The sequence below is a fragment of the Cherax quadricarinatus genome, chromosome 54 (assembly GCF_038502225.1).
Source record: "Cherax quadricarinatus isolate ZL_2023a chromosome 54, ASM3850222v1, whole genome shotgun sequence".
Taxonomy (NCBI): Eukaryota; Metazoa; Arthropoda; class Malacostraca; order Decapoda; family Parastacidae; genus Cherax; species Cherax quadricarinatus.
In genome coordinates this window covers 25964769-26036857 of record NC_091345.1, presented here as the reverse complement: position 1 = coordinate 26036857, position 72089 = coordinate 25964769, and positions in this window count along the sequence as shown.

The window sequence follows — 72089 nt, the reverse complement described above, 5'->3', positions numbered from 1 at the left end:
ATTTGAAATACAAACAAATACGTATACAATTCCATATCAGCAACCTATTTTATGATGCTAAAATTTATATACAATGTTATGCAGTGTAAAACACAGAGAGCCCGAGCGTAATAAAAAAATGATTTAAGGATTTGTAATGTTCAGTAAGAATCATATCTGAATATTAATTATTATTTAAATGTGCTTTAATTGTTGGGTATGTAGCTACTTTAAGCAAGCAAAGGATAAAAATCATCACAAACACGAAATAAAATTTAGTTGGTGTCGGTAACTGAGATGTTCTTGCTGTGAAAGGCGTCTTAATAAACTAGAGAAAAGCCTAGCTCCAATAATATGATAAGATTTGCTTAAATTTTGAACCGGGGGGAGGGTTAGCCACCCAGGGTAACTCTGTCATCGAGGACTGCTTTATTTCCACTGGGTGGAAAGGTCGTTTCTTGGCTTCCCAGGATGCGACCCACACCAGTCGACTAACACCCAGGTACCTAATTACTGCTAGGCTAGGTGAAAAGGGACAGCAGGTGTAAGAAACATGCCCAGCATTTCCACCCGTATAGGGGATCGAACCACGGACACTCAGTGTGTGCGGAGAGAGCACTGCGAACCAAGTTAGGTTTGTGTTTTACAGACAGTGGACGGAGGACGGAGCCTCCAACACTCCTCACGCGGTATTTACCAACAGTGTATAGCGTTACATATAAATACAATATGTTAAATAATAATCCTGTACAAGAAAGGTATAAAATACCGACAAGATGAAAGTTAAGACACATGTGCAACATCTGGATATCTTTATTGTAGACGTTTCGCCATCCAGTGGCTTTATCAATACAGAATCTAGGACATAATAGGAAGACAGCAGAACTATATACAAAATATGAGGTAATCAGTCCCTCAGCCTTGGAGTGGTGTTCACAGCATCGTGGTGGAGGAGAATCTGGAGCAAAGGCAAGAAGACTGGCGGTTATATAGGCGTCAGTGGATAAGGACGGGCAGCAGACGAGGGCATAGTCACTGGTGACTATGCCCGTCCTTATCCACTGACGCCTATATAACCGCCAGTCTTCTTGCCTTTGCTCCAGATTCTCCTCCACCACGATGCTGTGAACACCACTCCAAGGCTGAGGGACTGATTACCTCATATTTTGTATATAGTTCTGCTGTCTTCCTATTATGTCCTAGAATCTGTATTGATAAAGCCACTGGATGGCGAAACGTCTACAATAAAGATATCCAGATGTTGCACATGTGTCTTAACTTTCAATAATCCTGTAGTTCTGGGAGGAAAGTGAAACGTCTTCCCTGATCCCGTCTACAACTCGTCTTCCTAAGTATTTTATGTGAACAAACCTAATATAAAGGGGTTGTACCCTGTGTCAACGGGTATTTCCCGTTGTGGCAACGAGTGTATCCTGTTGTAGCAACGAGTGCTTCCCATTGTCTGCCTTCCTCGAAGTTAGACTTTTGATTGCTAACCAAGTTTTATTTAATTTCCTTGGAATACACACTACTAAGTAAGTTTTATTTGAATGTTATTTGCTAATAAGCCAAAGCAATAACTACGCTTTATCTCGCTTAACTACCCAAAGAAGCACATCAGATAAACGTTGCTCATGTTTAAAACATCTCGCGTAAGAAAGGGCAAGTTTTTAAGAAAGTATGTATCGAAATTTACGACTGTTGTTACTCTGTTTTCTATAAATGGTGTGTGAGTAGTCCAGGAGGTTTGTGTGTGTACATGTGTGGTTGTGCGGGTGGTGTGTGCCACTGTGTGGTAATACATGTTTGCTAGTGGGTGTGGGCGTATGTGAATGTTTGCTAGTGGGTGTGGGTGTATGTGAATGTTTGCTAGTGGGTGTGGGTGTATGTGAATGTTTGCTAGTGGGTGTGAATGGATACATGCGATTGTTGGTGTGGTAGCGGGGATGTGCGGTAACGGGGATGCGTGGTAGCGGGATGTGTGGTAGCGGGATGTGTGATAGTGGAATGTGTGGTATCGGAATGTGTGGTAGCGGGGATGTGTGGTAGCGTGAATGTTTGGTAGCTGGGATGTGTGGTAGCGGGGATGAGTGTGGGCAGGTGATTGTGTACTAGCTGAAGCTGTGAGTGTGTATGTGTTTGCTTGTGGTGATACTGTAGTTGTTTGGTAGGTTTGAGTATGGAAAGGGTGCGGTTGTGGGGACGGGTTTGTAGAGATGGGATTTTAGAGATGGATTTGGGTGTGGTAGTGAGAATTTGTGAGTGTTAAGTTAGCTTTTGTAAGATTGTATCAGAAATGTGTCCGGTGGTTCGGCTGGTAACACGGTCGCTTCACACACTGAGTGTCCTGGGTACAATTCCGACATGGGTGGAAAGGTTGGGGCTGTTTCTTCACACCTGCTGTGCATGTTCACCTAGCACTAAGTAGGCCCGGGTTCGATTCCCGGCGGGTGGAAACATTTCGACACGTTTCCTTACACCTGTTGTCCTGTTCACCTAGCAGCAAATAGGTACCTGGGTGTTAGTCGACTGGTGTGGGTCGCATCCTGGGGGACAAGATTAAGGACCCCAATGGAAATAAGTTAGACAGTCCTCGATGACGCACTGACTTTCTTGGGTTATCCTGGGTGTCTAACCCTCCGGGGTTAAAAATCCGAACGAAATCTTATCTTATCTTATCTTAGCAGGCCTGCTGGCCCATGCGAGGCAGGTCCAATTCTCCCACCGGCTTAGCCCAATGCCTTAATCTAGTCAGGTCAGTCACATTCACTTATTGGAGGAGTTCGGCATCTGACCTAGTAGCGCAAGTTAGTCAGGTCCAACTCATACCCACCCACATCCACTCATGTAGTTATCTAAACTATTTTTAAAACTATGCAACGTCTTAGCTTCTATGACGGTACTCGGGAGTTTGTTTCACTCATCCACAACTTTATTACCAAACCAGTGCTTTCTTATATCCTTCCTGAATCTGAATTTTTCTAACTTAAAACAATTGCTGCGAGTCCTGTCTTTGCTAGATATTTTTAGCACGCTATTTACATCCCATTTATTAATTCCTGTTTTCCGTTTATGCACCTCAGTCATATCCCCCTTAATTCTACGCCTTTCTAGAGAGTGCAGATTCAGGGCCCTCAGTCTATCCTCATAGGGAAGATTTCTGATACATGGGATCAACTTTGTCATCCTCCTTTGCACGTTTTCCATTGTATTTATATCCATTCTGTAATGCGGTGACCAGAATTGTGCAGCATAATCTAAATGAGACCTAACCAAAGATATATAGAGTTGAAGAACAACCTGAGGACTTCTATTATTTATTCTTGATATGAAGCCAAGGAATCTGTAAGCTTTATTGCGAACACTTATGCACTGTTGTCTTGGTTTCAGATTACTGCTAACCAGAACTCCTAAATCCTTTTACCAATCAGTAATATTAAGATCAACATCATTTAGTTTAAATGTGGCATGGTTATTTTCCTGTCCAACATTTAGAACTTTGTATTTGTCTATGTTAAACTGCACATGCCACTTCTCCGACCATTGCATCAGTCTATTCAAATCATCCTGGAGTGCTCTAATGTCCTTATTAAAATGAATTGGACGGCCATTTTGGTGTCATCAGCAAATTTACTTTTGTCGCTATTTATTCCCACCTCTATGTCGTTTATGTAAATTGTGAACAACAACTGGCCCAACACTGACCCCTGTGGAACACCGCTTGTGACGTGCCCCCAGTCTGATTTCTCCCCATTTATGCAAAATCTCTGCTGCCTATTTGTCAACCATTCCTCTACCCAGGAAAAAAATTCTCCTATTCTGTGTGCCTTAAGTTTCCTCAATTGCCTCTGGTGTGGAATTCTATCGAAAGCCTTACTGAAGTTCATATACACAATGTCATATTCAATACCATGATCTACCTCCTCAAACACCTTAGTGAAGGAAGTTAGTAAATTCGTAAGACAGTCACATCCCTTTGTAAAACTGTGCCGAGATTCGTTAATCAATTTATTTATTTCAAGATGGCTAGGAATTGCTTCAGCAATTATTGATTCCATAATTTTTCCCACTATGGAGGTATGGCTTATTTGTCTATAGTTCGAAGCTAAGGACCTGTCACCTGCCTTGTAAATAGGTATTACATTTGCCATTTTCCACTTGTCTGGCACTTATCCAGTTTGTAGTGATGTATTGAAAAGATTAGCTAAAGGCATGCTAAGTTCCTCTTTACATTCCTTTAAAACCCTCGCAAACAGTTCATCAGGGCCTGGGGATTTGTTAGGTTTTAATTTCTCTATTTATCTGAGGACCATATCACTAGTTACCGCAATCGTGCATAGTTTATTATCGTCCTGTTTTACATAATTTATTATATCTGGAATTTCGCTAGTATCTTCCTGAGTAAAAATTGAGAGGAAGTAGGTATTGAAGAGTTCACACATTTCCTTATCACTGTCAGTGATCTGACCAGAGTTACTCTTAAGTGGGACTATCTTGTCCCAAATCTTACCTCTGTATACCTGAAAGAACTCTTTTGGGTTAGTCTTCGAATCCCTTGCGAATTTAGCCTCATAATCCCATTTTGCTTTTCTTATTCCTTTTTTTTATATCTCTCTTTAATTGAATATATTGATTTCTTAACTGCCCATCTCCTCTTTTGATACGCCTTTTTGTGCCTCTCTTTTCACCAATGAGATGTTTTAATCTATTGTTTATCCATTTGGGATCAGTTTTGTTAGATCTAGTTTCCCTACTCAGAACAAAAGTTGTCTGGGCAGCTAGAACTATGCTCTGAAACACGTCATATTGGCAACCAAGGTCACCTACCTGACCCATAGTCAGGTCATCCCAATTTAGCCCACCCAGGTAATTTCTCAGTCCCATGAAATGGGCCAAGCAGAAATCTGGGACGCACTTGATTGCAGTTATCTGGGTAATTCTATGATATATTGAAACTAAGTGATTTGTGATTGCTTTCCCCAAGCTCATCATTAACTTCAAGATTATTAACTAGTGATTCTTTGTTGGCAAGAACCAAGTCAAGCAGGTTGTTTCCTCTAGTTGGTTCTGTCACAAACTGTTCTAAAAAGCAATCCTGAACTGTATCAAGAAAGTCACTAGATTCAAGATTTCCTGTCATATTGTTCCAATCAATTTGCTTAAAGTTAAAATCTCCCATTAACACAACATTTTCATATCTAGACGACTTATGAATTTCGGCCAATAGCAGCCTACCGCACTCCCTGTCAAGGTTTGGGGGCCTATAAATCACACCCAAAATTAATTTTTTACGACCTTCGAGAAACTGTAGCCAAACAGATTCTGTGACCGATGTTTCTAATCTTATATCTTGTCTAACACAACGATTTAAATTATCTCTGACTACATCGCCACTCCACCACCCTTCCTGTTGACCCTATCAGTGTGGAATAGTTTATAACTCTGTATGTTGTATTCAGCAGGAAACGCCTGGAGTTTTGAAGTGTCTTCAGTGGAGGACACTAATGCAAATTCGTGTGTCATTTGCAGAGGAAGACACGGTGCTGTGGCTTACATTCCCGTCTATGTCAGATATGAGGATGACAGATAATAGGATGGGAAAGAATAATGTGCCTCGTGGAACTGAGCTTTTCACTGTAGCCGCCTCAGACTTGACTCTGTTTACTACTACTATTTGTTATATTTGTCAGGAAATTATAGATCCATCTACGAACTATTCCTGCTATTTCTTTATCATGCATTTTGTGCGCTATTACATCATGGTCACATTTGTCAAAGGCTTTTACAAAGTATGTGTATACTACATCTGAGTTTTGTTTCTCGTGTAGAGCATCCAGGACCTTGTCATAGTAGTCCAGAAGTTGGGACAGGCAGGAACGACCTGCTCTAAACCCATGTTGCCCTGGGTTGTGTAAGTGATGGGTATCTAGATGGGTGGCGATCTTGCTTTAAAGAACCCTTTCAAAGATTTTTATGGTATGGGATGTTTGCGTTATCAGTCTGTAGTTCTTTGCTGTTGTTTTACTGACCCCTTTGTGGAGTGGGGCTATGTCTGTTGTTTTAAGCAGCTCTCACATCATAGGGTATTCTTGCAGTTCTTGATGAACACGGAGTTCCATGAGTCTGGGCCTAGGGCAGAGTGCATGGGCATGTCATTTATCACCTTCTCGAAGTCATTTGTAGTCAGGATAATATCAGATAGGTTTGAGTCTACCAAATTCTGTGTATCGCTAATAAAAAGTTCCTTTAGGTCTTCGACTCTCAGTCTGGTTAGCGGCTCGCTAAAAGCCAAGTCATATTGGGACTTGAGTAGCTCACTCATTTCCTTGCTGTCATCTGTGTGGGACCCATCTCGTCTAAGTACGGGCCCAATATTAAAAGTTGTTCTCGACTTTGATTTGGAATAAAATAAAAAAATATTTTGGGTTTCTTTCAATTTCATTTATGGCTTTCTTTCTTCCCACATTTCTTGACTCCTGTTAGATTCTTCTAGCTTTAGTTCGATGACTCACGAAATCGTATTGACACGATTGCAAACAAACCATACCACGCTTGGGGTTAGAATCCGCGATCACAGTCACAAAACTCCAGACCGTCGCGTGGCTAATGTGACGGCCTAGAGTTTTGTGACTCTCTGATCGCTGGTTCTAACCCCACCCATGGTATGGTTTAGTTCGATGTTTGCTATTTCTCTGACCAGTGCCTCCCTATGCATTTCAGATATATTGGCCTCTTTTAGCCGCTCTGTTATTCTTTGCCTTCGCCTGAATAGGGAGCGCCTTTCTCTTTCTAGTTTACATCTTCTCTTCCTTTTCCTTAGAGGAATATGCCTTGAGCTAACCTCGAGTGCCACAGAGTTAATTTGTTCTAGACATAGTTTTGGATCCATGTCGCTTAGGCTATCTTCTCAGTTTATATCAATCAGGACCTGGCTGACTTATTCCCACCTCATGTTTTTGTTACTGAATTTGAATTTGGTGAAGACTCCCTCGTGACTGATCACATTTTGTTGGTCTGGGACCCCACACATACATCTGTGAGCATCTATTATGTTATGATCCGAGTATATTGTTTTTGATATGGTGACATTTCGTATCAGATCACCATTGTTAGTGAAGATAAGGTCCAGTGTATTCTCCAATCTTGTTGGCTCTATTATTTGCTGGTTTAAAGTGAATTTGGTGCAGAGATTTAAAAGCTCGTGTGTGTGTGTGCGAGTTTTTATCTGAGCTGCCTCCTGGGGAAATCTCTGCTACAGCATTATTTGCTACATTCCTCCATTTTAGGTGCCTTAGGTTGAGATCTCCCAGGAACAAGATGTTTGGGGCAGGAGCTAGAAGATTTTCAAGACAGGGGTCTATTTTCAAAAGCAGTTCCTGGAATTGTTGGGAAGTTGCACCCGGAGGCTGGTATACAACCACAATGACCAAGTTTTGGTTCTTGATCATATTGCCGAAACTTCAACTGCATCATTTGAGGCATTTAGTAGTTCTGAACATATCAGCAGCTCTGTGACGTGCAGGCCAACTTCCCCTCCTCTTTTGCCTGTTCACTCTGTCACAACTGGGATAAGACAAAAGTGGGTGTGTGGTAGTAGGGGTGGATGTGGGAGTTTGGATGGGTGTAGGTATGTGTTAGTGAGGATGTGTGTGGATGTGTGTTAGGGGGGATGGGTGAAGGTGTTTGGTAGATGGGATGAGTACTCACCAATTTTTACTTACTTATTTGTGTTTGTAGGGGTCAATTTTTAGCTCCTGGTTCTGCCTCTTTGCTTGTCGCTACTAGGCCCACTGTCTCCATGATCCATTAGTTTTATTGTACTTCTTCTTAAGGTATGTATGGATTCTGCGTCCACTACATTACTCTCCTGATTGTTCTACTTCCTGACAACTCTATTATTGAAGTTTTCAACTTCCAGTTGTGACCCCTTGTTGCTCTGTCAAATCCCTGAAAAATTCTGTCCCTGTCCATCTTGTTAATGTCTCTCATGTCATTATCATGTCCCCTATATCCCAACTCCTCTTTCAGGGTCGTCAGGGTTGATTTCCACGGCAAACCTACAACAGAAACTACGGCTTTCTAGAAAACTTTCCTTTCTCTGTCATTAAAGCAAATGGAAAGACATTGGCGAAAGTGACATCATCATCTTATGTTTTCAGTGAAACAGTCAAAGCACTTAGCTTGGGTCTCAAGTTGGCCACTGGCATACTTGAGACCTCAATACGAGTTAGATACAGTGATCAAAAACCACGACTTTGGTGACTGAATTTAACAAAGGTTTATACAAGTACTTATTGCAACAACTGTTTCGGAATCTAGTCGTCCCGTCATTCCACGCCGCTACATCCAAGCACTCAAAAACCTGACCACTAATTACGATTTTCTCGGATTTAAAATTCATTCTGCTCCCGGCTTCCGCACTGGCAAGACGTTCTCGCTGCTGATTGGTTGCCTTGCAATCCCCGTGCTGAGAGAGGTTTTATAATTAAATTGAGTTGTTAATGATCCTGCTGCTGCCCTGGCTGCTTATCGACTGATTCAACCACCAATTCCTGTCTCTTCTTGCTGTTGGCTTGAAAACGTGAAGACGACAACTCCGACAGCTGTTGACCTGCCTGCATAGAGGATTGTCACATCCCAGCAAACAGTGAGCGCTGTGGGCTGCATTACGCCTGTGGTGCCAAACCCACAGGGGCTGCCACTGCTTGCTGGGAGGCAGGTATAGTGTCTCCTGAGCGTTTCCATTGGCTGAACCTACGTCACCTCTGCTCTCGGAGCACGTGTTATCCATTGGCAAGCAGTTCTTTCCTCGCCTCCAGTTCCATGTAACCCCCCTTCACTGAGGTGGTAAAATATACCTACACAGTGGACAGGGGAGACTACACCACTTGGATAACACAAGCGCCTTTCTCTCCTCTCTATAATCTCCTTCATTTTTTTCTGGACCGGCTGGGCCTGCGCTCACGTCGGTGGGGGTATTCGTCTGGCCGGTGCCCGTGGCAGTTATCCAAGTGAAAAACACATGGGACGCCTATCCTAGGCAGGTACACTACACAACATGCGCCTCCACAAACTTACACTTGACGCCTCACGCAGCTGGTAAGTTTATGACCCACCTCCAACTGCGCTGTTGTCACCATGGCAACTGCACAGTGACCTCCTCGCTCTACGATCACGGCACTTCTTTTGATATACTCTATGCCGGATAAGGACACTACCCAACTGGCCACCATCATTTTCAACATCACTCAGACTCGCATGATCAATGTCATTAAACGAGCAATCGTGCGAGTTATGATATATACACCAGTAAAGATGCTCGTCAGAAACTTTCAAAGGCAGATTTTGACATTGATTGGGCTCTTGACCACAAGGCCATGAGCACAGTTGTGGCAAAATATGTTGACTCCTCTCTCCTTGACGTATATGACAGGGACAAAACTGATGTGATGAGTGAAATTTCGATCGAGAACAATGTCACTCTTGAAGAACTCTACCGCCCTCCTTCATCCAATATTCTTAAAATACGATGCTCTACTCCTTCTGAGCCTGACATTCTGTTTATGTACTGCATTCGTGCCAGTTTCATCACTCTTTCTACATCACTGTTTCTTCCCAACCATATCCCTGTCCTTCAATGCTTCAAGTGTCTTAGTTTTAGACACTTAAAGGAATCTTGTGCCAAGCACCAGGTTTGTTCCAAGTGTGTCTCTGCTGGACACACGTGGAAGAAATTCTCCAACCCTTCCAAGTGTATCAGCTGCACACAGTCTCATCTGCCACCTTCTCTCAATGTCATACGCGCAAAGACTGTCACCTTCTTGCGCAAGGATAATTCCATCAACCTCCCAAAAACCGTTGCAAGCCAGTATACACAGCCTCAGACATCACATTCAAACTCTTCACCATCCACAATTCCTTCAACTGCTCCCTCCTCCTCCTCCTGCTTCTTCTCTTTCAAATGCTGCCACAGTACAAAAACACTTCCCTTCAGTTGATGCATCATCCAAGCACTCCACTGATCTAGAAACAATTGTGCTAACCGCCATTTATTGCACGAAGGCTTTTCAGGCAAACTACTCCACTATCCTTGATCAGCTTCTTCAAGCTAACAATCTTGACCTTGTAAACTTTCCTCCTGATTTCTTTTTTCCCACTGAAGGGAACCGTGCCTCTAACACTGTAGCCTCACCTTCTCCAATACCTATCCCAGATCAACCTGTGCCAACTCCTTCTCCCACACATTCTACTCCCTCCTCCACCTTTTCCATCCCTTCCACTAGCTCTACTAATGGGCGATCTAAACGTCATTCAGTTTGTTCTCATCCATCAAAATCACCTCCTGGAGCCCATAAGTCACGCTCTACATGGAAAAGGAAAAATTACAATTCCTCTCCTATGACAGAACAACTGAGTAACGATATCAACCAGATGAACCCCCTCCCATCACTCCTCTTCCCCAGTCCACCCCTAAACGCCATCGCACAGACAGTCTTTATACAAGACAATTATCACCACATGGTAATCTCATGATAGGAGTTAGAGAAGACCTCAAGAGAGACTTATACCCACATCAGTCCTGCACTCCCCATCATGGCTTTCAATTTAATATACTCACCTTTATCACGAACAAGCACATACTTGCTGAACTCGTTGAACAAGAATGGTATACACTACCTACAAGATGAAAATTGAGAAACATGTGCAACATCTGGGTACCTTTATTGTAGACGTTTCGCCATCCAGTGGCTTTATCAATACAGATTCTAAGACATAATTTGAAGACAGTAGAACTATATACAAAAGATGAGGTAATCAGTCCCTCAGCCTTGGAGTTGGTGTGAAGAGCACCGTAGTTGTGAAGATTCTGGAGCATTTCACTTCACTTCCTGGACCAGAGCTTTGGTAAGATGGGTAAGGAAGAAGGATGGGTAAGGATAGAAATATTGGAAAAAGGGTGGGAGGGGGAATGAGGTAGTATTTTCAACTTGGGGAGGATGTTCACTATTTGGTATATAGAATCCTTGCATTGCATAGAGTTGCCTCTTCTTCAGCATATGAAGGCGTACATTTAAGGCAGTAATATCTTGTTGTACGTGTAAATCTGCCATTTTGATTCTGTCTCTTCTGGTGCCCGTAATAAAGCGGAGAGTTCTATTCTGGACCCGTTGTAACCTTTGCATGTTGGTCTTTGTTGTTAACGACATTGGAACACATGGGTATTCGAGTATAGGTCTTTTCATCATTTTATACAGATATTTTTTGACGTGAAGGGGCTTTGGATATGTTGATCTTTTTACTGACGTGAGATGTTAAGTGGAGCAGCCTGTCTATTTCATATCCCAAAATCTTGTTAGGGTTTCTAATTGCTACAGGTGTACCTCTGATGGAGATACCCGCCTTATCTTCGATGGTTGAAGCAAAATATCCTGTCGTACTAACAAGGACTTTGTCAGGGTTGGTCGTAATTCTCCATTTCTTTTCCCAATTAGATGTTAGACTAAGTTCAATATTCATTTTTTCTATGACCCTCTCATACTTATATTTTCCTGCTACAGGGGTTGACGAGACGACATGGATAACGTCATCTGCAAATTGCGTTATAATTGTATCATTGAACTTAAGTTGAGGAAGATCATCCACATAAATATTGAATAGAATTGGACTAAGACATGATCCTTATGGGACACCAGCTGTTGGTATAAAAGGCTCTGTCGACCTGCCGTGAAAGGTAGGAATGATTTTTCTTTGAGTTAAGAAGTTATATATAAATCTGAGAAAGGTCCAGTTATGGTCAGGTAGGTCAATAAGTTTATATATAAGGCCATCATGCCATAAGCTATCAAAAGCTATATGAACATCTCTGGTGGCAATTAGGGCAAGATTACCCTGATGTTTCAGACTCGCTACAGCATCAAAAATAGTATTTATAGCATGATGGGTACCTCTATGTGTCCTAAAACGTAACTTTTTTTCAGTAAAGAGGTGGTTAAACTCCATATAGTAGTTCAGTCTATTAGAAATGATCTTCTCAAGAACTTTGCCAGTGACTTCAAGTAAGGATATAGTTCCCAGGTTGGTGGATGTCTTTATGGGGTTTCGCAAGAAAAATCATTCTCGCAGTCTTAAAAACCACTGGAAAATGTCCAGAGGCCAAAATTGCATTAAAGATATTGACTGTTTACAATTTCTGGGAAGGAACTTTATTTGTTTCAGTGTTATTCCAGAGAGACCAGGGGCTCTATTTCGCATTCTTCCAATAACTTGACTCATCTCAAGTAGTGTGATAGGTCTAGTAAGAGGATGGGCATTTTCAATAGTTGATGTATCGATGGAAGGTACTGGTTGGAGATCATCTCTCCATTCATTGACCAACTGATAATGGTTATTATTAAATCGGCGACTGTTATTGTGGGAGAGAATTTTCTCCCATACATCACCCATCAAATTAGCCTGGTCCTGTGGATCATTAAATTTAATCTCAACCTCCTCCTCATCATCATCATCCTCAATGAAGGTAAAAATTAGGTAGCTGGGAGCTTTGTGCTTTGCCCCTAAAAATTGCCGAATCTTGCTCCTAAATTTTGCAGGTAGAGGTTTATACTGGTTAGATTGGAGAACTAGAAATTTCCATAAGTCACGTTTGTGATGACTAATCATGGAAATTAGACATTCTGTATGATAATTTCTCATACAGTCTCTAATTTCCCTAGTAGATTTATATTGTTGGTATGTCTTTGTTGAAGCTAATTGGCAAGTTGCATTAGTAGCATCAATTATTCGGTTGTGAAGGGACCTGATCGCGTGATCAATTGCAGTGGAAGGTAAATTTTCCAACGACACAATTTCATCTTCACCAAGAAATGCCCTGAAGGGGTCAAATTCTAGGGTGTTGAGATTGGGTTTAGGAGGTACAGGTATTCTAAATGGAGAAGTTTGTAGTTGTATTATAACAGGGATGTGGTCAGATCCTACGTTTCCTCCAGGAGATATACGACAATGAAAGAGGTCACAGTCTCTGTGTGTCAGGACTATATCTGGTGTCCCTGGATGAGGACCAGTATACGATTTAAAGAATGGGCCTTGAAATGACAGATTCCTGTCTGTTATGATATTAACTAGTTGTTTTCCATTCAAGTCGCCCAGCATCTCATGTGTGTGTGACTTTTCATCCGAGCTGCCTCCAGGGATTGTTTCTGCTACAACATTATTTGCTACATTCTTCCATTTTGTATGTCTTAGATTAAAGTCATCAAGCAGCAAGATGTTTGGGGATGAGGCTAAAAGATTTTCCAGACAGTAGTCAATTTTCGATAGCTGTTCCTTGAATTATTGGGAAGTTGCATCTGGTGGCTAATATACAACCATAATGACTAAGTTTTGGTTCTCGATTTTGATTGTTAGAAATTCAATTACATCATTTGTGGTGTTCAGCATCTCCGTGCAAATGATCGAGTGTTGCCTGTTCTTTCTGCCGCATCTGGAAAGGTTGTATCCAGGTATCCATATTTCACTGTCAAGGTATTCTTTTGTGTGGGTCTCTGTGAAGGCTGCAAACATTGCATTTGACACCCCATTGATGAAATGTATTTTGTTGTTGGTGGATGGCTTAAGGCTCTGTAGTATATTAGCAAATATAAATGAAGTTGTGTTGCATGTTTGTTGGGGAGATTTTGTTGTTGGCATCAGTAGTTGTGAGTCTGGAGGCGCCACTGGCTGTGCCTCCAGTCCAACAAGGCTCCAAGTTGAATATCAAAATGGTATACAATACCGACAAGTTGGTAAGTAAGACGCATAGGCAACATTCAGGCATCTTTATTCCGAAACGTTTCGCCTACACAGTAGGCTTCTTCAGTCGAGTACAGAAAGTAGGCAGGAACAGTAGAAATGTGAAGACGATGTAATCAGTCCATCATCCCTCCAGACTGAGGGGTTGACAACCTCAAATCTACATCTTCAAGGGTGATGGACTGATTATATCATCTTCTCATCCCTACTGCTCCTGCCTACTTTCTGTACTCGACTGAAGAAGCCTACTGTTTAGGCGACACGTTTCAGAATAAAGATGCCTAACTGTTGCCTATGTGTCTTACCAACAAGGCTCCAAGGTGGTGAATTATTTTGGTTATTTCATTCCATTTTCTTTCTTTTCCTACCACTAAACAATCACTTGGAGTGGAGTTGTCTTAACTAGTGTAACTAATATGATTTGTTTTAAGGGGTGTGTACCTCCTGGTCCTTTTTAAGTGGTATGTGGGGCAGTTGGTGTTGTAACACTTTTTTTTTTTTTGAGGACTGAAGAGCGATACGTCTGAGAGTGGAAGAATTGGTAAGAGATAGAACGACACACTCCTTCAGACAGGAAGTGATGGTGGTAGTGATGATGGTGATGGTAATGACAGTGATGGGATGGTGGTGATGGTGGTCGTCATGGTTGTGGTGGTGGGATAATGATGGTGGTAATGGTGGTGGTAATTGTGGTGGTAATGGTGGTGGTGAAGTTAATGGTGGTGTTAGCTGAGTAAGTCATTTTTATTCGGTGAGCATCACACGCTACCACACACCCTGCTTTACATCAATATTCAGCTAAAACCCTGGTTGCTTGTTGTCAGTGGGGGGTAAGAGGCTACCACTCACTTGGAGAATAACTACTGGTTGTAAATGTCAACCAGAGCTTTTAACGGGTGGGCTCCAGGCTAGTTTACGTTTAGCTAAAATTCATCTAGGAGACAGTTCCTCGCCTGCTTTTAGCTGATTAACACTAAGAGTTCTGTCTTCAGTATGGGTGTATCAGCTGAAACATGTTTAAATACTCTTGACCTCTTATTTGTCAAAATGTTCATATGATCAGTATCTGCCGAATACTTGTGCTCATTATGTAAATACTGTTGGTGAGGGAATACACATGTAATACAATACTTTTGCTCTTGAAATTATTCAGTTACTTTACTGACTACTCCCTTGCTAGCATAATATCTTCATATAAGAACAGGAGGAGAATGAGGCAATCAGTCCCTCAACCTTGAGTCGATGTGGTCAGTCCATCAATCTTGAATAGAATACAGCATATGTGCGTAGAAGTCGCTTATATACCGTAGGCAGGAGAGGTGCAGCAGTCGTAGGTGGTGTCACATTTGTTCAGTTTGGAAGTAGGTCGTGCCCAAGGGTTAGGTAAGTGAAGAATTCCCAAGTATTAGGATCCCAAGAAGTTGCAGTGTCTGACAGGATTGTAGATGAATGGTTCAGAGAACCGACACGTTGATAAATTAGACACATGTGCAACCCTTGGGTATCTTTATTGAGGAAACGTTTAGCCACACAGTGGCTTCATCAGTCCATACAAAGGAGAAACGTGAAGAACAGGAGGAGAATGAGGTAATCAGTCCCTCTCCTGCCTACGGTACATAAGCGACTTCTCCATTCATGCTGTATTCTATTCAAGATTGATGGACTGACCACATCGACTCAAGGTTGAGGGACTGATTACCTCATTCTCCTCCTGTTATTCACGTTTCTTCTTTGTATGGACTGATGAAGCCACTGTGTGGCGAAACGTTTCCTCAATAAAGATACCCAAGAGTTGCACATGTGTCTAATTTATCAACGTGTCGGTTCTCTGAACCATTCATCTACAATCTTTATATAAGGCCAGGTACTACAGCCCATCTGACAGTACCTGTGATGATAGTGTTGGTGACGATGGTGGTAGTGGGAAGTGTTGTCATGGGGAGTGTTATAGTGAGTGATAGATGGTGACAGTGGTGACAGTGGTAATGGTGATGGCGATCTTCTGAAGTTGATAAACAGGATGGTGTTTGTGTCGATTATGGATGAGGATAGTGGTACTGGGGATGGTGGGTGAGGATAGTGGTACTGGGGATGGTGGGTGAGGATAGTGGTGATGGGGATGTTGGGTAAGGATAGTGGTACTGGGGATGGTGGGTGAGGATAGTGGTAATGAGGATGGTGGTTTTGATGACTGCAGTGATGGGATGACTGTTGTTACAATCGTGGTGTTGGGAATGGGGAGTTGTGGTGATAGTAATGGTAAGGAATATGGAATAGTATGAAGCTAGTGATGGAGGTAATAGTAGTGGCATGGTTGTTGTGCTGATAGTGGTGGTAAGGAGAATGAAAAACTGTAAGGGTGATGCTGGTGATAGTGTGATAGTGCTAGAAATAGTGTTGGTGGGGGATCGTGGGGAAAATGATGGTGGAGTAAGAGAGGTGCAGTAGCGTGATGATGGATGGGATGATGATGGTAGTGATGGTGGTGATGGCGATGATGGCTGAGGTAAGAGAGATGGAATATTATAAGAACATAAGAAAGGAGGAACACAGCAGCAGGCCTACTGGCCCATACTGGGCAGGTCCCTATCAAATCCCAACCCACCAACAAAAATATTTTCCCAAACCACCTTCACTGCTACCCAGGCAATAAGCCCCGACAACCCCCTTAACTAATGTGTAAATCCCGCTTAAATCCAGCCTCTCTCATAAGAACACATGAAAGTAATAATGTTGGTAGAATTACCGACAATATGTAAAGTAAAAGGACACAAGCGCAACTAATGTAACATTTTACTGTGGCAACGTTTGTAACGGCTTTGTCAAGCCGTTACAAACAGTACATGTATGTATGTATAATGTTCGCCAAGACCGTAGTCCATATCCTGTCACTACTCAGTTCACGGAGTACACTACCTTATCACTAGATAGGCACATGGCTCCTGCCGAAAAGAAGAGGCCACGATGCTCCATGAACACGACGGAGGACTCGGATTTGGAAATGTGGGGAGCAATTCTAGCGAAGAAGCTGCGAGACCACTCCGTGTCATCAGAGGAAGAGGAAGATCCTTCTCACATTGTAGCAGATCTGACAGTTCCAACCATGGAGCCAGCGAATATGGAAACAGGGGAGGAAATAAACACCCCACCCCCCGAGAACCAAGAAGGATGGATCACTGTGGACAACAAGAAGCGCCGTCCGTAAAAGGAGAAGGCAAACCAGCTCAACCGACCTGGCAAATTCAAGGTGAAGTCTTACGGGAACCACAGAACCCACTATGGCGTTGTTTCATACCTGGAATCACGACACAACCTGAAGTTCAAGATATGGTTCAACTTGAGGGGAGAACCAATATTGACTCCTCTCAACAAGGAAATGTACACCGCTTTGAAGAGAGTCATGGAGACAGACCGCTCATTCACCCTGGAGGAACCGGATTCTCGGCAGAAGATCACCAAGGGTGTAGTGATACGATACCCGCTGATGATGCCCATCGAGGCAGTAGCAGCTCACCCCAGTGTGGTGTCAGCTCAACGTCTCAAGGCAATGACAGCAGGCAACGCACCAACCCGGCAGGTCCTCATACAGCATGTAGGACCACTGCCCTCCCAGCTGGACCTCGGTTCTTGGGGCAGGTACGATGTCAGGACCTTCACGGCAGAACCAGTTTGCTGTTTCAAGTGTCAGCATTACGGACACCTGGGTGGACTCTGTCCGAACAGAGTAATCTGCAGTGTCTGCAGCCAGCACCACCATACCAAGGAATGCATCACCAAACTGAAAAATGCATCGCCACCCACTCCACAATGCCCGAGCTGCAGGCAGAAACACCATGCCTGGAATCCTCGATGCCCCGAGAGGCTCGCCAGAATTCAAGGAGTCTGGAAGACGCCAAAAACTCGGCAGCAGGCTACGACGGATTATCACTCTCAGCAGACGATGGGTGCAGAGAACCCTGCCACACCGCAGATCTCTCATCAGCTAACCCAACTCAATGCCCAGGAATTCCCAACTCTCGAAGCCTCATGAAGCGTCATGGTCAGGAACCTCCTGCACCCCTACCTCAATGAAAAAACAGAAACAAGAGGAACAGGAAGCATCAACAGGGTACATCTGGTCAATGCGATTAGCAGGCAGCACTAAGCGAGCCCCCACCGGCCATAGCACGACAACGCAGGCACTCCTTACCCGGCACAGCCACTTTGCAGGCTCAACTGGCACCTCACCAGCAGATCCCGGCTACCCAGCCTGGTATACAGCAACATACCACAGTGCATAAAATAAAGGAATCCAACCCTCAGCAGTCCCTACAGACCACAACAACCCAGGTAATATCCACTGTTTCGAACCCAATGCCAAAGCAGGCCCTCACCAGGGAGGATCTCATAGCACTCATCAAGGTGTTCACGGATCTTATTTGCAACACAATCAACTCCACGGAACAACAGAGCATATTCCTGCAGATGGTCAGTACACTCCTGAGAGTGTGCTTACTGACCGAGGAGGAGACGGTGGATGCCATGAATTTGCAGGTTCTTAAAGCGGGCAGGGTTCAGTCTCCAGCTCAGGAAACAACAGCAATGGAATAACTTCGGTACCAAATCACACCCTCAAGGTCCTACAATGGAACATTCAGGGCCTGAGGGGCTGTGAGGGAAAAGTTCAATAGACAGGAGTAGCGAGGGAGTATATAGTAACAATAGTTTCATTGCCAGCTACTTGTTAAGGTAGGGCAAGTCAAGCTCCCACTATTCCCGCCTTTTTTCCCCCTCCTCGAAAGTGATAGTTTCATTGCCGGCTACTTGTTAAGGTAGGGTAAGTCAAGCTCCTGCTATTCCTGCCTTTTTTCCCCCACCCCGAAAGTGATAGTTTGACTGCCGGCTGCTTGTTAATGTAGGGTCAGTCTAGCTCCCACTATCCCTTCCCCTCCTTCTTCCCCCTCCCCGAAAGGTGACGTGTGGGGCTCCGGTCCAAACTGTAATCACTAGACTCACAGCTCCCAGCACTACTGTAAGTACATGCCTGCCTTGTATTCTAGTGGATTTTTTGGTTGAAAGCTTCACTTTTGACCAATAATAAACTTAGTCCTTTCAGTCTTGCTCTAAGTTGACTGTTGTAATGATCACCACATCTTTTAGGTATTGTACTTATCATGGAGAGTGATTTCTTAAGCAGTGGGTAACCTTTCTATCTTTCCAGCTTGGATGACAGAGAGGGTCACCTGCCAATCAATGAGTAGAAATGATGGAGATGGACTAACGTCCTGAGACTTCCCCTTTTTGGATTTAATTACCTGTGCACCTGTATGAAATTGCAGGACGTAACCCCTCATCATTGCTTTCCTATCATCGGGATGTAATACTCACGGCTATACTGTGAAGAACGAACCGGTGGGTTGTAACCAACACCTGCGACCGCCCCCCATCATCAGCAATGGCTACGACTTCAACAACACACAGTGTCACCAACACCAGACACCCAAGTTTTAAATTAGCGTTGAATTCAGTTATCATTTATATTTTTCATTTTTCATTTTCTTTAATGTAGGATTAATATTTCATATTTAAGTGTTTTATATTTTACATTTTCTATATAATAAAGTGTTTAAGTTTGTCTGTTATTATTTCTTTTTCTATTCATTAATTTTCCTGAGGAGGAGCCAGCCTTGGTAATACTGTCTGAAGTTATTACAGGGCTGAGTAAGCCTTCACAAGTGGCGACCTTGCCAGGATTAACTCTACTGAATCAAGATTCAACTCCATCTCGAATCTACCATTGGAACTTCAACGCCGCATACCACAGACGGTTACCACCAGCCATGAGTAATCATTCTCTAGGGTAGGACTACAGTACAGGTATTTAAAAGATTTGGTGATTGTTATGGTCTCAATTTATTGTAAGTCAAGTCAAGGCAGGAATACTAGTTAATTCTGCCATCTGTTTTTGTGTGAGCTTGAAACACTCTGGAGGATTAGACTCTAGGGACCCGAGATTTTTCAGTGACAATTTGTTTCATTGAGCTCTTTATTATATCAACGGAACTGTCATAGGACACTCTTGATTTGTTGGTGAGAAGATTGGATGGTCAAGTGACCCCATTCTACTTACTGTTTGCTCGTAGCCGGCATAGAACCCTTCGTTTTAATTAATACATATTGTTTAATTGAAGCAGGGATCGAGCCCTCTGGTTTATTTACAGTTTGAGCGGAGCAGGAATTGAACTCTCCGTTTTCTTTAAAACCCGTTTCATTTCCCCTGATAGTTTAAGTTATTCTTGCAAGCATGGAGGAATACCAGTTTTGGATGAACGCTGGAAGTAAGTTAGGAATAACAGGGAAAAATTAAGATTCTTTCATTAGTGCTAAGATCCAGGAAAGACTTGAAAGAGAGAGAATTGAGAGAGAAGAGAGACAGTTAGAAAGGGAAAGAGAAGAAGAAAAGGAGAGAGAGAGAGAATCGAAAGAGAAGAGAAAAAGGAGAGAGAGAGAATCGAAAGAGAAGAGAAAAAGGAGAAAGAGAACCTTGAAAGACAGGAGAAAAAGGAGAGAGAGAGAATTGAGAGAGAAATCCAAGAAAGACAGTTAGAAAGAGAGAGAGAAGACAAAAAGGAGCGTGATAGACTTGATCGTGAAGAAAGAGCTAGAGAACGTGAGGAACAGGCTAAAATACATGAAGAACAGGCTAAAATACGTGAGGAACAGGCTAAAATAAGAGAACTTGAGGAAAGAGCAAAGGATAGAGAAGTTGAGGAAAAAGCTAGAGAACTTGAGTTAATAGAGAGAGAAAAGGATCGCGAGCTCGAAAAATCTCGCCTTGAATTAGAGAATAAAAAGTTAACTTTTACACAACAACAATTAGAGGAAGGAGTAATGGAACAACGTGCAGTCAGTGCACATATTCCAACACCTAATTTACCTCCCTTCACAGAGGGGGAAGACATAACTTCATACATCATCAGGTTTGAAAATACTTCTACCCTCTGTGAATGGCCTGCTGACACCTGGGCTACCAGGTTAGGAATGTTATTTTCTGGTACAGCCTTGAATATCTATGCAACTTTGTCGCAGGATATCATATGTAATTATAACCTACTGAAGAAGGCAATCCTTAAAGAATATCAAAAAACCACTAATTCTTACAGGAAAGATTTCAGGTATGCCACCTTACAGCCTGGCCAGAACTTTTAGCAGTTACAGGTAACACTCTTTCGTTTCTTCGACTTTTGGATGGAGAGTTCAGGAATTGATCACAGTCATGAATCTCTTAGAGACTTCATGGTTGCTGACCAGTTCCTGACAGCTCTTCCCCATCAGATACGAACATTCATCAGAGAACGTAACCTGATTAAAGCTGAGGAAGTTGCTGAGGCTGCTGACCTGTATGCTGAGCCTCACAATTCCTATAAAGACCTAAAGGGATCAAACCCTAAGGGCAAGGGTTCATCAGACCTTAAGAAATCAAAGCCTCTAGTGGAAAGTAAAATGACTTCTTTTATTCCTGTTTGTCATTTGTGTGGTGTTAAGGGACATAAACGTCCAGCTTGTCCTTCTAAGAAGGTCCAAAAAGTTGGAAGATGTTTTAAAGACTGTAATGACCAAGCACCCTTCTGTTCAGGAACAGTTAATGGACTTAATGTATCTACCATTTTACGAGACACTGGATGCACATGTATAGTCATTTCTGATAAGCTGTTCCCTAACCTTAAAGAAACTCATTCCTCTGCTATACATTCAGACTACTTGGGCCGTACGGACACTTTTCCTACCATCCGTTGTTACATTAGGTCTAAATGGTTCACTGGTTGGTCTGAAGCCATACTACCCCTCAAGGAAGGTTCCTTGATGTTGGTGAGGGGCTCTTGATTTAGGGAATTGGATCTGTGCTCCAGTTCCCCGAATTAAGCCTGAATGCCTTCCACATCCCCCCCCCCCAGGCGCTGTATAATCCTCCTGGTTTAGCGCTTCCCCCTTGATTATAATAATAATAATGAAGCCGTACTAGCTCCCATCACTTCTTGCTCCGTACTAATAGGTAATGTAAAAGGTGCCATTCTTCCTTCTGAGATTGACCTTTCCTGTAGAATCAGAGAAGCCCCTCGAAAGTTCAGATGAGACAATGTCTCGCGAGATTCATGTGGGATTAAAAACCATTGATGATACTCTCGAAAGCAAGGAAGTAGGATCACCGGTTCACTTGTTAGATGAAAGTAAAGATATCACCTCCGATACCATAAATGTCTTGACTAGGGCTCAGACCAAAGCCCAGGCTTCTCCTACTGTCCATCCTTTGATTTTCCCTGACTTTAAGCCTTTAGATGTATCGAAGGACTCCTTTGTCAATTTACAACGTAATTGCCCTTCTCTTCAGAATTGCCATAATGCCGCTAAACAAAATCAAGTTATTCAAAGGAAAAACTTTTCATATAAATTTGAATATATAAAAGGTATCTTGTACAAATCAGTATTCAAATTAAATTCAGATGAGATAGACTATTCCATCTTAGTTGTTCCAAGTCAATGCAGAGAGACTGTTCTTAAAATGGCTCATGACCTGCCAGTGGCCGGACATTTCTCGCATCGTAAAACCTTAAATAAAATTATGGAAAGCTATTTTTTGGCCAAAAATGTCCTCAGATATCACTACCTATTGTAGATCGTGTAAAGTTTGCCAACTGTCATCCTCCTGAGGTACCAGGCGAGTACCTATGGTCAAAATGCCAGTCTTTACGGTACCTTTTGAAAGAGTAGCTATTGGCATCGTTGGTCCTTTATCTCCACTTTCATCTGGGGGACATAGATATATATTAACATTAGTTGATTATGCTTCGAGTTTCCCTGAAGCCATACCCTTAAAGACCATAACCACTACAGAGGTGGCTGAAGCCCTTTTGTCCATCTTCTCCAGAGTGGGCAGCCCTAGAGAAATTTTGTCTGACCGTGGGACACAATTCACATCTGACTTAATGCAACATCTATACCAACTTCTGGGAGTGAAGCCTCTCTTCACCACACCCTATCATCCCAGCTGTAATGGGAGGATTGAGCGCCAGCATTCGATTCTAAAGTCAATTTTAAGGAAACTTTGCTCCCTTAAACCTAAGGAGTGGCATCGTTACCTACCCTGTGCTTTGTTTGCCATGAGGGAAGTTCCCAGTGACTCTTTGGGGTTTTCACCTTTTGAACTTCTCTATGGTAGACAGGCCAGAGGTCCACTGTCCATCCTTCATGACTTATGGACTAATGAGGAGGTGAGTGCTGAGGTTCAGTCTTCTTACCAGTTTCTCCTTGACCTTAGATCCAAACTTGAGGAGACCTCTGACATAGTTTCGAAAAACCTAAGCTTGTCAATGGACCAGTACAAAACCTATTTTGATTCCAAAAGTCAGAGGAGAAGTTTTAAAGTAGGGGATGAAGTTCTGGTACTTTTGCCCATCAAGTCAAATAAATTATTAGTAGCATGGAAAGGTCCATATAAAGTATTAAAAATTTGTGGGAAAGTTGACTACCTCATAGAAGTCAAGGGGAAACCTAAGCTTTATCATATCAACATCCTTAAGAAATATTACAGAAGAAATTCGGTTAACTGCCTTAATAACTTTGACTTAGTTTTTCCACACAAACTTGATACGGCAACTGAAGAATGTAAGGTGTGCGTAATTGACACCTCTAACTTAGACTATGATGAAGAACTACGTGACTTGGTGACTCTTGACCACTCGGGCGCAACCAACATTAATATTAATGAATCTTTGGATGACCATAAGAGACATGAACTACTTCAATGTGTGAGTAACTTTTCAGACTTCTTTACTGATATTCCAGGTGTTACCTCCACGGTAGTCCATAAGATTGACTTAGTGACGGACAATCCTATCAAACGAAAATTATACCCAGTTCCAGTTCACCTTAGGGATGCATTTGACCGAGAGGTAGACAAATTATTAAAACTAAAGATCATTGAACCTTCAGTATCTTCATATTGTTCACCAGTAGTCATGGTTAAGAAGGAGGATAATTCATATAGACTTGCTATTGACTTCAGAGGCCTTAATGCTATAACTCGGTGGGATGCTGAGCCTATGCCCTTAATAGATAGCGATCTACACAAATTTTATGACGCTTCCTTCTTTTCAGAGATTGATATTGCGCAGGCATATCATCAAGTAATGTTAGATCCTTCTTCTAAGCAGTACACCGCTTTTCCTACACACCAAGGACTGATGCAATATAGAACTATGCCCTTCGGTTTGGTAACTGCCTGTGCTACCTACGTGAGACTGATGAGAAAGGTCTTAGGTAATATGCCAAATGTTTCAGTTTATTTTGATAACATTTATGTAATGACATCCACATGGGGCGAACATATCCAAACATTAACATCAGTTTTGCGTAGGTTACGCTCACATGGCCTCACTGCCAAGCCGAAGAAATGCTTCCTTGGGTATAACAAGATTAGATATCTTGGACTGATACTTTCTAATAACTCTGTGCAGCCTCTCCCCAGTAAGATCAAAGCTTTATTAGAATTTAAATTCCCCAAAACCAAGAATCTCATGCGTAGTTTTCTTGGTTCTGTAAATTTTTATGCACGGTTTATCCCGAACCTTACTGATCTTACAGGCATCTTATCCAACTTCCTTAAAAAGTCTGTGAAGGAACCTCTTGAACTTTCCGACGTAGCTCAGAAAAAGTTTAATGAGATTAAAAGTATCTTTTCGAAAGACCCTATACTTAAGATTCCAGATATTAAAAAAACATTTTGTTTAAGAACTGATGCCTCCAATACTGGCTTAGGTGCGGTGCTACTACAATTCCATGATGGTACTCCCTTCCCTGTATGCTTCCTAAGCCGGAAACTCCTTCCCGCAGAAACGAGATACTCCACCATAGAAAAGGAATGTTTGGCCCTTGTGTGGGGTATCTCCAAACTTAAATTTTATTTGCTGGGAAAAGAATTCATTTTAGAAACGGACCACAAACCTTTGATATACCTAGAAACTTTTAAGGGAACCAACAGTCGCCTCTTGAGGTGAACATTGGCACTCCAGGCTTTTAAGTTCCATATTGTGTATATCAATGGTTCATCCAATTATTTCTCTGACTGGTTAAGTCGTGACAGTCAGTAGAAGATTTCTTGCCTTATGCAACTTCCAGATGTTAGAACTTTTTCCTCTCCTATTCTTCTTATACTCCTTGACTATAAGTCTTGGTATGGGGGAACGTGAGGGAAAAGTTCAATAGATAGGAGTAGCAATATAGTAACAATAGTTTCATTACCGGCTACTAGTTAAGGTAGGGTAAGTCACGCTCCCGCCTTTCTTCCCCCTCCCCGAAAGTGATAGTTTCATTGCCGGCTACTAGTTAAGGTAGGGTAAGTCACGCTCCCGTTTTTCCCGCCTTTTCTTCCCCCCACCCCTAAAGTGATAGTTTGATTGCCGGCTGCTTGTTAACGTAGGGTCAGTCTAGCTCCCGCTATTCCTTCCCCTCCCTCTTCACCCCCCCTCGAAAGGTGACGTATGGGGCTCTGGTCAAACAGTAAATCACTCGACTCGCAGCTCCCAACACTACTGTAAGTACATGCCTGCCTTGTATTCTAGTGGATTTATTGGTTAAAAGCTTCACTTTTGACCAATGATAAACTTAGTCCTTTCAGTCTTGCTCTAGGTTGACTGTTGTAATAATCACCACGTCTTTTGAGTAATGTACACTGCCATGGAGAGTGATCATTTAAGCAGTGGGTAACCTGTCTATCTTTTCAGCTTGGATGACAGTGAGGGTCACCTGTCAATCAACGAGAAGAACAGAAGAAGGACTAACGTCCAGAGACTTCCTCATTTTGCATTTAAGTACCTGTGCACCTGTATGAAATTGCAGGACGTAACCCCACATCATTGCAGCGGTAAAGAACCTGCTTTCCTGTCATCGGGATACTACTCACGGCGTTAATCTGTGAAGAACTAGCCAGTGGTGGTCACCAACACCTGCGACCTCCCCCCCCCATCATCAGCAACGGCTACGATTTCAACAAGCAGTGTCACCAACACCAGACACCCAAGTGTTAAATTAGCGTTGAATTCAGTTATCATTTATATTTTTCCTTTTTCATTTTCTTTAATGTAGGATTAATATTTCATATTTAAGTGTTTTATATTTTATATTTTCTACATAATAAAGTGTTTATGTTTCTCTGTTATTATTTCTTTTTCTATTCACTAATTTTCCTGAGGAGGAGCCAGCCTGGGTAATACTGTCTGAAGTTGTTACAGGGCTGAGTAAGCCTTCACAGTGTTGGTGATGGTGGTAATAATAATGGTGATAGTGAGGGTTGTGATGGTACAGATAGTGGTTGTAGTGTTGGTGATGGTGGTAATAATAATGATGATACTGACCATTCGCTGCCTGACCACGGTAGTGTGCGGTAGTGCTCTGCACCCCTCTGTTGTTTGTAGGCGAGCGCCCTTGTCAGTTACCTGGCTGCAGTGGTGTGAAGTGGTGCTGTCACACCTCGGCTGACAACTTAGGTGCACTGTGATCGTCAAGATGGCGGTTAGTCTGAGACGAAGGATAAATACTGTAGGCATCGAGCTACTTAAAGGAACGATAACGCCCAGTTCTGCGCAAGTCTTATTGCCAAAGATCATACGGGAGACTTATGGAGTACAAGATAGTGACTTGTATGGTGTAGCATTGAACGGAGGACAACGAATTTTCGTCAAACTGCTATCAGCAACGGTTTATGAATCGTTAGTCACCAGGTTTCAGGACGTGAGTCTTAACGTCACACCAGCTGTCACTGTAAGAATGATAGATGTTTCACGGTATTATACGTGGATCAAGTTACGCAACGTTCCCTTTGAGGCGGACGAGGCGGATATAAGGAAAGTTTTTGAGAAGTATGGGACGGTGCATTATGCTCAACATGGTACGTGGGCGGCAGGAGCCTATGCTGGTTTTCCAGAGGGTTCTTTCAACCTCAAAATGACTTTGAGGCACCCAATACCATCCTATGTGTACCTACAAGATTTCAGGACTCAGGTAATGGTAATGTACCCAGGACAACGACGTACGTGCCGCCTATGTGGTGAGTATGATCACATAGCGGCGACCTGTGACAAGCGAAGACATGTGCCTGGACCTGTGGTGGACGTCGCAGCCCCTGCTTCAAAGGTGGCAGGTGAGGAACAAACATCGGATGGAGGGCGTGGTGTTTTGTGGAGCGAGATAGTGGATCGGGCACACAGGACTGGTGGTGAGTTGGAGTCCCGCCCCCAACTGCCTGATCAGGTGTCGTCTCCTGTGGATAAGGAGGAGCAGCAAGTACAAGAGAAGGTTCTTGAGATTGAGGAGGAATTGGTGGAGGTGTTGAAGACGTTGTCACCACCAGAGAGGGATGTTACATCTGAGCGTGGTGTCATTGGAGAATCGTCGCTTCCAGAAAGTCTGAGACATGATAATTTGGGACGTGATGGTGGTTTGGAGTCGTCCATTGACTCATTAAACCATTCTCAGGTGGAGGTGGAGGTTCATCGAGAGGTAACATCTGACCAAGATATGTGTAACATGACTGTCACGAGAAAGAGGGCGGCTACATCAGATTCTGATGACGTCCTTACGCCTGCACAAAGGCCTGGGAAACAGACTGAGGTGAAGTGTGAAGGTAGTGGTGTAGGTGGTGGTAGCCATGATAGGAGGCACCGGAAGAAGGGGGGAGGGAAAGAGAGCACTCTGAAGGTGTTGAACGTAAATTCAAGCTCTGGAGTTGTAAAGAGTGATGAGAGGAAGCAGGGGTGGAAACTTTAATAGGCCTTAGGTGTATGTCTGTAAATGTTAATGGGTTATGTAGCGGTATGAAGAGAGATTGGTTTCGTAATTTTCTGAATAAATCTAGAGTGGATGTTGTGTTCCTGCAGGAGCACAATTTCAAAGAGGGTAGGGTGTTGGAGGTGGCAGGATTTCGGGTAGTTACCCTGCCATCTCCCCGTCTAAAAGGTGGTGTGGGAATTTTAATAAGGGAGATGAGCCCGTTTGTTTTGCAGAGAAGCGAGGGAGGAGGGGGAGGGAGGGTGTTGCGTGTGGATGGGTGGTGGATGGGTAAGCGTGTGTCTTTTGTGAGTGTGTATGCGCCGGCAGAAAATAACATAAAGGTAAAGAATGATTTTGTGCGTGAGGATCTTGTGTTTTCCCTAAGTGCACTGCCAGAGGTGGCGATAGTTGGTGGGGACTGGAATAGTGTAATCAGGGTGGCTGATGTGGACCCAAGAGGGGCTGGATATATGTCTGTGGCTCTTAGGGATTTATTAAGGGATGTTAGGTTACGTGATGCCTTTGGGGGAGCGGTGTGGGAGACTGAATATACGTTTGTTAGGAGTAGTTATGCTGCGAGACTAGATAGAGTGTACCTTTCTCAGGGAGTGGACGTGAAATCTTTCAGTACTGTTGAGGCTGCAATGTCAGATCATAGGGCAGTGGTGGTGGAGGTTGGGTGGGGGACGCTCGCGGACATATATAGAAGTTATTGGAAATTAAATATAAGTGTGTTAGGTGATGAGGAGGGGTTGGAGGGGTTTTCAGTCCTATGGAGGGAGCTTAGTGTGGAAGAACAGGGAGTGGATGACATTGTGACATGGTGGGATAGTGTCGCAAAGGAAAGGATTAGAAAGTTTTATGTGAGAGAAGGAAAACGTATTAATAATTTAAAATATGGACTGGCTAACTATTTAGAGGATAGGTTAAGAGGTTGCTATGGGAGGGGGGTGGGTGGGAATAATTTTCCTATGGATGAAATAGCTGAAATAAAGGGGAGGTTGAGGGTGTTGCAAAATGAAAGGTTTCAAGCTGTAAGGATGCAGGCAGGGGTGGAGGAAGTGCTTTGGGGCGACAAGCCGTCAGCATGTGTTTTGCGCATCAAAAGCAAAGGCAGGCGTTGACGGCTATACCATGTTTAGAGGTAACGGAGATGGTTGGGAATTATAGAGTAGGGCAGGAGATAAGAACCACGAAGGGGATGTGTGCGTATGCGGAGGCTTGGTACGAGAAGTACTGGAACAGTGGGGGGGTGGGTGACGGGGCATTGGACAAGGTGTGTACGTATGTGACGTGTAATTTAGGAAATAGTGATCGAAAGGCTTTAGGTGGGACGATTACGGCAGAGGAAATAGAGAATGCGTTAAGGGGAATGAGGAAGGGGAAAGCTCCCGGTATTGATGGTCTCCCGGTAGAATTTTATTTACAACACTGGGCATTGATAAAGGAATTTATAGTTAGGTTATTTAATAGTATGAAGGAGAAGGGTAAGTTGGGGGAGAAGCAGGAAACAGCAGTAGTAGTGTTGGTCCCGAAGGTCAAGGGGCAGCCCACCCTTCGGGAGTACCGAGCCATATCACTGATGTGTGCAGACTATAAGGTGTTTGCAAAAATTTTAGGTAATAGGTTCAAATGTGTAGTGGAGAGGGTGGTGTCAAAATCTCAGTTCGGGTTGCCGGGAAGGTCGATGATTGAAGGACATGGGATACTGAGAAGTTTTGTGGAAGCTAAGGGTGGGGGTGGAGGGGCGGCTTTGTTGGCTCTAGACTGGCAGGGAGCATATGATAGAGTGGAAAGGGGAGCTTTGCAGGTTATACTTAGGAGACAGGGTTTTGGGGAGGAAATAGTTGAGTGGGTAAATACGTTGTACAAGGGAGCGAAAATGAGGATACAGATTAATGGGTGTATGGGGAGGGAAATTGCAATGGGAAGAGGCCTTAGACAGGGATGCCCCATGTCCCAAATATTGTTTGCGTGTTTCCAGGACCCCTTTTATAGAATGGTTGACCGTAGCTTATGTACGCCATGTGAGGGAAGTGTGGGGGGTGGGAGGGCCTGGCCGGGGTTAATTGGATATGTTGACGACACCACTGTTCTCATTCGTGCAGGGATGTCAATGAGAGTGTTGGACGAGGTGGTGCAATTATTTGGAAGTGCCACGGGAATGCAGGTAAATAGTGCGAAGTCAAGGTGCATGGGGTTGGGTTCTTGGGTGGGGGGTGTGGGGGGGAGATGTAATGTTGTTAAAGAATGGGCGGTGTCTTTAAAGATTTGTGGTATTATTTATAGGGATGACATGGTTGCGGCGCGGGAGGAAAATTCGGATAGGTTATTGGAAAGGATCGTGGGGCGTCTAGGTGTTCTGAGACCCCAGCACCTAACTCTGATACAGCGAGTGATAGTCGTGAACATTTTATTGTATAGTAAGGTTTGGTATGTTGCAGCTGTGTTCCCAATTACAGGGACAGCGATTGCGGGGATACTAAGACAGGTGTACAAATTTTTATGGGGTTCACGTTGTGATTGGTTACGGAGGGAGGTTGTAATGTTACCTGTAAGTCAGGGTGGGTTGGAGTTGTTGGATTTGAGACGGAGGGCTAAATGTGTGTTTATTAAATGGGAAGTGTTGCGTGAGGGTGTGAACGCGGGGCGTTTGGGAAGGATACACGACAGGCTGGGTATGTGGTATCGAGGAATGGAGTTGAGGGAATGTGAAATAGTTTTGAGGGCTGTGATGTTGGTTAGGGAACTGAGAAAGGTTCGTATAAGGGTTTTGTGTAGGTTACTTGTAGGTAGGTGCGTTGTCCCAGTTGAGGGTTTGTTCCCCATGTATGCGTGGAAGAGTATTTGGTTTAGATTTAGTAAATTGAAGTTAAAACCTCGGGCGCGTGAGGTGATGTTTCGTTTTCTGCATGGGATCCTTCCGTCTGGTGAGATATTACGAAACAGACAGGTTGTAGAGGGTGGGGGGTGTGGTATCTGTGGAGGGGATGAGACAGCGTTCCATGTAGTTTACTTTTGTGAAGGGCTAGAGGAGGTTAGGTGCTGGTTAAGTAGGTTGGTACAGAGGGTGGGGGGCCGTGGGGTGTCGGTTTTGCGTGCTCTAAGTCTAGATATGGGTGGGTTAGACGAGGGTGTCATAAGAGCTTTAGATTATATCATGGTAGATTATATATATATATGTCGTGGGTGATGAGGGGGAGAGGGGATAGTGAGGAGAGAAGAAAGGTTCTTGCGGTAACGTTCTATAGTACGAGGTGTCGTAACAGAGATTTGTATGGGAGGAGGTGGGATCAGGCTTTCTCAGAGGGGTATAGAATGCTAACGTTAGGGATTCTCGTAAATCTGTGATTGGATATGAGTGAGTGAAGGGGTTTTCATAGGTTGGAGGGAGTCAGGGGGCAACAGTGGGCTCGCCTCCCTGGGGGGGGGGGGTCGTGAGTGTGTTGTGAATGTGGGTTTGGAAAGGTTTCCTGGTTTTCATTGGGACTTTATGGCATCCAAGTGTGGATGTAGAGCTCAAGGTCTCGTTATGGTAGATATAACACTTTTCAGAATGTAGGTATAATATAGTAGATTTTTTATGTATAATTATGATGTGTATCAGTCTTGTATAACATGATTCTTGAGAAATAAGTTATTTGCGACATGAAGTGTGTTTTAGTTTGTATTTATGTTACGTGCTGGGTTTTTGCACGATGAGATATACTTATATACTGTTTTGCATTGTGCATACAGTGCATCTGATTAATGTGATTTTGTGAAAATTTTTGTGTGTACGTGTGGGTGTGTGTGTGGATGTGGGTGTGGGTGTGTGGGTGTGTATGTGTATATATATAAATATATATCTCTTTCTATTGTATTGAGCCTTTGTCATGGGTCAGACGTTATGTAATACTTTATATATGCATGATTGATTCTTTTTAAAGTTTATAATTATGGTCTGTACCCTGATACCGGTTTGGTGTTCATGCAAGTTCTTGATGTTAAGTTTTAGTCTGTATGGTATACAGACATATCTAGACAGTTTAGTGACGTAGTCCATTTGTCTGAAATTTGTATATGGGTGTATTGTAACAGTATAGAGCTTGTTATTGTGTTCTAAGCTGTATTCTTTTTCTGTTTATTTGTATGTTTGGGATATGTTCAGCTGTATTGTTAGGGATAGTATGTAGATTATCTAGTCAGATTATGATGTTAGGTTTTGGTTTTTTGATTAATGTGAAGGATGGGATTTAACTGATATAACTTCTTTGTATATTTTATGTTCAAGTGTATTGAACCTTTGTCAGATGTCATTTATATGTACAATTTATATATATGCAAGGTTTTGTATATATGTCAATTCATGACCCTGTGACATGTAATTTTGTTTTTAGTTATGTTCTTGATGTAAGTTTTTGTTGTAATATCTTGCGAGCATGTAGGTACAATCCGTTTGTCAGTTAATTTGATTAGGTTCCATACTGTTTCTTTATTTTTATGTTAAACTGTATTGGTTTTAAATAAAATATAAAAAAAAATAATAATGATGATAGTGAAGGTTGTGATGGTACAGATAGTGGTTGTAGTGTTGGTGATGGTGATAATAATAATGGTGATAGTGAGGCAAATAAAAGTGCTTGGATTCACCTATGCGAAGGTGTTGTTTTAATCTTCCATTTATGTCACCTGTAATTATTATATGTTTGTGTATCTCTTCATATAAATTATTAATATATTATTATTATTATTATTATTATTATTATTATTATCAAGGAGTGGTATATCCTCAGTGCTCATTCACCCTTATTTACAAGACATTTTAGAAAGTTAACGCAGCTGATATGTTTACCAAGCTTAACCATCACACTGGCTGGTTCGTCATCCACTGTGTGTAATGTCTGTGTTGGCAGCCTCTGCGTGGGCGTTAAGGACATCCTTGTGTATCTCTTAATGTATGTACGCTGTTAATATAATTTAATCCATATCTTAGGATTAGTAGCGAAGAGGTTATACAGTCAAAATGACCCTGGCTCTGCTCGGAAGCCTCTAAGTACAATATCGAGATAACCTAACAACTTTGTTATTATTATTATTAATATTATTATTATTATTATGATTATTATTATTGGTGTTGTTGTTGTTGTTGTTGTTGTTGGGTAGATTGGTAAAGCACTGCGTACCTTGTTCCAAGATTCGTAGGATCGAGTCTCCTTCAGCCAGAGATCAGTGTTTGTGTATATTTCGCCTGCTCTTGCGAATTCCTTGCACTGTTAATATCTCTAGTAAGGCTGATGCATGCAGGGGATGAGATGAAAAGCTGTAAGCCTTCTCCCTGAAAGGTGGCTGCCTTGGATCAAAGTTTAGCGCAAGCTGGACTCCAAGGTATTGGTCCAGTGTGGGTAGATTGGTAAAGCACTGCGTACCTTGTTCCAAGGTTCGTAGGTTCGAGTCTCCTTCAGCCAGAGATCAGTGTTTATATATATATATATATTTATATATATATATATATATATATATATATATATATATATATATATATATATATATATATTTGTGTGTGTGTGTGTGTGTGTGTGTGATAGTGTGACTTCTAAACTATTGCTTGAGGACCATGAAATTGACTCATGTGAGGGTGTGCAACAGGGGGACCCTCTCGCCTCCTTTCTATTCTGTCTGGTCAACAAGGAAGTCACAGAAGCGCTCTCCAGTGAGCTCAGTATCTGGTTTTTGGATGATGGAACCCTAGCTGGCACAACAGAATCTCTCCTAGATGACATCGGAAAAATTAAAGACATGGGAGAGAGCCTGGGACTGTCTTTAAACCCCACTAAATGTGAAATAGCTTCTACAAATCCACAGGAGCACGAGCCATTGATCCAGCCAACAGCACTCTCCTTGGTGCTCCTCTTGGGCCCAATACCATCGATCTGATCCTAGAAAAAATATCTCAGGCCTCAGGATGATGGAAGGAAGGATGAAAGACATCGATGCCTTCTACCTACTCATCAGGTGCCTGTCAATCCCAAAACTTACCTACTTCCTGAGATGCTCCCCAGCCTTCAGCAGTCGGAAACTCAAGGAATATGACTTTCTCCTTAAGACCACGCTAGGGAGTGTATTGAATCTTTACCTTAAAGATGGACAGTGGTTGCAAGCCTCACTTCCAGTCAGGCTTGGGGGGCTGGGACTAAGAAAATCATCCCAGATTGCCCTATCAGCTTTCCTATCCTCTTCCATAGCATCAAATGAATTAAATAAAATAAATTCTTCTGGACAACCTCAGTGACTCGGCAGGAATACAGGACCCTAGCTATGCCAGTGCCATCATTGATTGGGAGACTCTTGCTGCTCCAGCACCAAAGCCTAGTGCAGCACTGGCCTACAGTCAAATTGGGATGGCCCCATCACTTAAAAGATGCTTGACAACATGATAGGGGTGTAACATCAGACAGGGTGACTGCTCATCTCCAAACTGTGAGTGAACCTCACTCCAGGGACTTCTTCCAAACGGTTCGCCACGATGCAACGAGGAGTCAGTAAGTTTATTTAGGTATACACATTTGCAATAATCATCATACATAGCAGCAAATGTGTAGAACCTAGAATAACCCAAAACAGTCAGAGTGACTTATTTCCATTGAGCTCCTTGTGGTAATTATTATTTATATTTAAAAGCTAAAAACAGGTAAGCATATTAACTACGTAAAAGCAGTTACAATAAAAAGAAGATATACTATTAGAGAGGTAAAATTAATTATTTTCATACAAGAACTGGCTCATGCTATGACATGTACAGTGAATAGCAGGGGCGCCACGTGTACACTGAGAGACAACACATTAAGTGCCGAAGACTGTTCAACTGCCTCCCAGCATACATGAGGGGGATTACCAATAAACGCCTGGCTGTGTTTAAGAAAGCGCTGGAGAGGCATCTAAAGTCAGTATCTGATCAGTCGTGCTGTGGTTCGTACATCTGTTTGCGTGCTGCCAGAAGTAACAACCTGGTTGATCAGACCCAGATCCACCACGAGACCAGGTCACAGACCAGGCCCCGGGGGCGTTGACCCCCGAAACCCTCTCTAGGTATACTCTAGGTATGAACAAATTTATTATATGCACAATGGGAATTGATAATTCAGAAGCTCTCTTAGTTGGCTTTAATTTATTTAGTTGTTTACGTACGAAGTCATAAGATACACCTCCTAGTTGGCAACTGTTTTAAATTTATCCGAATCTGTGTTAAATTTGCTGCAACCGGCAGTTTACTTACTAGTGTTGATGCCACAGAAGTGTAGTATGGCATACCTTGTTATCAATATTTAGCCCTATGTTAGATCTAACTGTGGGTTTATGGATATACCCCAACTGTTTTACTTGTTACTAGAACTTTCTGGGGTTATTCTTGTACTCTTCGATTTTTGAACAATAATACCTTCCTTTTGCTCCTTTCATAAGCCTCTGCACTCTGTTTCTAACTCTCTGGAATTCATTTAGCTCAATATCCTGCCTGTTTATCTTAAATCAACTGGTCCCTGAATTTCATATTATCTAATATCTCAGTAGTCATCCAGGGTTTGGTTCTTTGTTTAATCCTAACCTCTTTAATTGGTGCAATATTATCAAGAATGGCACTATAAAATGCTGTATAATTGCGCTATTATTAACATTTTTTTTGTCTACCTACCATGTTTATTCTGAAATAATATTAGACATAAAAATAATACAGAAGCATAATCAAGACGCACAAATGAATAAAAAATTTCATTATACGGAGCGATCGAAGCCGTGCCTATATTATAGTGTATGAATAAGATTATAATGTTGTCTGGTCTACTGACACTAGATGTGGCATGCAAAGAGTACGTAACCTTTATTCGGCGCATGTACACACCCTCATTGAAAGGCTATCTCCCCCAACCAGCGAATCAGTACTAAGGATCGGATGATGGGGCCTCGTCGTTCAAGCCAATGAGAAGATGGTTTTGGCAATTGCAGAGGTGTTGTGGGTACCACTCGCCTGTCTGCCCTTGTCAATTCCATTCTAGAGCTGGTTGAAGCAAGGTTTGCTCTCTAGTGGTTTCTATTCTGCCTTGCTTACCGTGGAGTGCACTAATACCTATTGTTGTACATAGTGTGTATAGTGTACATACTTTTGTTCTTACTTGGTGAAGGATAATATAAGTCAAAAGTTTTTCTTCTGTGTTTATTTTGCTCCCTTTACACCCAGGATAACAGGCCTTTGGATTCTTGGGTTGTAATATAGGGGCCTGTCTGGGATCTGGAGCTGGACTTAGAGCACGAGTTGACCCTAGGGTGATGCTGGAAGCAGGAACATTGTGTAGCTTGCTGTCTGGCATTGCATTAGCTTTGCCAACACTTTACAAAACTTTGGGTGTCAGCCTTGCGTTTTATGGACAGCCTGCTATTGTATGATCGTTGACAGCTTGTTTGTTCATTGTGCTCGCTTTGCTATGGTCAATCTTGCTGTTGTGTGAAGATTTTGCAGTCAGCTTTGCTATTGTGTATCAGCCTTGCTATTGTATGCGCGTCTGAATACACTTTATTAAACTTGTCTAAATTTTCCCTACAGCAGTGTTGGCAAATTGCTCGTTCCATTGGCATTGATTATGAACGCACTCTCAGAGCTGCGCAGCTTCGTATTCTTATAAGTATCAAACTTCGAGAAGAGGAGATGGCACATCAAACTCCTCCCAATACGGGAGCCAGAAATAAAACCCTGATGTTCTCGCAGGAGGAAAATGATACATCAGCTGATCAAAATCGTCAGTCTCGTGCAACAGGGTTGTCTGAAGGCGAATCAGCTGCATTGGCTCTTGAGTTGGCGAAAACCAATTTTGAGCAGTATGGGAACAGAGGGCACATGCCAAGGAAGAGTGTGATAGGGAAAAATAAAGAAGGCAGTTTTCTCAAGTTGTAAATGACTTTAGTTTACAGAAAGCAGTACAGCTTTTTCCCCGCTTCAATGAGGCAGAACCAGAACAATTTTTCGAAACTTTCGAAAATCAGGCTCGAGCCTTGAGGTGGCCGGAACAGCATTGGGCATCACTGGTTCACACAGCGTTGTTTGGTAAGGCACAGGAATTCACGTGTTAAATGACACTTATTTTTCCAATTATAAAGTGGTGAAGGCTACAGTTCTGGGAGCATATCAATGCATCCCAGCTAAGTATAGGAAGTTATTCAAATTAGGCAGACGACAGCTTGATCAATCCCTGGTGGATTTCGTGTGACAGCAGACCAAAGCTTTTACCATCTGGTATAAAGCAAGTGGTGTCGCCACCTTTGATGATCTCGTGTAGCTTGTCCTAGTCGACAACCTGCTGGAGTCTGTGGGACCAGAGGTTAGAGTCTTTCTGCAGGATCGTGTCTTAACCACTGCATTGGAGGTAGCCAAGTTGGCTGATACCTTCGAAACCAACCGCTCCTTGTCCGAGAATGCTGAGTCTGGCGAGAATGCTGACCTTACCTTGGACGACTCTGATCTCGGAATAGCCAATTTGTTTTACGAGGAAAACTGGCCAGAGCCTCATAAATTAAGTGAACAGACCCATATCAAGCCTTCCTACTCCAGGGTTGCAGGATTGCCAGATATCTCTGTTTCCATGCCCGAGGGACTGTCCTTCCGGGAGGAACAACGAAAGGACCCTTCTTTGAATTTCGCTTTTCAGGCAACCATGGGTACATCCTTCACGGACCATCTGGTCAGATATAAACTTAAAAACTACTATTTAATCTGCACTGAGACTGGTAAGGAGATAGAGGGCAGGCAACTGTCAGACAGGTTAGTAGTTCCAACAAAGTTTAGACCTCAGATATTGAATATAGTTCATAATACTTCATTAGGAGGTCACCTAGGAATTACTTAAACATTATATAGAATCACAATAGAATTTTATTGGCCAAAATTAGGCAGGATGTGAAGAATCATATTCGATGTTGCCGAGAATGTCAACAAGTAGCTAAACCTGGACATTTCATTAAACATGCACCTCTCCAGCCTATACCTGCTGATGGAGATCCTTTTGCAGAATTAATTATAGATTGTGTAGGTCCACTACCTAAGTCAAAGTCTGGAAATCGGTACTTATTTACCATTATGGATGAAGTAACTAGATACCCAGAAGCAATTCCCATGCGCAGTATTAATACTAAAGCCATTCTCAAGGCTTTAACCAGATTTATTTCTTGTTTTGGCATTCCTAACTATCCAAAGTGATCAAGGTACTAACTTCACTGCCAAAGCATTTAGGGAAGCATTAACTAGGTTGGGGATAAATCACATCTTATCCACTGCCTATCATCCTCAGTCCCAAGGCGCCTTGGAAAGATTACATCAGACGTTAAAAACCATGATGAGAACTTTTTGTATGCATTTTCCTACAGACTGGGATGAATCACTACCTTTGTTGCTGTTTTCAATAAGGGAAACTGTGCAGGAGTCTACCGGGTGTAGTCCGTTTGAGCTGATCTCTGGGCACAATGTACGAGGTCCTCTTCGGTGCTCAAAGAAGGATGGATGGGAGAAGACGCAAGCTCAACACTCTCCAACCCGTCTTCAAGGTTGCAGGTGGCACTTCAGTTAGCCAAGGTTAAATTAAAGGCAGCTCAAAGTAAGATGAAACAGAGGTATGACAGAAATGCACAATTTCACTCTTTCCATTCAGGAGACAAGGTGTTGGTACAGGAACCTATACCTGGCCACACCTTGAAAGCTAGATTTACGGGACCTATGCAGATTGTAAGTAAATCATCTGATGTAAACTATGTGGTATCTTCCCTTGATACGACCTCAAAAACTACAACCTATCACATTAATCAAATAAAATCTTTTCATGCACCAGATAAAGTCCCAGTAATGACTCCGTCCTCTCCCTCTGAGGATGACTCTGACTCTTTGCACTCTATTTCTGAAATTAATGTCAAGCTTCCAAACTCTGTCCTCCTCAAGAACCCTAGCCCTTTAATGGTGGGGCTATCTAAAACTCAAGTAACAAGTTTAACTGCGCTTCTAATATTTTTTCGAATATGCCGAAAAAATGTACGTTAGGTTATCATGACGTAGATGTGGGAAACTCAAAATCTTTTAAACTCTCCCCCTACAGAGCTAATCCTGAAAAACAGAAGCTACTTCAGCAGGAGGTAGAATTTCTGTTAGAGCATGGGTTAATGGAGGAGTCATCTAGTCCATGGGCTTCACCGTGCGTCCTTGTTAAAAAAGCTGATGAAGGTTTTTGCATGTGTACAGACTACCGTAAGATGAATGAGGTCACAATTGCAGATGCTTACCCTCTTCCTCGTCTGGATGACGTAATCGATTTTGTGGGTAAGGCTACTTTTGTGTCCAAGTTAGATCTCCTTAAAGGTTACTATCAGGTACCTTTGACGGATAAGACGAAGGAAATCTCTGCCTTCGTAATTCCAGGAGGTCATTATCAATATACAGTTTGTACCATTTTAATGTTCAATCTGTCAGACACTGCAACACAAGGGTATCTTGGTACAGACCTACAATCAACTTCGACAACCTCTACTAGTGAGAACGGCTGGATTTGAGAGGGACCTGGCCTCCCAACATCTGAGTTCTTACCTCTTCTAGTGACCTACGTCTCACCTCTTGGCGCTATATAAGGCTCCATCCTGTCACTTCATCTCCATATTGTTTCATACTATGGAACAATGCTCTTCTCCAGACTGAGGGACTGACCACCTCAAAACTTTAAGGGTGATGGACTGATTACATCGTCTTCAAGTATCTTCTGCTTCTATCAACTTTTCTGTACTCGACTGAAGAAGCCTACTGTGTAGGCGAAACGTTTCTAAATAAAGATACCTAACTGTTGCATATGTGTCTTACCTAACAACCTGTCGGTATTTTATACCATTTTAATGTTCAATCTGTCAGACACTGCAACACAAGGGTATCTTGGTACAGACCTACAATCAACTTCGACAACCTCTACTAGTGAGAACGGCTGGATTTGAGAGGGACCTGACCTCCCAACATCTGAGTTCTTACCCCTTCTAGTGACCTACGTCTCACCTCTTGGCGCTATATAAGGCTCCATCCTGTCACTTCATCTCCATATTGTTTCATACTATGGAACAATGCTCTTCTCCAGACTGAGGGACTGACCACCTCAAAACTTTAAGGGTGATGGACTGATTACATCGTCTTCAAGTATCTTCTGCTTCTATCAACTTTTCTGTACTCGACTGAAGAAGCCTACTGTGTAGGCGAAACGTTTCGAAATAAAGATACCTAACTGTTGCATATGTGTCTTACCTAACATACAGTTACCCCCTTTGGAATGAAAACTTCCCCGTCTTCATTCCAGAAACTTATCCATCAGGCTATTAAAGAACTTGAAGGCACGGCAGCTTATCTAGATGACATAGTGGTGTCCGATACGTGGGATCAACACCTGTTTAGGCTTAAGGCTCCCTGTGAGACCTTCCAGAGTTCCCATTTAACTGTTAATTTATCTAAGTCTTCCTTTGGAAAGGCCACTGTTATTTTTCTGGGCCGTGAAGTAGGTAGTGGCAAAGTTGCTCCTAAATTTGCTAAAGTTCTTGCCATTGAAGATTACCCAATTCCCCATGATAGGAAAACTCTTCAACGTTTCCTAGGCATGATAGGGTTTTATAGAAAATTTTGCAAAAATTTTTCAGATATTGTAGCCCCTCTTACCTCTCTTACCAGTCGTGAAGTTCTCTTTAATTGGACCCTAGAATGTCAAAATGCTTTTACGAAAGCAAAAAGATTATTGTGTACTACACAATAATCCAGCCTTCTCCAAACCTTTCTCATTACAGGTTGATGCTTGTTAGTCTGGGGTTGGGCAGTTACTGTTGCAAAACGGGGACGAGGAGTTGCAGCCTGTGGCCTTCTACTCGGCAAAGTCCCAGCTGCACCAGAGGGCTTACTCTACCATTGAAAAAGAAGCCCTCGTGCTGGTACTGGCCTTGGAGCACTTTGATATTTATGTGGGCTAGACTTCACAGGTGGTCACTGTCTATAGTGACCATAACCCTCTGGTATATCACCAAGCCATGACGAGCCACAATACGAGGCTCATGAGCTGGAGTCTATGACTGCAACCCTATTCTCTCAGAATATTACACATTTCCGGCAAAGAAAATAAATTGGCAGATGCGTTATCAAGACTGTATTAATGTATTAGGTTAGGATATCTTAGGACCTATGGTAACTTGAAAGCTCTTTTTTTTTTTTTGTCCCTTTGAGTGGGTTTTTTTTAGTGAGGGAGTGCGGGATACCGTCCGCCCATACCTTGGACCTACATTAGCCCTACTGTCTGCTGTCTCACTCTATGTTTAGGGTTTGGCTTTATGTCGTGAATAAAGCTGAGCTCTAAGAGTTGGATGGTTGAAAAGAAAGGCAGTCCCACTTGGAGACTGTTCTACTGCCTCCCAGCATACATAAGGGGGATTACCAATAGACCCCTGGCTGTCTTCAAGCAGGCACTGGACAAGCACCTAAAGTCGGTACCTGACCAGCCGGGCTGTGGCTCGTACGTTGGTTTGCGTGCAGCCAGCAGTAACAGCCTGGTTGATCAGGCTCTGATCCACCAGGAGGCCTGGTCTGTGACCAGGCCGCGGGGGCATTGACCCCAGGAACTCTCTACAGGTAAACTCCAGGTACAACCTCATCAACACGGCCACTTGATACTGAAGTACCACAGGGAAGTGTCCTTGGTCCCCTGCTCTTCCTCTTATACATCAATGATCTTTCCAATGTATCACAACACCTGAAACCCATTCTCTTTGCTGAGAACACGTCTTATGTCATCTCTCACCCAAATCTTGCCACTCTCAATACCATCGTTAACGAAGAGCTCCTTAAAATATCTACTTGGATGACAGCTAATAAACTTACACTTAACACTGGCAAAACCTTCTATATTATGTTTGGTAACAGAGCAGGTGTTGCACAATTTAACATTAAGATCAACAACACTCATATTGCCAGACATAATGAGGGTAAATTCCTAGGCCTGCACCTCGACAGCAAAAGCTTTAGCCACCAGGCCACAGGTCATCTCATATTGTATACAAAGACTCAAAAAACAGTGCGATTTTCTCGTTTTTTTTCTTTGTTGGCCGATGTTACTGAAGCTTTGTTTAAAGTAACTTGAATGTATCCTTCTTCAAGTAGACCAAAAATCAACAAAATCGGGTAGGGGGGTGGGAAATGGTGAGATTTCTTGTTGCGAGAAATTACCTGCATGAAGTTTACAGGGTATTGCCTGAATTATTACATGTAAGTAATTTGGGTAAGGTAAGTGGGACTTTGTCACAGTAGGTCACAGAACTGTCACTCCTTCGGTGTCCACTCCTTCACCACTCACAACAAAGCTTGACCTGACATTAAATTAATAATTACAATATTAAGCATTAATACCAATTGTAAATTATAAAATAGTGTGGACTGTATATTATTTGGCTTGCTAGGTATACACAATATAATTATTGTACAATACATATAATACAATGTTACTAGAAATGAAATTCGTATTACCACGAACCATTTAATTACTGTAGTTCATCGACACCATGCCGAGCCCTTCTAGGGTAGGGTAGGTGCCTGAGCCAGAGCTTTCAGCTCAGCTTCTCCCTACGAGCCCCGAGAGGGCGGGGAATGTGGCTAGGCCTGGAGACCGTTGGTCCCAAAGATGAGGGGGTACTTGTACCTCCTCCCATGAGAGACTTAATTCTCAGACACTCCCTGGACAGGGAGCCAAGTCCGAGCCACCACTTGGAACAGGCCCGGGCCGAGAGAATACCGGCGAATCTTTAATAATAATAATAATAATAATAATAATAATAATAATAATAATAATAATAATAATAATAATATTAATGTTGTTGGATCACACTACAATGCCTACATAACAAATAGAAACCTACACTGGCCAGCGAGAAATCTAACTGAAAGGACAATGGCACACTTCCCTGTGTGAGTGTAAGTTTATTCAGATATGCACAAATATAATTACATAGATTATCATACAAAGCAGCATATATGAAGAGAACCTAGAATAACCCCAAGAAAAAGTCGGACAAAGTGGCTTATTTCCATTGGGGTAGTTTAATGCATTATTATACTATAAAGGAGATAATATCTTATTAATAATATACTGTAAAGGAGATATACAAAGAATAAGGAGGTTTAGAAAGACATGTAAGCAAACACTATGACATATTTATTAGAAAACGTTTCGGTACTTTTTGGTTTTCTTCTTGAACTAGTTCATGCTGTGACTGTCTTTGACATGTGCAGGCAGGCTGTTCCATTCCTTTATTGCTGTAAAATAAAAGGTGTTTGAAGCCTGGCCACTGACTGTGGCTGCTACAAAGTTATGCTCTCTACACCTAGTACTATGATTGCTTCGGTTTCCAGCCTCGACAAAATGGGCAGCAAGATATTCTGGACACTGTGAGCAATTTTATAAATTGGATTTAACATCACTTGTTTTACTCTGCCTTCAACATTCATCATATCCAACTGCTGTAATTCATCCTGGCCTACATGTTCTCTTCGATCCAGGTCCAGGATGAATCTTACCATTTTGTTATGGGTGATTTGCAGTCTATCTTTCAATTTATTTGTCAAGGCAGAGTACCATGAAGAGCAAGCGTTGTCCATATGACATTGTATAAGGGCTACACATAGGGTCCTACAAGCCTCAGTAGGTAGACACTGTGTTTGTTTGGAAATATAAACACAAATGCAGTATAATGTGATCCTTTATTGACTACGTTTCGCCCACACAGTGGGCTTTTTCAAGTCACAAACAGAACTACCTGGGGTGGAAGGAACGCGAGTATTTATAGTCCGGTTCAGAATGCTGAGGTCAGGTGAAGAATGCTGCATCTGATGAAGTACCGAGTGGGGTTATAGAGTCTAAAAACTTGGGTATAACTTGGGTTATAGACTCTATAACCCCACTCGGTACATCTTCAGATGCAGCATTCTTCACCTGACCTCAGCATTCTGAACCGGACTATAAATACTCGCGTTCCTTCCACCCCAGGTAGTTCTGTTTGTGACTTGAAAAAGCCCACTGTGTGGGCGAAACGTAGTCAGTAAAGGATCACATTATACTGCATTTGTGTTTATATTTCCATTGTGTCGGTATTTTATACCATTTATTTCCAATGTGTTTGTTTGCAGAGGAACCTCAGTCTGGCATTCGCTTTCTTTACTACACTGTTCCCTATCAGTTCTCCTGACATGCATGGGACAAAGGAGATTCCTAGATATTTTACTGAGGAAACTGAAGTGATGGGTTCCTCATTAACACCGGACATTTGGCTTAGCACTTCTTTTTTATTATAATAATAATAACACCGGACATTAAAATCATTTACCTTCTCAGTTTATGTTTCGTGCCAAAGAGTATGGCTTCCGTTTTCGCGAGGTGTAACGATAGTTTGTTGTCTACTAACCATTTACTGCAGGACTCCAGTTCCAGTGTTATTACATTAGCTATATCTTGTGGATCTTTACCTGACACTAACAAAGCAATGTCATCTGCATACAGTAGGAGTTTGCACTTGAAACTGATGGGCATGTCGGTTACATAACACTGGAATAATAAGAGACCCAGAATACTACCTTGGGAAACTCCACATGCTATCGGCAGGGGTTATGATTCTGTTTTGTTGATTTTAACAATTTGTGTCCTGTGTACGAAACCTATGTCGTAGCTAGAAGTTTCTTACATAATATAATGTGGTTGACAGTATCGAAGGCCTTTTGCAAGTCTAAGGTTACCATACCTATGAGGTTCCCTATCGACATTTCATTTCTCATGTAATCCATCAGATTAATTAGGGAGGTGTCGGTTGTGTAAGAGATAAAGCCTGATTGGTAACTGTGGAGAATGTTGTTGTCACTAAGTTACTTAACTACTAGACAATACCCCGCCCTCTCTAGAATTTTGGATATTTTTTTTATTTTTTTTATTATCACACTGGCCGATTCCCACCAAGGCAGGGTGGCCCGAAAAAGAAAAACTTTCACCATCATTCACTCCATCACTGTCTTGCCAGAAGGGTGCTTTACACTACAGCTTTTAAACTGCAACATTAACACCCCTCCTTCAGAGTGCAGGCACTGTACTTCCCATCTCCAGGACTCAAGTCCGGCCTGCCGGTTTCCCTGAATCCCTTCATAAATGTTACTTTGCTCACACTCCAACAGCACGTCAAGTATTAAAAACCATTTGTCTCCATTCACTCCTATCAAACACGCTCATGCATTCCTGCTGGAAGTCCAAGCCCCTCGCACACAAAACCTCCTTTACCCCCTCCCTCCAACCTTTCCTAGGCCGACCCCTACCCCGCCTTCCTTCCACTACAGACTGATACACTCTTCAAGTCATTCTGTTTCGCTCCATTCTCTCTACATGTCCGAACCACCTCAACAACCCTTCCTCAGCCCTCTGGACAACAGTTTTGGTAATCCCGCACCTCCTCCTAACTTCCAAACTACGAATTCTCTGCATTATATTCACACCACACATTGCCCTCAGACATGACATCTCCACTGCCTCCAGCCTTCTCCTCGCTGCAACATTCATCACCCACGCTTCACACCCATATAAGAGCGTTGGTAAAACTATACTCTCATACATTCCCCTCTTTGCCTCCAAGGACAAAGTTCTTTGTCTCCACAGACTCCTAAGTGCACCACTCACTCTTTTTCCCTCATCAATTCTATGATTCACCTCATCTTTCATAGACCCATCCGCTGACACGTCCACTCCCAAATATCTGAATACGTTCACCTCCTCCATACTCTCTCCCTCCAATCTGATATCCAATCCTTCATCACCTAATCTTTTTGTTATCCTCATAACCTTACTCTTTCCTGTATTCACCTTTAATTTTCTTCTTTTGCACACCCTACCAAATTCATCCACCAATCTCTGGAACTTCTCTTCAGAATCTCCCAAGAGCACAGTGTCATCAGCAAAGAGCAGCTGTGACAACTCCCACTTTGTGTGTGATTCTTTATCTTTTAACTCCACGCCTCTTGCCAAGACCCTCGCATTTACTTCTCTTACAACCCCATCTATAAATATATTAAACAACCACGGTGACATCACACATCCTTGTCTAAGGCCTACTTTTACTGGGAAAAAATTTCCCTCTTTCCTACATACTCTAACTTGAGCCTCACTATCCTCGTAAAAACTCTTCACTGCTTTCAGTAACCTACCTCCTACACCATACACTTGCAACATCTGCCACATTGCCCCCCTATCCACCCTGTCATACGCCTTTTCCAAATCCATAAATGCCACAAAGACCTCTTTAGCCTTATCTAAATACTGTTCACTTATATGTTTCACTGTAAACACCTGGTCCACACACCCCCTACCTTTCCTAAAGCCTCCTTGTTCATCTGCTATCCTATTCTCCGTCTTACTCTTAATTCTTTCAATTATAACTCTACCATACACTTTACCAGGTATACTCAACAGATTTATCCCCCTTTAATTTTTGCACTCTCTTTTATCCCCTTTGCCTTTATACAAAGGAACTATGCATGCTTTCTGCCAATCCCTAGGTACCTTACCCTCTTCCATACATTTATTAAATAATTGCACCAACCACTCAAAAACTATATCCCCACCTGCTTTTAACATTTCTATCTTTATCCCATCAATCCCGGCTGCCTTACCCCCTTTCATTTTACCTACTGCCTCACGAACTTCCCCCACACTCACAACTGGCTCTTCCTCACTCCTACAAGATGTTATTCCTCCTTGCCCTATACACGAAATCACAGCTTCCCTATCTTCATCAACATTTAACAATTCCTCAAAATATTCCCTCCATCTTCCCAATACCTCTAACTCTCCATTTAATAACTCTCCTCTCCTATTTTTAACTGACAAATCCATTTGTTCTCTAGGCTTTCTTAACTTGTTAATCTCACTCCAAAACTTTTTCTTATTTTCAACAAAATTTGTTGATAACATCTCACCCACTCTCTCATTTGCTCTCTTTTTACATTGCTTCACCACTCTCTTAACCTCTCTCTTTTTCTCCATATACTCTTCCCTCCTTGCATCACTTCTACTTTGTAAAAACTTCTCATATGCTAACTTTTTCTCCCTTACTACTCTCTTTACATCATCATTCCACCAATCGCTCCTCTTCCCTCCTGCACCCACTTTCCTGTAACCACAAACTTCTGCTGAACACTCTAACACTACATTTTTAAATCTACCCCATACCTCTTCGACCCCATTGCCTATGCTCTCAATAGCCCATCTATCCTCCAATAGCTGTTTATATCTTACCCTAACTGCCTCCTCTTTTAGTTTATAAACCTTCACCTCTCTCTTCCCTGATGCTTCTATTCTCCTTGTATCCCATCTACCTTTTACTCTCAGTGTAGCTACAACTAGAAAGTGATCTGATATATCTGTGGCCCCTCTATAAACATGTACATCCTGAAGTCTACTCAACAGTCTTTTATCTACCAATACATAATCCAACAAACTACTGTCATTTCGCCCTACATCATATCTTGTATACTTATTTATCCTCTTTTTCTTAAAATATGTATTACCTATAACTAAACCCCTTTCTATACAAAGTTCAATCAAAGGGCTCCCATTATCATTTACACCTGGCACCCCAAACTTACCTACCACACCCTCTCTAAAAGTTTCTCCTACTTTAGCATTCAGGTCCCCTACCACAATTACTCTCTCACTTGGTTCAAAGGTTCTTATACATTCACTTAACATCTCCCAAAATCTCTCTCTCTCCTCTGCATTCCTCTCTTCTCCAGGTGCATACACGCTTATTATGACCCACTTCTCGCATCCAACCTTTACTTTAATCCACATAATTCTTGAATTTACACATTCATATTCTCTTTTCTCCTTCCATAACTGATCATTTAACATTACTGCTACCCCTTCCTTTGCTCTAACTCTCTCAGATACCCCAGATTTAATCCCATTTATTTCCCCCCACTGAAACTCTCCTACCCCCTTCAGCTTTGTTTCGCTTATTGCCAGGACATCCAACTTCTTTTCATTCATAACATCAGCAATCATCTGTTTCTTGTCATCCGCACTACATCCACGCACATTTAAGCATCCCAGTTTTATAAAGTTTTTCCTCTTCTCTTTTTTAGTAAATGTCTACAGGAGAAGGGGTTACTAGCCCATTGCTCCCGGCATTTTAGTCGCCTCATACGACACGCATGGCTTACGGAGGAAAGATTCTTTTCCACTTCCCCATGGACAATAGAAGAAATAAAGAAGAACAAGAGCTATTTAGAAAAAGGAGAAAAACCTAGATGTATGTATATATATATGCATGTGCGTGTCTGTGAAGTGTGACCAAAGTGTAAGTAGGAGTAGCAAGATATCCCTGCTATCTAGCGTGTTTATGAGACAGAAAAAGAAACCAGCAATCCTACCATCATGCAAAACAGTTACAGGTTTTTGTTTCACAGTCATCTGGCAGGACGGTAGTACTTCCCTGGGTGGTTGCTGTCTACCAACCTATTACACTGAGTATATTAACAGGCCTATGGTTGCTGACATGAGATCTACTATTTTTCTTGAATGTAGGAGTAACTCTGGCCTCCTTGAACCCCTCAGGTACGGTATTAGTGGTGATCGACAAATTTATTAAGCAAGCACTGGGGATTGGCAATTTAGAGGCACCATCTTTTAGGAACTTAGACAGGATGTTATTTAGGCCCGTGCACTTAGTTGGGTTTAACATGCTTAGTTCTTTGTGCACGAAGTCATGAGATACACTTACTTGTTGACAACTGTTTGGAGTTACCCCTTTATTGGTATAGTATGTTTTAAACTTATCAGAGTCTGTGTTAAAAGTATTTGATGCAGCTGGTAGTTTACTTACTAGTGTTGATGCGACAGCTGTGTAGTATGAATTAAAACAATTTGTCACTTTAGTGGTTTTGTGGCATACCTCGTTATCGATATTTAGTGATGGTGTAGTCTTTTTAATTTTCTCCATCCACACATAATTCTGGAGGTCCTGCAAATTTCCTGTCCCACTTCTTCAGCTGGTGTCATTAACACAGTTTCCTATTACAAATTCGGGCCGAAACGCCCAATTATGGCCTTGGCGCTGGGTTAATTTCACTATTAACAGACCATTGCTGACACATTAGTTCACTCTGGCATCCTCCCCTCCTGTGGCCACTGCTCACTCTCCTTCACACAAAATTTCTTGAAGGGTCAAATTATCATCATATTTTAATATGCAGTTATTATATTATTCATATTTACTCATGCTGAATTTAGGAAAAATATAAAGAAAATTTCATGCTTGTGTATACGTGAAGAGGGTTTCGGGGGTCGACGCCCCCGCGGCACGGTCTGTGACCAGCCCTCATGATGGATCAGGGCCTGATCAAGGTTGTTACTGTTAGTCGCACATAAACCGGTACACAAACCACAGCCTGGCTGGTCAGGTACTGTCTTTAGGTGCCTGTCCAAAGCCTTCTTGAAGACAGCCAGGAGTTCAATGGTAATCCTCCTTATGTATGCTGGGAGGAAATTAAAGTCCTGGGCCCCTGCTTTTTGTGTTGTCTCTTATCGTAATATGGCGCTCCAGCTTTTCATTCGGGGGATGTTGCATTGTCTGCCGAGTCTTTTGCTTCCATAAGGAGTGATTTTCGTGTTCAAATATGGTAATAATCCCTCTAGGATTTTACAAGTGTATATAATCATGTATCTATCCCACCTGCATTCCTGGGAATACAGGTCGAGGAACTTTAAATGTTTCCGGTAATTTAGAAGTTTTTTCACAATTATAAGTGCCGTGAAGGTTCTCTGTATATTTTCTAGGTCAGCAATTTCACCTGTCTTGAAATGTGCTCTTAGTGTGCAGCGAAATTCCAGCCTAGATAGAACATGCGACCTGAAGAGTGTCATGGGCTTGGTATCCCTAGTTTTGAAGGTTCTCATTATCCACCATGTTGTGGTCTTTGGAAGTGAGATCCTCTGACGTTATCACTCCCAGGTCTTTTACATTAGTTTTTCGCTCTGTTTTGAGGTTGGAATTTGCTTTATTCTCCGATATAGTTTTAATTTCCTCACGTTTTCCATATCGGAGAAATTGAAATTTCTCATCATTGAACTTCATATTGTTTTCCGCGGCCCATTTAAAGATTTGGTTGATGTCCGCCTGGAGTCTTGCAGTGTCTTCAATGAAAGACACTGTCATTCAGATTCGGGTGTCATCTGCGAAGGAAAACACGGTGCTGTGGCTTACGTCCCTGTCTATTTAAGATATGAGGATGAGGAACAGGATAGGAGCGAATATTGTGCCTTATGCAACAGAGCTTTTCACCGTAGCCGCCTCAGACTTTACTCTGTTTACTACTACTCCGTCTGTTCTATTTGTTAGGAAATTATAGATCCATCTTCTATCTTTTCCTGCTATTCCTTTATCACACATTTTGTGTGCTATTACACCATGGTCACACTTGTCGAAGGCTTTTGCAAAGTCTGTGTATACTATATCTGTGTAGAGAACCAAGGACCTTGTCATAGTGGTCCAGTAGCTGGGACAGACCGGTGTTGCCCTGGGTTGTGTAACTGATGGGTATGTAGATGAGTGGCGATCTTATTGCTTAGAACCCTTTCAAAGATTTTTTATGATATGGGATGTTAGTGCTATCGGTCTGTAGTTCTTTGATATTGATTTACTGCCACCTTTGTGGAGTGTGGCTATGTCTGTTGTTTTTAGTAACTGTGGGACGACCCCAGTGTCCATGCTCCCTCTCCATAGGACGTTAAAGTACGTGAGAGGGGCTTCTTGCAGTTCTTGATGAACACGGAGTTCCATGAGTCTGGACCTGGGGCAGTACATGGGCATTTATCGCAATTTCGAAGTCATGAGGTGTTAGGATAATATCAGATAAGTTTTAATTTTCCAGATTCTAAGTCTCGCTCATTAAAATTTTATTTAGTTCTTTGACTCTTAATCTAGTCAGAGGCTTGCTAAAAAGTGAGTCATACTGGGAGTTGAGTAACACTCTCATTTCCTTGCTGTTATCTATGTAAGACCCATCTCGTCTAAGTAGGGACCCAATACAGGATGTTCTTGACTTAGATTTGGCATAAGAAAAGAAATGTTTTGGGTTTCTTTCAGTTTCATTTACAGCTTTTTGTTCTTCCTGTGTTTCCTGTCTCCTGTAAGATTTCTTTAGTTTAAGTTCGATGTTTGGTATTCCTCTGACCAGTGTCTCCTGTTTTATTACCTAATGAATGTAGGGACGGAAAGGGAGGAGAATGATTTCTGGTATAATCAAATCAAATCAAATCAAATCAAGTTCATTCTCTATAAAAATTGCAATATGGGGTTTACACATTATATAAAACTAACTACAGAGAGAGCCACTATCAAACCTAGCATGACTAGGCATTTCGGGCAGACTAAGATTAAATCAAAACTCTATATTGGTACAGATTATGGAGCATATTGGTATTAAGACTAAGTAACCCCATTACAGTTCGTAAATTTAGCAATGCGAATGGTTTTGTTTTAGTACAATACATAGTTTCTATTGAAGCTCCTATATTGGAGTGTCACAGGCAAACTTATGACTAGTTAAGATTCATTATGTAATAGTTGTATTACGTATTTCTATGTTTATAGTCAGTTGGGTGAATGTAGGTGCGAGTTGTGGGGAATCACAGATATCGAGGGGAGGTCTAGGCTTTTTTTATGTGTTTATGATACAAGAGAATATGCGGTTCTCATGTAGTTAGCTGACGGTGGGGTGTATCAGGAAGATAAGATGTTTTCTAATGGTAGTTTTGAAAGTGATGAATGCGTCTGTAGTTCTAGAGTTTTCAGGTAGGGTGTTCCAGATTCTAGGCCCTTTTATGTACATTGAATTTTTGTATAGGTTAAGCCAGACACGGGGAATGTCATAGAGATGTTTGTGTCTGGTGTTGTGCCTGTGGGTCCTGTCACAACTGTCAAGAAAGTGCTTTTGGTCAGGGTTAATATTGGAATTTATGGTTCTGTAAATGTAGGTTGCACAGTAGTAAGTGTGGATGTTCTGAACAGTAAGTTTAGATCTGTGAAGAATGGGGGAAGGGTTGCCTGGGATTGGATTGTGTGATTATTCTTACTGTGGCTTTTTGTTGGGTTATTATTGGCTTTAGGTGTGTTGCTGCAGTTGATCCTCAAGCACAAATAGCATAGGTGAGGTAGGGATAAATGAGTGAATGGTATAGTGTGAGAAGGGCAGTTTGTGGCACGTAGTAACGTATCTTGGAGAGGATCCCAACCGTTTTGGATACTTTTTTTATGTGTTGGATATAGGTGCTGAAATTCAAGTTGCTGTCGAGGTGCAGGCCTAGGAATTTACCCTCATTATGTCTGGCAATATGAGTGTTGTCGATCTTATTGTTAATTTGTGCAACACCTGCTCTGTTACCAAACATAATATAGAAGGTTTTGCCAGTGTTAAGTGTAAGTTTATTAGCTGTCATCCAAGTAGATATTTTAAGGAGCTCTTCGTTAACGATGGTATTGAGAGTGGCAAGATTTGGGTGGGAGATGACATAAGACGTGTTCTCAGCAAAGAGAATGGGTTTCAGGTGTTGTGATACATTGGAAAGATCATTGATGTATAAGAGGAAGAGCAGGGGACCAAGGACACTTCCCTGTGGTACTTCAGTATCAAGTGGCCGTGTTAATGAGGTTGTACCTGGAGTTTACCTCGAGAGAGTTCCAGGGGTCAACGCTCCCGCGGCCCGGTCTGTGGCCAGGCCTCATGGTGGATCAGAGCCTGATCAACCAGGCTGTTACTGCTGGCTGCACGCAATCCAACGTACGATCCACAGCCCGGCTGGTCAGGTACCGACTTTAGGTGCTTGTCCAGTGCCTGCTTGTAGACAGCCAGGGTCTATTGGTAATCCCCCTTATGTATGCTGGGAGGCAGTAGAACAGTCTTGGGCCCCTGACACTTATTGTGTTGTCTCTTAACGTGCTAGTGACACCCCTGCTTTTCATTGGGGGGATGTTGCATCGTCTGCCGAGTCTTTTGCTTTCGTAGAGAGTTGATTTTTGTTTGCAAGTTTGGTACTAGTCCCTCTAGGATTTTCCAGGTGTATATAATTATGTATCTCTCCCGCCTGTGTTCCAGGGAGTGTCTTTAATGGTGACATACTGATAGGATTTGAAATATGTAAGGGCATGGCCTCTTATACCATAATGGTCAAGTTTCTGGAGTAGGAAGCCGTGATCTACTGTATCAACAACTTTTCTTAGGTCAATAAAAAGTCCTGATGGATATTCCTTATTTTCCAGTGCTGTGTAAAAGCAGATCTAGCATATTTACAATTGCATCATAAGTGCTTTTACTTTTTTCTGAAGCCAAACTGACTGGGGTTGAGTATGTTTTTTGCTGTTATAAACGAATATAATCTCTTGTGCACAAGTTTCTCAAAGACTTTGGATAGCAATAGTAAGTTTGATATTGTCCTATAGTTGTTTACATCTGTGGGGTCACCACCTTTATGTATTGGTGTAACACTTGCTGTCTTGAGTAGTGTCTGGAAAGTGCTAGTTTCTAGTGACTTGTTAAAAAGTAATGAAATAGCATGAGAAAGGACATGGGCCGCTCCCTTGTACAAAAATGGTGGGACGTGAGACAGATTCCCAGAATTATTTTTAAGTGACTTAATAATCGTGGTGACTTTAGAGGGCTCAGTAGGTGCAAGATAGAAGGAGTTTGGGAAATTCCCATGTAAGTAATCATTTACACGGGCGTTGGTACCTAGTATATATATCTCCTTTATAGTATAATAATAAGATATTATATCTTTTATAGTATAATAATAAGGTATTAACATACATGCTAACATACATGTACCTATTGTGATCTATGCTTTCTTTGATGTAAATATAAATAACTCAGTTTATTTTATTCCTAGTATATCTCCATTTAATGTTTAAATAATAAAGTATTACAAGGATCCCCCTTGAAATAAGTCACTATGTCTGACTTTCTTGGATTATCCTGTGTAATATACACACACGCTGCTATGTATGATAATTTAAGTAACTGTATTTATGTGTACCTGTACCTGAATAAACTTACCAACAACCTCTGCAAAGTGTGGAAGAGCCCAACCTCCCTGCAAAGGATGCTGGTAATACCAGAATGCCATCACTCACACCAGTTGTGAAGGAGCTAGCCATCCCTGCTAGCACATGTGGAGCTACTGATCTTCCACCACCTATACATACGCCTACCCCTGAATATGGCGATGAGCATGTCATTTTTTCCAATACACACATCTACAACAGTCAGTCGAACACGACACTTGTAACCCCCCTGGAAGCTGGAGATGAGTCAGATGTACAGGACCTACCTACAATGAATGATGAGACAGTCTTGCCACAGGCACCACCAGAGAACACTAATGTAACCATGGTACCTGTTAAGGTGATAGGTGTTACAGAAAGAACTACCTCGGAAATGCCATCCACTGGAGAGGCACTGGATTCGCCTGACCTTCCTCAAATTATAACAAACTTGCAGGAAAAAATTGAGCAGCTTGAGCAGTTGCTGACGAGTTTAATAAATATATATAGTCAGGATGATGCTCTTGAGTACGTTGATCATGTAAAAAGTGGAGCAATCTCTGTTTAGTTTCAAGCAATTTGTAAGAAAGAAGCCCATAACTCTTGGCTTCAAGACTTGCCATGGAACTGGCTGTCAAGATGCCGAAAAATGATTAAAGTAAAAGGTTCTGTAGATAAAGACGTACAAACTATGCCATTTGCTCTTAAGTGTCTGCACACTGTAGGCACAGCATAATAGTCTTACCATCTTATGAGCAAGAGATTGTAATAACTCACTACAATGGATACATTACAAATCTTTTCATGGAACATTGCTTATTTCAGGGAGCGGTTGCCTGATTTACATCATATTAGTGCAACCAAGAATATTGATGTCATCTGTTTGTAGGAATGTAGACTGAAAGATGGAGCACCTCCACCAAACTTGCCTGGATATGCAGCTTATAACCTAAGGTCAACCAACTGTTGTGTGATGTATGTCAGAAAGAACTTGCCACATTCACTCCTTGCCCTGCAGAGTCGCGTAAATGAGCATGATAATGTTCGAATTGTGGGCACTACTGAGCCTACTCACATATATGGTGGCATACTAGATCTGTGCCTTGGATTTAATACATCATATACTATGCATGACTTGGTCATAGTTGATGCTCTTCTATCTGATCACTTCCCAAGACTAACATCTGTCAATCTTGATCACATCTCCAGTAATCAAGGAGCTAAATACAGAAGGAGGAAACTTATTCTCAACCCAGAACACAGAGATAACTTTATTAACCACTTGGATCAATGGTATAAGAATTACGAGCCTATTGGCACCCAACAATTCAATGATGATTTAGTTGCAACTATTGAGACTGTCCTCACAGATCAAGTGGGCAGGAAAAGAAAACATAGACTCTCAACTATAACTGACAATAAAAACTAATGTAAATACTATAATGATCCACAGCTATGCAATCTAACACATGCAGCAGCTGGGGGGATTTGTAAAGCATACCGTGAATGTAGAACCCCAGACCTGCTCAGAACGTTCCAAGCTGCACTAACAAATGCAAGGAATAGAAAGCAAGAACTTAGGCAACAGGAATGGGAACAGTTTGTTAGTGGATTAAATAGGTCCACCCCTTTAAGTTTGGCTTGGAAAGGTATAAATAAAACAACCAGGAAAAAGACTGGCAATGTTGCTCATCCCTTTCCTCTCGAAAAAGCAAATGACCTCATAAATGACTGGTCCAAAACATCCAGGCATGAAAGCCTTCCATCTCATATTAGAAAAAATTTAGAGAGTACTTCTGAAGAAATGTTGAAACTGATTAATTTTATGATCCAGAATATTGATGAGAGTGATTGCCTCTTCACCGAGTATGAATTACATAATGCATTAACTAAAGGTCGATCAACTGCTCCTGGAGAGATGGTGTAACCTGTGATATTCTCAGAACTCTAAAGCAAGTGCCCGACAACCCTTTGTTGGCACTGTAAAATCTCAGTTACATTGAGGGCGTTCTTCCTACTTCCTGGACCAATAGTCTCATTGTGCCTATCCCTAAGCCCCAACAGCCTGATACATTTAGACCGATCTCCTTAACTAGTTGTCTCTGTAAAACTTTTGAAAGAATGACACTTAACAGACTGTACTACAGAATCAGTCACCAACTTTCCCCCTACCTCTATGGGTTCATGAAAGGTAAAAGTGTGCAGAACTGTATTTCCACCTTTCTCACTGCACACACCTCTATTAGTTTTACCACATTTCTTGATCTAAAATCTGCATTTAATATCGCGAACAGAACCGTTATACTAAATGAACTAGCCAAAATGAATATTGGTGGTAGCCTACTCTGCTGGATAATAGGATACCTGTCAAATAGAGTATCATCTGTCCTCTACAAAGACTTTAGAAGTGAGTCTAAAGAAATGTCCCTAGGTACTCCGCAGGGAGGAGTTCTCAGTCCCATGCTATTTAATATTCTGATTAATGCTCTCCTAAATGCTCTACCTGCCTCACCTAAGCATATAGCTATAAGCTATGCTGATGACATCATGATCCACACAACAGGGCATAAGAAGATGAGTACCATTCTTAATGAAGTTCAAGCAATTTGTAATCGACTAGGCCTCATAATATCTTCCTCTAAAACAAAGATATTAACAAGCAAACGACATCCCCCACCCATCTATTTGAAGGGTGAAAACATTAGCTACGTTAAAATTTACAGATATCTTGGTGTAGATGTACCCTTTAACAAATCCACTATACCACAACTAAATAAGAAATGCAATGATAGGCTAAATGCTCTCAAAGCTGTTGCTGGCTACAACCCCAATTATGGTGCTAATGTGAGAATCGTGAGAATGATGTACATAGCCTATGTTGGGTCCTTAATTGATTATGCTGCTCCCATGTTGATATTAGCTGGAGAAAGTTCTCTCCGACCCTTGGAGTTAATGCAAAATGAAGCTCTCAGAATTATTCTTGGTTATCCCAAAACTACAAAGGTTCTTAATATGAGGAAGGAGCTTGGTATTTCTAGTATCAGTGATAGGTTTGTTGAGATTAACACTGTACTCGGTATTAGAATGTTAAGAAATGAACCAGCCACTATCACAATGAACCTTACTAAGTGTCTAGAAGTAAATACACGCAGATCTAAATGCGACTGTGAAAACGTGCAATTGCATTAAGTTTTATAACATGCATGAACTGTATCCTGTAGACAACAAGAACATTTCGCCCCTCCATGGAAGATGTGTTCATTTAATACCACATACCTGTAAGTCCCTCCCAAGAAGCTCATTGCTAGTAATCCCTTCCTTAAATCACTTGTTAAAGCAACTGCTCAAGAAGAAATTTCTCGCCTAGCTGGTAGTAATAAGTTATCACAAGTAATGTACACTGATGGATCTAAACAGGAGTCTTCTGGCAGGGCTCCATCTGCTCTTGTTGCCACCTCCCTAGTTAATAACGACAATAAACTTGTTGAACTAGGCATAAGAATTAACATCTGGGCGTCTACATTGCAAACTGAACTGTTTGCAATCCTAATGGCGCTAAAGCTAACTTATGACACTGAGCTTGACCATATCGTCATTACTAATTCCATGTCATCACTGAATGCTCTTGACTCATATAATGACTCCAACAACATGCTCATTGTGCAAGACAGGTATACAATACCGACGAACTATATACAAGAACTATATACAAAAGATGAGGTAATCTAATTCTAATTATGTCCAAGAATTTGTATTGATAAAGCCACTGGATGGCGAAACGTTTACAATAAAGATAACCAGATGATGCACAAGTGTCTTAACTTTCATCTTGTCGGTATTGTATACCTGTCTTGCACAACTTGTCAGGCACTGCAACATCATGGTATCTTGATTCAGAGGACATCTACATGACCTTCTTCACGACTTCTACAACTAGCCCATCAATTTGGGAAGGACCTACTTCCACTGGGGAATCCCGCCTACCAGTGACTAGGCCCTCGTCTGCTACACGTCTCTCTTCACTGACGCTTATATAAGCGCCAGTCTCCTTACCTGTGCTTCAGAATCTCTACAACCACGGTGTTGTAAACACCACCTCCAAGGCAAAGGGACTGATTACCTCATCTTTTGTATATAGTTCTTCTGTTTTCTAATTATGTCCAAGAATTTGTATTGATAAAGCCACTGGATGGCGAAACGTTTACAATAAAGATAACCAGATGTTGCACAAGTGTCTTAACTTTCAACATGCTCATTGGAGAAGCCAGGTACAGATACTCAAAAATCCGGGACAAAGGAATTAATGTGCAATTGTTATGGATCCCATCACACAGTGGATTACTCCTTCATGATAAAGTTGATATGTTAGCCAAGAAGAGTACCCAGAAGGAGAATGTATAATATAACTTTGGTATAACTGTGTCTAGCATTAGGAATAATATTAGGAGAGAAGTAAATAATGAAAATAATTGTTACAGGAATGCAGTTAGAAGCCTGAGTAGATTTATAACCCACTATGATAACATGAACGTAGATAAGTATGTTTATGGAGCAACGTGCAATGTGAACAGACTGACTGATGTTGTAGTGGCCAGGCTTAGGCTTGGTTACAAGTACTTCTGGCAGTTTGGGAGACACACAGATGATGATCAAACTAAATGTAAATTATGTGATCAGGCATATGGTCACTCTCTTGAACACTATGTGCTTAATTGTCCACTTATTGAGGAATACAGAGATAGACAGTATAATAACCTATGTGACATGTCAAGATATCCTATTAATGAAAATAAGATACCAGATATACTAAGCAAATTTCCTAAATTTGCTTGTAACAGATAAGTGAACTATAGATATGTAGATATAAATCCACATGTATTCCTGTTAACCCTTTGGGGCCTAGTTCCTAGGCCTTTTGTGTATCCATATGCTCTTGCGCTACCGTCCACAGGATGGATATGGGGTGCACAATAAACTAGCCACTTCGGTGGCAAAATATAATCTAATCTAAATAGACGTAGTAAAGTTTCCCTAACGATTCTGCTTCTGACTCTCGCCTCGGCAGGTCATAGCAGCTCTCCTTACTTGTTCAGTCTTCCTACGATCCCCGTTGGGGAGGGGAGCCTCTACCATCTCCACGATGTCTCATCGTGTGAGAATTAAACCCAAGTCTGCTGTCGTCGATGACACCACGAAACTCGAGCTTGCAACCTCACTCAACACTTGTCTTTATGCCAAATTCTCTAAAATTACTTCACTGAAAGAAGCTTTCATCGCCACCTTTCTCGATGATGCTGAAGCTGACAAAGTACTTACACCTACAGCCATGAAGACATTAGATGACCGTGGTTTTACCATCTCCACATCACCATACATGCGTGCAAAACGCTCTGTGTTCATGAAACGTCTTGACAGGCTAATCACGAACATGTCTATCGAGGAAATTACGTCATCACTTGAAGACCTCAACACTTGGGCCAAGATTGACTCTGTTGTAAAGATCCCCAACGCTTCCTCGATGCTCAAGATCACGTTTCTGAACGTTACTATGGCGACCAGAGCACTGTCTGATGGCCTGGCCATCTCTTACTACTTCATCAACCCTCGACAGACTGAGCCTGAACGATTCACTTACATAACACCTTGTTGGACATGCTACTCGTACAGCCACTCTACTGCTGATTGCCACGTGAAGAATAAGAAGATATGTTCCACCTGTGGGTCTGCGGATCACGACTTTCGCTCCTGCACTTCCACTGCTGCTCCCACTTGCATCAACTGTAAGAGTGACCACCATACTCTTGCAGCCAAATGTCCAGTACGCAAGGATATCCTTTCTAAGAAACTGAAAGAAGTCTACAGGAAACTCTCCTACTTATGCTGCTATAGCTAAGCTTCAGACGACCACCACCAAGATTCTACAAACCACTCAGCAACCTCCACCACTCACAGCCTCTCCTCTACCAGACGATATTTCAACAAAATTCTACTACTGCCTGATGTATGCACACATGCAAAATGCAGCTAACCCGGGTTGTTTCTATACAACTATGAATGATATTCTTGCCCTCAACAATCTGCCATCATTCAACTTTCCAGCTAGTCCTGCTTCAGCCAATGTTTTGAAGATTATCCCAAAAATCGTCAGTTTCGAGGCACCAGATGACTTGCAAGATTTGATTTCTGCAGAAGCCACCTGCTCTACTTCGCAATCCACCAATGAGAGACCACCACCTCCTCCAGCCACCGCCACTGCCAAGAACCAATCAGAGCCCTCAATGCCTCACGTGCCTCCACCTTCCTCCACCAATGAGAAACCGCCTCCAACGCCAGCCACTACATCCATCAAGACACGAGCAGCGTCCTCGTCTTCCAACCCCAACAAAACTGACCAATCCTCGAATTCACTTGTCGCTCACTCTAAGGATAAACAACACTATAAGACGATACGTGGAGTCTCTTTCTAGGATTCTGCTTTTGACTCTCACCCAGGCAGGTCATAGCAGCTCTCCTTACTTACTCTGTCTCCCTACGATCCCCGTTGGGGAGGGGAACCTTTACCAGCGTCATCTTCCCCTTGACTTACACAATGAGCTACGCAAATCGTGTAAAGATCAAGCCAAAAAGTGGTACCGTTGATGATTCAACGAAGATTGCTCTTGCAACTGTTGTTCAGGGAGCACTGCAAGTAAAATTCAACACCATTTTGTCACTGAAAGAAGCATTCATTGTTGTGTATCACGATGATGCTGAAGCAGAGAAGCTACTCACTACAGAAGCCACCATTACTCTTACTGTTACATCATCTCCTGCCCTCAGGGCAAGGAAATCAGTATTTCTTAAAAAACTGGACAAGATTCTGACTTCTCAATCAACTGCAGAACTCAAGTCATCCATCGAGACGCAAAATACTTGGCTGCTGTTGATAGCATTATATACTGAGTCAAAAAAGGAGAATTAGTGTGCACTACCTAGCAGAGTTTACTGCCAGAGGGGAATCATAGGCCTGTGTCCCGTGTGAAAAAAATAATAATAATTGAACTTTTCGTGTCAGAGGAAAGAAAGTCTCCCTGAAAACATTGAGTATACATAGTGTATAGTGTATACTACAGTGGCTCCCTAGTATATTGATGATAAAGGCTAAAGTGTCATTTGAAAACAGGTGAATTTGTAAATGAAGTGATAAGCCTATAGAGGCAGGTGCCAGAAGTCGCCAGAAACTTACCACAGGTCAGCTGTTTTTAATAATCTTCCTGGCCTGCTAGTGTACTCGCATATAATCTAGTGATACCAGTGAATAGCAGAATACAGTGTGTAGTAGCAACTAACCAGTATTATAATGGTACTTAGTGGAGTGGAGTGACTTTCATTAGTTTCTTTTTTCTTGAAATACCAGACAGTTTAGTTAGTTTAATATGTTTATTATGCACCCCATACCCATCCTGTGGGCGGTAGTCAAAAGATTACAGAGGTACATAATTGGTCCAGGGACTGGACTCCAAAGTTTTGATAGCTGAGCAAGTTACAGAGGTAATGAATTCACAATTTACAAAGGTAATGAACTCACAAATTACAAAGGTAATGAACTCCGGGTAGGTCTAGTCACAATCATGACAAGTTACAAAGGTATTTACAGATTACAGAGGTACACAATGGGTCCAGGGACCGGGCTCCAAAGTTTTGATGGCTGAACTAGGTACAAGGTAATGAACTAACAAGTTACAAAGGTAATGAATCCTGTAAGAATGGTTACTTACGTTTATACATGGCTACAATCATGAACAAATTATAGTGTAATGAGCAATTCACACTTCCACACCCGGTCACAACTGTAGTGAGTTATTGGTGCAAATATTGATTGTTGAGTCACACACACACACACACACACACACACACACACACACACACACACACACACACATATATACAAATTCACACACACACACACATAAACACACACACACACACACACACACACATACACAAACTCATACACAAAGGTTTGCAACAAGACTAGTCCCAGAGCTAAGAGGTATGTCCTACGAGGAGAGGTTAAGGGAAATCAACCTGACGACACTGGAGGACAGGAGAGATAGGGGGGACATGATAACGACATACAAAATACTGAGAGGAATTGACAAGGTGGACAAAGACAGGATGTTCCAGAGATTGGACACAGTAACAAGGGGACACAGTTGGAAGCTGAAGAGACAGATGAATCGCAGGGATGTTAGGAAGTATTTCTTCAGCCACAGAGTAGTCAGTAAGTGGAATAGTTTGGGAAGCGATGTAGTGGAGGCAGGATCCATACATAGCTTTAAGCAGAGGTATGATAAAGCTCACGGCTCAGGGAGAGTGACCTAGTAGCGATCAGTGAAGAGGCGGGGCCAGGAGCTCGGACTCGACCCCCGCAACCTCAACTAGGTGAGTACACACACACGCACACACACTCATACCGGTGAAGAGCAACTGGTGAAGAGGCGGGGCCAGGAGCTAAGACTCGACCCCTGCAACCACAAATAGGTGAGTACAAATAGGTGAGTACACACACACACCCACTCATACACACACACACACTCATACACACACACACACACACACACACACACACACACACACACACACACACACACAAGCACTGGACAAGCACCTAAAGTCAGTTCCTGATCAGCCGGGCTGTGGCTCGTACGTTGGTTTGCGTGCAGCCAGCAGCAACAGCCCAGTTGATCAGGCTCTGATCCACCAGGAGGCCTGGTCACAGACCGGGCCGCGGGGGCGTTGACCCCCGGAACTCTCTCCAGGTAAACTCCAGGTAAACACACAGGAGCTTGGACTCGACCCCTGCAATCTCAACTAGGTGAATGCACACACACACACACACACACACACACACACACACACACACACACACACACACACACACACACACACACACACACACACACACACAAACACACAAACACAAACACACACACACACACACACACACATGCACACATGTGGTAATGCTTTATTTACAGCTAGCAAAGTCAGGGTATTTCTCCAGAATGGTCTGCAATATACCACTGTGGATTTCATATAACCTGTAGTTACCAGCGGTCGCAATATACACAACGAGAAGAAATTATTACTACAGAAAAAGCGTCCTTCCTCCAAAATTTGCACCAGTCAACTATAGTGATAATATAGCATTTATTGTGGTGGAGACGGGAAAAAAAATAGAAAAGCTAGATACAGCGATTGATAAACAAGGGTGGAGGTCGACCGTTCGTCATTGTAGGAGTTGCCAGCAGTCACCGGCTCTTCAACACGCAAGTTATACTTTTGTATCAGTTAAATCACATATTACTCGGGTAGATAATTTCCAGTAGATCCTTCATGTGTTAGCTCAAATCACCGACCAGTATGGTTTAAATAAGTGACCCACTGATCAGATCAGATCGACTGGTCCGAACCCTTGACTGGTCCGAACCCTGGACCGGTCCGAACCCTTGACTGGTCCGAACCCTTGACTGGTTTCAAACGGTTTCGTTGGACAATAAAGCAGACTGTAAACGGATGGGGTTGTAGGCGCCCTTATAAACACAAACATTAAATATATACCAGGAACGTGCACGGTAAGCTGTCCAATATACAAAAACAGTTAGAAACAGAAATACAAATAGCTAGAGCTTCATTTAAGGAGGTTATTAATAGAATATTCAAGAGGTTGCTAGTAGAATTGCAGTAAATCAACCATTCAAATCATTATGAAGCTGTGTGTAGTCTGTGGTCAGTCAAACAAACGGGCTTCCACATGCATAAATTGTCATTTTTGTGGAAATTGGTGTCACGCCCCTTGTGCAGATATCCAAGAACTAGCTACAAGCAGTATTAAAACAGGGAAGTGTTTTTGGGTATGCCCAAATGAGATAAATCTGTGGACTAAAATCACAAGGGTATTAAAAGAGGTCAACATCAAAGCTGCTTTCATAGAAAACCTGGAAGCTTTCTACAACAGATGGGAACATAAAAAGTCTGGGCTGAATGGTACTGTCCTTGATACTGGCCATGTAGTCAGAAACTGTAAGGCTGGAGATGATGTCCTGGTAGTCAGTAAATGTGGGGCTGATAGTGCTGTCCTGGGAGACAGTAATGGTGAAGCTGGAGGTGCTGTCCTGGGAGACAGTAATGGTGAAGCTGGAGGTGCTGTCCTGGGAGACAGTAATGGTGAAGCTGGAGATGCTGTCCTGGGAGACAATAATGGTGAAGCTGGAGATGCTGTCCTGGGAGACAGTAATGGTGAAGCTGGAGATTTTGTCCAGGTAGTCGGGAATTATACGCAGGAAGGAATACATATAAATGACCTCATAGGGGACAGGAGCCATAGTAGGGAAACAAGTGTAGTCAAAGATAAGATAAAACCAATATTGCAAACTAGAAATACTGCAGGAAATAGCAAACAAGAGGACTCCACTAGCAATAGTGAGGATATATTACCAAAAACAACTGGTGGGAGCTCCATTGTTGGTGCTAGGGAGGATAGAAGTAAGACAGGGAAACATGCACCAACAGGGAATACAGTCACAGAAACCCAAGGCAAACGGAAACCAAGTCTGTGCACATACTATGCACTCAGTATCTGCTGGCATGGGAAATCTGGAAAAACAGACGGGACGTGCAACTATGACCACCCTAGAAAATGCCATGCCCATATGACAACAGGAAAATGCAAACTCCCTTCCTGTAAGCTTTTTCACCCTGAACTGTGTACCTCTTCAGTACAGGAAAGACTGTGCTATAACTTAAATTGCCAGGCATGCCATCTAAAGGGGACAAAAAGATACAAAACATCCAGGCCATGGGAAAACCTGGGTAGCCACAGCCACTCAAGAGGGAGAGGTTTTTTAGTGCCAGGAAGGAAAAAAAACTGGCAGGAAATGGCAGAAATCGTACACCAAATCCAGTCATTCCTGGAGTGGAACCACAGTCGATGGCCTCCACTCCAAACCAACAGATACAGATACTAATGCCGGAAAAAATTCCCCCCCCCATTACCAACAATACCACCAGTCCGATAACATTCTTCTTGGCAAATATACAGGGTCTAAAGCCAGCAACAAACAACAAAATACCTTTCATCCGTGGACTGCTTGCAGAGGCAAAGGCAATGTTCGCGGCTTTCACTGAGACCCACATAAAGGATCACTTGGACAACGAAATATGGATCCCAGGTTACAACCTATACAGATGTGACAGAGTGAACAGGCAAAAGGGGGGGGGGGGGGTTGGCCTGTACATTGCAGAGTCACTTGTTTGCACAGAACTGCTAAATGCCTCAAATGATGTAGTGGAAGTTTTAGCAGTAAAGGTCGAGAACCAAAACCTAGTCATTGTGGTAGTCTACAAGCCTCCGGATGCAACATCCCAGCAATTCCAGGAACAGCTGTTAAAAATTGACCACTGTCTGGAAAATCTTCCAGCTCCTGCACCCAACATCTTGCTCCTGGGGGATTTCAACTTAAGGCACCTAAAATGGAGGAATATAGCAAATAATATTGTTGCAGAAATAACACCAGGAGGCACCTCTGATGAAAACTCACACGCACGCGAGCTTTTAAATCTCTGCACAAAATTCAATTTAAACCAGCAAATAATAGAGCCTACTAGACTGGAGAATACACTAGACCTCATCTTCACTAACAATGATGATCTGATAAGAAATGTCACCATATCAAAAACAATATACTCAGATCACAACATAATTGAGGTTCAGTCATGTATGCGCGGAGCCCCAGACCGACATAATGAGATTAGTCACAAGGGAGCATTCACCAAATTCAACTTCAATAACAAAAACATAAAGTGGGACCAAGTAAACCAAGTCCTAACCGATATAAGCTGGGAAGATATACTAAGCAACACAGACCCCAACTTATGCCTAGAACAGATTAACTCGGTGGCACTCGATGTATGCACAAGGCTTATTCCTCTAAGAAAAAGGAGGAGTAGATGTAAAATAGAAAGAGACAGGCGCTCCCTTTACAGGCGACGGAAAAGAATAACAGAGCGGCTAAAAGAGGTCAATATATCTGAAATGCGTAGGGAGACACTGGTCAGAGAAATAGCAAGCATTGAACTTAAGCTAAAAGAATCCTTTAGGAGTCAGGAATCGCGGGAAGAACTAAAAGCCATAAATGAAATCGGAAGAAACCCAAAGTATTTCTTCTCCTATGCCAAATCAAAATCGAGAACAACGTCCAGTATTGGGCCCCTACTTAAACAAGATGGGTCCTACACAGATGACAGCAAGGAAATGAGTGAGCTACTCAAGTCCCAATATGACTCAGTTTTTAGCAAGCCGCTAACCAGACTGAGAGTCGAAGATCAAAATGAATTTTTTATGAGAGAGCCACAAAATTTGATTAACACAAGCCTATCCGATGTTATCCTGACGCCAAATGACTTCGAACAGGCGATAAATGACATGCCCATGCACTCTGCCCCAGGGCCAGACTCATGGAAGTCTGTGTTCATCAAGAACTGCAAGAAGCCCCTATCACGAGCCTTTTCCATCCTATGGAGAGGGAGCATAGACACGGGGGTCGTCCCACAGTTACTAAAAACAACAGACATAGCCCCACTCCACAAAGGGGGCAGTAAAGCAACAGCAAAGAACTACAGACCAATAGCACTAACATCCCATATCATAAAAATCTTTGAAAGGGTCCTAAGAAGCAAGATCACCACCCATCTAGAAACCCATCAGTTACACAACCCAGGGCAACATGGGTTTAGAACAGGTCGCTCCTGTCTGTCTCAACTATTGGATCACTACGACAAGGTCCTAAATGCACTAGAAGACAAAAAGAATGCAGATGTAATATATACAGACTTTGCAAAAGCCTTCGACTAGTGTGACCATGGCGTAATAGCGCACAAAATGCGTGCTAAAGGAATAACAGGAAAAGTCGGTCGATGGATCTATAATTTCCTCACTAACAGAACACAGAGAGTAGTCGTCAACAGAGTAAAGTCCGAGGCAGCTACGGTGAAAAGCTCTGTTCCACAAGGCACAGTACTCGCTCCCATCTTGTTCCTCATCCTCATATCCGACATAGACAAGGATGTCAGCCACAGCACCGTGTCTTCCTTTGCAGATGACACCCGAATCTGAATGACAGTGTCTTCCATTGCAGACACTGCAAAGCTCCAGGCGGACATCAACCAAATCTTTCAGTGGGCTGCAGAAAACAATATGAAGTTCAACGATGAGAAATTTCAATTACTCAGATATGGTAAACATGAGGAAATTAAATCTTCATCAGAGTACAAAACAAATTCTGGCCACAAAATAGAGCGAAACACCAACGTCAAAGACCTGGGAGTGATCATGTCGGAGGCTCTCACCTTCAAGGACCATAACATTGTATCAATCGCATCTGCTAGAAAAATGACAGGATGGATAATGAGAACCTTCAAAACTAGGGAGGCCAAACCCATGATGACACTCTTCAGGTCACTTGTTCTATCTAGGCTGGAATATTGCTGCACACTAACAGCACCTTTCAAGGCAGGTGAAATTGCCGACCTAGAAAATGTACAGAGAACTTTCACGGCGCGCATAACGGAGGTAAAACACCTCAATTATTGGGAGCGCTTGAGGTTCCTAAACCTGTATTTCTTGGAACGCAGGAGGGAGAGATACATGATTATATACACCTGGAAAATCCTAGAGGGACTAGTACCGAACTTGCACACGAAAATCACTCACTACGAAAGCAAAAGACTTGGCAGACGATGCACCATCCCCCCAATGAAAAGCAGGGGTGTCACTAGCACGTTAAGAGACCATACAATAAGTGTCAGGGGCCCGAGACTGTTCAACTGCCTCCCAGCACACATAAGGGGGATTACCAACAGACCCCTGGCAGTATTCAAGCTGGCACTGGACAAGCACCTAAAGTCAGTTCCTGATCAGCCGGGCTGTGGCTCGTACGTTGGTTTGCGTGCAGCCAGCAGCAACAGCCTGGTTGATCAGGCTCTGATCCACCAGGAGGCCTGGTCACAGACCGGGCCGCGGGGGCGTTGACCCCCGGAACTCTCTCCAGGTAAACTCCAGGTAATTACCAAAATCCCAAATGCATCGTCCATGCTCAAGGTCACCTTCACCGACGTGAACATGGCTGCCACTGCACTGAACGAAGGTTTGGCTGTCTACTACTACTACATCAGTCTTACCTACATTGAAGCAGAGAGATACCACTACATCCAACATCGCTGTAACTGTTATTCATACCATCACACCACCAAAGCATGTCCAGCAAAAGACAAGAAGTTCTGCACTACATGTGGTAGTGAGGGACACACCTTCAGTTCCTGTACCGCTGCTGCTCCAACACAACCAGCGTGCTTAAACTGCAAGAGTAATGATCACCATACACTGGCAGCAAAATGTCCTACAAGAAAGGATATTATGAAGAAAACACAAGATGCGGCAAAGAAAAAACCTACTAGCAACACGCCAACGTATGCAGCAGTTGCAAAGATACAAGGAAACACTACAAAATTACTTGAAGCATCTACTCAGCCCGCCTCCACCATCATCACTCCTCCAACATGTGACGTAACCAAGATCCACTACTGTTTACTATACGCTCACATGCAGAACATGGCTGTACCTGGATCCTTTAACTCTACCATCAACGAGTTATTTGCATTAAATAATATGCCATCATTCATATTCCCAGCATCTCCACCTTCGGAAGAAATACTAAAATTCACCAAGGACCTCTGCGCCAGCAGCTCCAACACCACCAACAACTAGTGACGTCACTCAACATTCACCTGATAACATCCAAGACAGCACCACGTCTCCTATTCGTCGATCGGCTCGTCGTGGCGGCGCAAATATCATTCCTTCGCCTCCACTCACCACTACTCAAATTGACCAATCAGAAGCCACGATTCCACCACAGTCTTCTATACACTCTGTAGCGGAGACACCAATATTAAATGAACCTTCAATGCTGCAACTACAAACAAAAACCTCACCAGTCATCATTCGACGTATTAATACAGAACACCAACACCGAGATCAATACCTGCACTGGAAAGATATAACTTTTTATACGACTCCTGACCAAGAACCCACCATGAAAGTCGACACTTTGTACGAGCAATTACACGACAGAACAGTCAAGTTTACAAATCGTAAAGGAACCCATTGCTCCTTTACAGCACTCAAGATGACCTTTCACCAGTTACAATCCGACCCAGCATTTCGACCCAAGATTACAAGACTACTCATCGTTTCCTCCCAAAAACTGCACAACATAAGGAATGCCTCCAACACTGAAGAAATGATGTAACTCCTGACTCACACTTTAACGACACCTGACCAATCAAGAAGCTAGCCTCCCTTGACCACGCCTCCAGCTTCTGCCAGCCTCCAATCAACATCAAGATGCAGCAATCTTCCATCCAGCAAGTTGCAGTCAGCACCTGCAGAGTTCCTGCTGTCTTCTATGTCGTCTTCGTCATTGTTTATCCAGGCTTAGCAGCTGGGTCTAGTCCTGACTCTTCTCTCTTCGACTCAAGACATTCCTCTCACCATCTATTCTTCGCACTGTCCCCACTTGCCCCTCGCCCCTCATGGGTCCTTACCTGTGAGTCCTGATCTGATCTGATCTTCTTCACTACTCCTGAGTATCCTAAAGAAATTGATGCAAAGACATTGATCCCCCTCCTCCAGAGCGACGAAGTCAAGTTCGTCTGTAGACCATCACGTGCTCTCTTCCTTAGAGAAGTCATCAATCTCCTTAATGCTCCAGAGATCGACCCAGACCGCAAATTTAGACTCATGACGATGCCACTACCCAAGTTCCAGACTCTTTCTAATGGAACAATAGCTTAACACACCTCAAGCCGACCTCCACCAATACAACTCATCCTGCTTGCTGCCTTCTGACACTCCCAGCTCCTGCCGCTGCCTTCGCCATCCTCTCCTAGTGAGCCAAGTACCGACATCATCCAAGCCTCTCCATCTACGCCTCCAGTACTTCGGTACCACATGTCCCAAAGTGGTTGGGCCACTTGCCTTGATTCCTCCTCTTCCCCTACTTCCCATCCTTTTCCAGTATTTCCATCTTTCCTTATCCTTCTTCCTTCCCATCTCACGACAGCTCTGGTCGTCTTCTTCGATTCGATTCTTCGAGTTTCCCTAACATCTTTTGTCGTTTTCTGTGAATGCTTGTCTCTCAAAGAAACTTAAGGCCTGACTGATCAAAACTCAGGTTTCACAAATACAGTTCAATTCAATTCAATTCAATTCAAAGTTTATTCTCTATAAGGATTACAATGCTGAGTTTACAGAATTTGGTTATTGTGTGGTTTACATGTAGTTAAATAATGATTACAGAGTGTACCACTAGAACACCTATCATGGCTAGGCATTTCGGGCAGACTTAGTTTAATTCTTAATTTTAAATCACCACCACCAGATGTAGACCAAACGAAATGTAAACTTTACCAGATGGACTATTGTCACACCTTGCATCATTATTTACTGGAGTGTGATCAAATTAATGAATTTAGAAACAACTCACTCAGAAATGTTCAAGAAATGGCAAAGTATTTTATCCACAGTGGTATATTACAGACCATTCTGGAGAAATAGACTGACTTTGCTAGCTGTAAATAATGCATTACCATGTGTGTGTGTGTGTGTGTGTGTGTGTGTGTGTGTGTGTGTGTGTGTGTGTACTCACCTAATTGTGGTTGCAGGGGTCAAGACTCAGCTCCTGGCCCCGCCTCTTCACTGATCGCTACTGGGTCCTCTCTCTCTCTGCTTCCTGAGTTTTGTCATACCTCTTCTTAAAACTATGTATGGTTCCTGCCTCCACTACTTCACTTGCTAGGCTATTCCACTTGCTGACAACTCTATGACTGAAGAAATACTTCCTAACGTCCCTGTGACTCGTCTGAGTCTTCAGCTTCCAGTTGCGACCCCTTGTCCCTGTGTCCCCTCTCTGGAACATCCTATCTCTGTCCACCTTGTCTATTCCCCGCAGTATCTTGTATGTCGTTGTCATGTCTCCCCTGACCCTTCTGTCCTCCAGTGTCGTCAGTCCGATTTCCCTTAACCTTTCCTCGTACGACATTCCCTTGAGCTCTGGGACTAGCCTTGTTGCAAACCTTTGTACTTGCTCTAACTTCTTGACGTGCTTGACCAGGTGTGGGTTCCAGACTGGTGCTGCATACTCCAGTATGGGCCTAACATACACAGTGTACAGTGTCTTGAACGATTCCTTATTAAGGTATCGGAACGCTATTCTCAGGTTTGCCAGGCGCCCGTGTGCTGCAGCAGTTATTTGGATGATGTGTGCCTCCTGTGATGTGCTCGGTGTTATGGTCACCCCTAAGGTCTTTCTCCCTGAGTGAGGTCTGTAGTCTTTGTCCACCTAGCCTATACTTTGTCTGCGGTCTTCTTTGCCCCTCCCCAATCTTCATGACTTTGCATTTGGCTGGATTGAATTCGAGAAGCCAGTTACTGGACTACATGTCCAGCCTGTCCAGGTCTCTTTGCAGTCCTGCCTCATCCTCGTCCGATTTAATTCTTCTCATCAACTTCACGTCATCTGCGAACAGGGACACTTCAGAGTCTATTCCTTCCATCATGTCATTCACATATATCAAAAATAGCACTGGTCCTAGAACTGACCCCTGTGGGACCCCGCTCATAACAGGCGCCCACTGTGATACCTCTTCACGTACCATGACTCGTTGCTGCCTCCCTGTCAGGTATTCCCTTATCCATTGCAGTGCCCTCCCTTTTACATGCGCCTGATCCTCCAGCTTCTGCACTAATCTCTTGTGGGAACTGTGTCGAAGGCCTTCCTGCAGTCTAGGAAAACGCAATCTACCCACCCCTCTCTCTCGTGTCTTACTTCTGTTACCTTGTCATAAAACTCCAGGTTTGTGATACAAGATTTGCCTTCCATGAACCCTTGCTGGTTTTCATTTATAATCTTGTTCCTTTCCAGGTGTTCGACCACTCTCCTCCTGATAATCTTCTCCATGACTTTGCACACAATACATGTCAGAGACACAGGTCTGTAGTTTAGTGCCTCGTTTCTGTTTCCTTTCTTAAATATGGGGACTACATTAGCTGTCTTCCATTTCTCAGGTAGTTGCCCAGTTTCAAGGGATGTGTTGAAGATTGTGGTTAGAGGCATACACAGCATCTCTGCTCCTTCTCTAAGGGCCCATGGGGAGATGTTGTCCGGTCCCATCGCCTTTGAGGTGTCAAGGTCACTTAAGAGCTTCTTCACCTCCTCCTCAGTTGTTCGTATGTCATCCAACACTTGTTGGTATATTCCCTCTTGATGTTCCCGTCT